Source organism: Squalius cephalus, assembly GCF_949319135.1.
Source record: "Squalius cephalus genome assembly, chromosome: 2".
Lineage (NCBI taxonomy): Eukaryota > Metazoa > Chordata > Actinopteri > Cypriniformes > Leuciscidae > Squalius > Squalius cephalus.
In genome coordinates, this window is record NC_137123.1 from 33,017,142 (window position 1) to 33,078,089 (window position 60,948).

Consider the following 60,948-nt stretch of genomic DNA (forward strand, 5'->3'; position numbering starts at 1 on the left):
GCAGTGACTGCGCGCTCTCGCTCGTAAGCTGCGCGCACATCGCGACCGAGTCGATTTCCATACCGAGAAAAGAGATCCTCTGCACTGGGCAGAGTTTGCTCTTCTCCCAGTTGACCCGAAGGCACAGACGAGCTAGGTGCCGGAGCACAAGGTCCCTGTGTTCGCAAACCTGGTCTCGAGAGTGAGCTAGAATCAGCCAGTCGTCGAGATAGTTCAGGATGCGAACCCCGTGTTCTCGTAGGGGAACAAGGGCTGCCTCGACGACCTTCGTGAAGACGCGAGGAGACAGGGCTAGCCCGAAAGGGAGAACCGCGTACTGGTATGCCTGCCCCTCGAAAGCAAACCGAAGAAACGGTCTGTGTCGAGGAAGAATGGAGACATGGAAGTAGGCGTCCTTCAGGTCGATCGCTGCAAACCAATCCTGTGGCCGTACGCATTCGAAAAGGCGTTTGGCCGTGAGCATCTTGAACGGCAGCCTGTGAAGGGAGCGGTTCAAGACGCGCAGGTCCAGGATAGGTCGTAACCCACCGGATTTCTTCGGTACAATGAAGTAAGGGCTGTAGAAGCCGGACCTCATTTCGGCTGGAGGGACAGTCTCGATCGCACCCTTCGCCAGTAGGGTGGCGACCTCCGCTCTCATGACAGGGGCATTGCCACCGACCATTGTGAAGCGGACTCCCCTGAAGCGGGGAGGAGACCGCGTGAACTGAATCGCGTAGCCGAGCCTGATGGTCCTCGCGACCCAGCGGGACAGACCGGGAAGCTCTAACCAGGCTCCCAGAAACTGAACCAGCGGGGTCATATGGACCACAGACGTACCGTCGGTGGTGCAGCGAGGCGGAATGATCGGCCCAGGCGTGGGTGGCATAGCGGCCCGGTGCGGGGGCACGGTCATTAGCCGCGTCCTGCCAGAGGAGGCCAGGGGAGGACCAGCGTCCCAAGGGGGCGTGCTCTGGCAGGGGTCTGGCGACAGAGGGGGATGAGAGTGGCGGGGCTCGTGAGCGGCGCGCACTGTCATCCGAGAACTCTGTGTGCTCAGAGATGGGAGAGTGAGTTCTTTCTTTAACCATTTTAGGGTGCTGCCCGTCGTGGGACGAGCAGCGGGAATGGGATAACCAAGGATTCTCCCCCGGCCCTCCACCGTCTCCTGAAAAGAACTCAGTGCCATCTCTGAGCAGCCCGTCTCAGGAGCGCCACTTGGCCTGGCGTTTAGCGGGTCGCGGGGCGGGAGAGGGCTGTGGCGCCTTCCTGCGGCTTCCTCCACGACGCGGGCCGGAGGCAGATGACTGCTGAGGCCGGTCGGGAGGGGCGGGAGCCACAGGAGGGCACCCTCGGCGGCGAGCAGGCTGAGGCACCTGTGCCGACGACTGCGCTGCCGAAGCAGCGGGCCGCCGGGGCAGGACATGTTTTAAAGCCTCAGTCTGCTTCTGGGCAGTCGAGAACTGCTGGGCAAAGTCCTCGACTGCACCGCCGAAGAGGCCAGCCTGGGATATGGGGGTGTCGAGGAACCGGGTCCGCTCGGCCTCCCGCATATCAGCCAGGTTGAGCCACAAGTGTCGTTCCTGGACCACACATGTGGACATCACCTGACCCAGCGAGCGTGCGGTCACCTTCGTCGCCCGGAGAGCGAGGTCGGTGGCGGCACGCAACTCATCGAAGAGTGCTGGGTCAGTCCTCCCCTCGTGCATGTCACGTAACAACTGGGCCTGGTAGACCTGCAGTGTCGCCATGGCATGCAGTGAGGAGGCTGCCTGCCCCGCAGCTCTGTAGGCCTTCGCCACGAGGGTGGAGGAGAACCTACAGGCCTTGGAGGGGTGCTTTGGGTCGCCACGGGAAGAAGCACTCTGAGGACACAGTTGCATCGCAACAGAGCGTTCAACCGAGGGAACCCCAGTGTACCCTTTAGCAGCCCCCTGATCGAGAGGAGGAAAGGCGGAGGAGGTCGCCGAGCGATCACGGGAAGACAATGGTTCCTTCCAGGACCTCGTGACCTCCTCATGCACATCCGGGAAGAAAGGTATTGGGGTTGGGCGGCGACGAGGGTCAGCGGCCGCTCCCAAAAACCAATCATCCAGCTGCGAGCGCACCGGCCCAGGTGGCGGGGACCACTCAAGACCAATGGCCACGGCTGCCCGGGAAAGCATGGCCGTCAGCTCGGGATCAGACTCGGGCAATGCTGGGACACCCGAGGGTGGCAGCACAGCCGAATCGTCACTTCCCAAGGACTCCTGCCCACCTTGAGATGCAGCGATCGACATACGGTCCTCCTCTGGAGCGCCAAATGAGACATGCGGCAAGTCCGTGGACTGTACTGCAGGCTCATTTGGAACACTCGCGGGTTGCACAGTGCTAGAGGGCGGTGTGGAGCGTGGAATAGTCGGCGCTTTGTTCCACACCGTAACCCTCAGGTCACCCTGGCCGCCAGCCGAAGTACTAGCTCTCGCGGAGCCAGTAGATCGGGGTGCGGGTGAGGGGACTCTACCACGAAGGTCATTGAGTCTCGACCGCAACCGTGCGATGGGCATGTTCCCGCAATGGGAACATGACTCATCCACAAACGCTGCCTTAGCGTGCCCGACACCCAGACACACAAGGCAGCGATTGTGCCCATCAGAGTCAGACACATATAGACCGCAACCAGAAATACACGGGCGAGGCATCTTTAAAAAGACGTGCCGCGTGCAATGCTCTTTTGTGAAAGGAGATTTTCTCCACAAATGTTGAAGCGACCAGGGAGAGAACACACACACTCTGGCAAATCACTGCACAGATAAGCAGGGAATGTGCACTCGCTGGAACTCGCTGTCACACCAACACTTGGAGAGAGGCTCGTCTCGAAGAGAATGAAGAGATGAACTCAGAATTGGCTGTGGAGTGAAGAATCAACTTGGCTCCGAAGCGAAAACATATCTGCATGTTGCTCGCGCACTTCCTTATATACCCCCTGCGTGGGGCGGAGATACGCTATGCAAATTCCGCAGACTTATGGCATTTCATTGCCATTGGCTCGTTTTATATACTCGAAGATGATAGGCTTTCTAAGCGAAACCCCATTCGTCGTCATCCGACGTAACTCAGAGTGACAACGAAAGGGAACAGATGTGTCTGTGGCCCAATGGAAAGAATCCTTGATTATATATTGATTTTCTTTTTTTAGCAGGCATCAAGCTCTTTTTAATGAGACTCATCTTGATTGCACTGTCGTGGTTTATGTTTGCCAATGTCCCTTCAAAGCCTATGGCAATCTGTTTAGCGGCCTTTGACAAAATGATTCAAAATCTGGGTCATATTAAATTTTATTTGTATGATTTAAACACAACTTTATTCTTGGAGTTCAGAAATGTGATCACGCCTGTTCATAAGGAGTGCAGATGTCTGTTTATGAAACCAGTGTGCTCATCATTTGCATTATTATGTAAAATGTTATGTGGGGTGTTGAAGATCTTGAACTATCATTTCAAAGCTCTGAGTATTGTACTTGGCATATTTTAAGCTTCTGTATTTGTATAAAATATCTTGCCAACAAGGTATAAAATTTCACTTTTATGGCCTGCCGATTTACAGTACATTATTTTGAGAGAATTATTAATTCCATCAGTTAAGTGGTAAGTGCACTCCACACACAAGTGCACAATACACTCCGGTGCCGTAAGGGGCCCTTCGCTGTGCTTTTAGTGCTGTGAGTTGCACTGTAAAACTGCACTCTGCGTTTCACTGTAAATTTATGACTTCCATCTCCGGAGTGTGATTCCACTGCCTCTGCTTTTGATTAAGCGCCGATGTGTGCCTCATCAGCACTATCAGAACAGCCATCTCTCCGGCTGTCAGCAACACCCACACACGCAAACAAGCATGTTCACTTTACACTCACACATACACAGATATGCCCACAGAGGAAATATATCTCCCTCTTGGCCGTGAGCGAGGTCGGCAATCATTCGGGAGAGTCTGGATAAAGAGTCGAGGTCATACCAAAAGAGTTGATTGCTGTCGACATGGCTGTCTGGCACAGAACAGAGTCTCATCTTGGAACACTGCTCGGTTTCGGTTTGAACGACTTAATAATCCAAACAACGCTGAGGTTGTTGTTCCGTGGTTACTGTCATACTCTTATTAGCTCAACAAAAATATAACAAATCATGTTAGTTGCATCAGCTGTGTTTAGCAATAGGCTCATTGGAAAAACTTGCCTCTAACATAAAATACAAAACTCACAAAACGTAATTTTATATAATTCACTGCAGTTTTCAGCTGAAATAAAAACTAGTGGCAGTAAAACACCAACAACTTTTATTTCTTTGCAACACAAATTATAAATATGGGTCAAATTTGGTCCTTGCACAATTCCCCTTTAAATGCATGAATGTTTCGCCAATCATTCTTAAATATTCGGGTCTTCAGCGACCCGGATCTATATCCAACACGGATGGCTCTCTACGGCCCCGATCAGACAGAGCATGTTTTTTGCAGTGAGAGAGACTTTTTTTAAAATTGTTTTCTATTGGCAGGGAGCGTTTTGCGTGCTGTTTTGTAGGAGTGCTTGAGTGCCTGAAGTTGGAAAAAAAAATCAACTCTTTTCAGTCAAGTGATGTCCATTTTCACTAGTAGACTGTCCAGTCGAATGAATGGAGAGGCGGGCCTTCCATTGTGGTGACGTAAGTTTACAGTTGCTTGAAACATCCGGAAACTGCAATGATGGAGGAGAAACTTGTGGTGGCTGTCACCGAGCTGTATGACTTCACAAGCCCTCTACTTGTATTTATTTATTTTTTTACGTTTCTGCTAATATGACAGTTTACTTAACAGCAAACCAACAATTCTAGAGTGCTTGCGCTATCCACCTTATTTTTCAATGCAGAAGTAAGCTATTTTCTGTGAATGTGCGTGTGCGAGACTTTCGATTATAGGGAAATAACAAGAAAATAACAGTGCTATAAAATGTAAAACTATTTAAGATACAAACTAGTGTGTTTACGGTTATGACAATACATTAAAATAATAGGGTAAGAAATACCATGCAATATCAAACAGCATAACAAGCTTTTTTGCACAGCTAGAAATAACTGGAAGCGAATGACACCGGAAGCCAGCACATTCAATTTACAAGTGGCCGCGCCCACTCATTCAAGGTGGATAATCGATTAGAATGACAGGACAGCTGATTCAGGGTTGCCTAGCAACATAACAAACCGCAACGCACTGCTATTTTCAAAATTTTAAAAAGTAAAACAAAAAAAAGGCAGTGTGCCTTGCGTTTTCAAACCTGAAAAACACGTTCCCTTTCGAGAATCGACACATTGGGGAGCGTCTTCAGCGTGACGCGTCTGAAGCTTGTATGGAACTAATCTAATGTCGATTGGTGTTGCGTCATTATGTCACTCGTAATGTCGCATGTGACTAGGGAGACCAGAGTGACCAGACGTCACGAAAAATTTGGGACAGTCCCAAAATCTAAGCTGTTGTCCCGAATCCCGAATCCGGCCCTAATTGTCCCGAAAATTATACTAAAGCAAAATCTTGAGTAGTTATTATCTGATAAAACATTAAAAACTGTCCATGGAGGTTGAGTCGTCCTCATTGGATGCAGCATCTTTTTTTCTTTTTTGAAGTTCTACAAAGATACCGTAGGCGCAAATTTATATGCATTGATAAGCGAGCACAAGGTGCCACAGCCACGAGGACAGTGAATGTGCAGGCAGCCAGTCATAAAGGAGTGACTGATTGGTCGCGGCACTGTGAAAAAAAAAAAGTGGCAGACTAAAGACTAATGACAGACTGTTGATCTTTGAATAAAAATATGTTGGTTCAGGTTTGAAATTCATTATCTTTTGTTATAGGCTATGTAGTCTAATATCATAGTAGGCCTGAAGTCTCTCACACTCATTAAAAAAAAAAAAAAAAAAAAATATATATATATATATATATAAAAGTATGGCGAGTAAAGAGAAACAATATAGGCAGTGTGCGTCCCCTTGAATGAAAAAGTAAACTCGATGAACGCTTCCTGCAAGCCCGGTCACAGCCTTCGCTCTGGAGCCTTCCTTTCTTCACCAATCTCCACACTGAGGTGTCAAGATCGTGGAGTAAGCTGTTTATCGAGCCCCAATGTCCGCGTATATTCTTCCATTGTGGGCTCAAAAGAGAAAGGCTATGGGGTGATGCCGCGGGTAGAAGAGACACTAGCATCTTATCTCTCGCCCGACGCTGCATCATCTCTGTGAGCTCCGGCGCTCCCCTCCAACCCCTGCCCTACTACATCAGCCTTGGTGGGGAAAGCATATATGGCAGCGGGTCGGGTTGGTGCATGCCTGCATACAATGGGGATATTGCAGGCATACCAGGCCGACCTCCTCAAAGAGGTGGACAACAGCGGAGAGGTCGCCCTCGACAATATTAAAGAACTTTGTCTCTCCGTGCTACTAAGGAGATGGCACGTGCCATCGGCCGCTCCATGGCAGCATTAGTAGCTATGGAGAGACATCTGTGGCGGAACCTGTCGGGCATTGGGGAGAAGGACAGGGTCTTCCTCCTCGATGCTCCGCTTTCGCCTTCTGGCCTCTTTGACAATGCAGTCAACACTGTCGTCGAGAGGTTTCAGGAGGAGAAGCGACAGTCAGCTGCATTTAAACAGATTATCCCCCGCCGTCATTCCAGATCTCGTGGATCTGCTGCCAGGGGGCAGTCCCATGAGGCAGCCACCAGCTCCTCGCACCTGCAACAGCAGAGGGAGAGTGCTGCCTCTCGTGCCCCCCCACAAAAGGCCTGGGGCCAGAGACAACACTCTCAGTCAAAGTCCTCCAAAACCAAAGACAGATCTGAGGACTGTCATTCAGACGAGGAAGCCTTCGGCAAAGAGGTCCTGACCTGATGCGCAGGCCTCTGAGGGCGCCCCTGGTAATGGATGCTGCTCTAGCTCCACTGAGACTTCAGGGCATTCATATTCTCAATTACATAGACGACTGGCTTATTCTGGCACAGTCACAGGAGATGGCGGTTCAAAATTGAGATGTTGTTCTACATCATCTGAGGTGCTTGGGGTTGAGACTCATTCCTGGGGATAGTGTGGGACTCAGTAACGATGCGGGCACAGTTGTCAGCCGCTCGTATAAACACCATCTTGACTACAGTCACCAATATCAAGCTAGGCCAGACCATCACTGTCAAACATTTTCAAAGGGTTCTGGGTCTTCTGGCAGCAGCGTCCAATGTAATACCTTTTGGCCTGCTGTACATGAGGGCCCTGAAGTGGTGGCTCAGGACCAGGGGGTTTTCCCAGAGGGGGAACCCATTTAGCACAATCAAAGTAACGCGCAGATGCCTTTGGTCATTTGGAAGAAACCATGGTTCCTGTCCCAAGGCCTTGTGCTGGGAGAACCATGTCAAAGAAAAATAGTGACCACGGATGCGTCCCTCACAGGCTGGGGAGCGGTAATGGAGGGCCACTACAACAGGGGTCCATGGAAGGACCACCATCTCTTGTGGCACATCAATTGCCTGGAGATGTTGGCAGTATTTCTGACTCTCAGATATTTCCTTCTGGACCTCAGAGGCCATCATGTTCTAGTGCGAAAAGACAATATGTCGGTGGTTGCAATTTTTCTTCCTGATCAGTTTCATCTTGTCAGCATCCCAGATAGCCTAGAACTCGATGTTGCAAAAGAAATGATTGACTCTCTATTTTCCAGCACTTTAGACACAGTTGCTCCATTGCGCTTAAAGAAGATTAAAAGAAATAGTCCAACACCGTGGTACAACTAGCACACTCGGGCCCTTAAGAGAGCAGCCAGAAAAATGGAGCGTAGCTGGAAGAAAACAAAATTAGAAGTTTTTCGCATTTCGTGGAGAGAGAGAGCAAAATTGCGTACAGAAAGGCCTTAAAAACTGCTAGATTTGCTTATTTTTCAACACTTTTAGAAGAAAACAAACACAACCCTAGGTATTTATTCGAAACAGTGGCTAAATTAACAAAAAATAAAGCTTCAACACCGGACGTTTCCAAACAGCACAGCAGTAGTGACTTTATGAACTTCTTTACTTACAAGATTGATAATATTAGAGAGAAAATTATAACTATGCAACCGTCTACTACAGTATCGCATCAGACAATGCATTGTGGTCTCCCTGAGGAAAAAAAAATCATTTATTCATTGCTATAGGAGAGGAAGAATTGTCTAAACTTGCTAAATCATCTAAATCAACAACATGTATGTTAGACCCTATACCGACTAAGCTATTGAAAGAGATGCTTCCAGAGGTCATAGATCATCTTCTTAATATCATTAATTCATCTTTGTCACTAGGATATGTACCAAAAACTTTTAAGATGGCTTTTATTAAACCTCTTATTAAAAAAACGCAACTTGATCCTACAGAATTAGTCAATTACAGGCCAATCTCAAATTTACCTTTTCTGTCAAAGATACTAGAAAAGGCAGTATCCTCACAAGTTACAACTATGTTCCTTTTTAGAAAGAAATGGTATCTGTGAAGATTTTCAATCAGGATTTAGACCGTACCATAGTTCGGGACAGCTCTCATTAGAGTCACAAATGATTTGCTCTTATCATCCGATCGTGGTTGTATCTCTCTATTAGTGTTACTGGATTTTAGTGCTGCATTTGATACCATCGACCACAACATTCTTTTAAATAGACTCGAAAATTATGTTGGCATTAGTGGAATTGCACTAGCATGGTTTAAATCATACTTATCTGACCGTTATCAGTTTATAGCAGTAAATGAAGAGATGTCATATCAATCAAAAGTTCAATATGGAGTACCACAAGGCTCAGAACTAGGACTGTTGCTGTTCACTCTGTACATGCTACCCTTGGGAGATATCATTAGGAAGCATGGAATTAGTTTTCACTGTTATGCTGATGATACTCAGCTCTATATTTCTTCTTGCCCGACGAAACGCACCAATTCACAAAATTAACGGAATGCATAGCTGATATAAAAATATAGTTGACTAGTAATTTCCTACTACTTAATTCTGAAAAACAGAGTGTCTAATTATTGGGCAAAAAACCTCTGCACGTATTAACCCAGAATACTGTCTAACAATTGGTGGCTGCTCTGTCAAGTCTTCGTCGTCGGTTAGGAACCTGGGTGTGCTCTTTGATACCAATCATTCATTTAAAAAGCCACGTTTCTAGCATCTGTAAAACCACATTCTTCCATCTTAAAAATATATCTAAATTACAACATATGCTTTCAATGAAAAATACGGAACATTTAGTTTATGCGTTCATGACCTCAAGGCTAGATTATTGTAATGCTCTACTGGGTGGTTGCCCTGCACGCATAATAAACAAAGTCCAGTTGGTCCAAAACGCAGCAGCTAGAATTCTTACTAGAACCAGGAAGTATGACCATATTAGCCCCGTTTTGTCAACACTGCATTGGCTCCATATTATGCATCATATAAATTGTAAAATATTGCTGACTACTTACAAAGCACTAAATGGTTTAGCTCCCCAGTACTTGAGCGATCTCTTAACGCATTATAGTCCTTCATGTCTACTGCGATCTCAAAATTCTGGCCAGTTGATAATACCTAGAATATCAAAATCGACTGCTGGTGGTAGATCCTTCCCCTGTTTATCATATAAACTTTGGAACAGTCTGCCAAACATTGTCAGGGAAGCAGACACACTCTGTCAGTTTATATCTAGACTAAAAACGCATCTCTTTTACCTGTCATTCATATAGAACATTACATTTATATTATTCAAATCAGTTAATTGATTATTAGGCTGCATAGGTCAGCCGGAACCGGGGACACTTCCCATTACACCTGATGTACTCGTTACATCATAAGAAGAATGGCATCTACGCTAATGTTAGTCTTTCTGTCTATTCCGAGATTTACTGAAGTCAGCCGGATCCGGGTCGTATCCAGATCAGATGGTGGACCTGCGCCTGGACCCATCCATGACGCATCCCTGAAGTGCCAGCCTCATCAGCCCTGTGAAGGACTCATCGACAAGACAGCCATCGGTACTGATCCTCAACAAAGTCCTCTATATACCAGTGTGATGACTCCGTCTTCCTACCAAATGGAACTGGATAAATATTCTGAATGTTCTGATCCAATCTGACTTCTGACCTGTAATGCTGCCTGAATCATAATCATAAGCAGCTTTCCGACCAAGTAGTTACAGGAACTTAGTTATAGGAACTGTCCACTTCTAAACAGTTCTAGGAACTACTCTCCCCCCAACTCGGGTTTGCTGTTTGCGTTCGCACTGGCCAAGTGGCCATAGGAACTGGTAGGAGGGGTAAGGGAGTGACGCAAGCATGGCGACTTTTATTTTGACGGAGTGACGGACCTTTATTTTGGTGGCGCTGAGAACGCCAGAGCAAACAATGCTCGCATTCTCTGTGTTCATTAGTTAGCGATCTGTCTAACAGTACTGTTTAATATCTTATTAGATAGAACTGTTATAGAAAGTAGACATTATATGAAAAAAAGGTTATTAGCCTATGCCGTGTGGTTGATGTCCTGTGTTGCTAGCTGAGCAGAAATACATAATCATGTTTGACTTGGTCCCCTCAGAGTTGCGTTGGATTTTCTCTTCAGCATAAAGGTTTAGATGTCCATCTATCACTGTTTTCCATGTTTGTATAGTTAGTTTCTGGAGTAAATATATAGGCTATAATCTGTGTGTTTACATTATAGCTGTTTTAAAAATGGCGGGTGCTGGTGTTTTGCGTGCACTAAACGTCACAGGTAGTTCCTATAGTACTGATTTAGACCCTACTCTGAAGTAGGACCTAAATTAGTTCCTACAAATGGAGTTCCTAGAACTAAAATTGTTCCTAGTCGGCGTGTTCGCACCGCAGGAACATCCGGGTACTTTAGCCAATAGTTCTAGGAACTGTGAAAAGGTTCTTCCGGTCGGAAAGCAGCTATACACTGCTCGCTCGTTGGCCAGAGGAGAACTGGCCCCCCGACTGAGCCTGGGTTCTCCCAAGGTTTTTTTCTCCATTCTGTCACCTTGATGGAGTTTTGGTTCCTTGCCACTGTTGCCTTGGCTTTTGGCTTGCTTAGTTGGGGGCATTTAATATTCAACAATATTATTGATCTGCCTTACTTAAGGTGGACGATGAAGCAGTTTTCTTCTAGAAACAAACTTTGTTGTATTATTTTCATGTTATCACTGTGAAGCTGCTTTGATACAATCTGTATTGTAAAAAGCGCTATATATAAATAAATATATATAAATATAAATAAAGGTGACTTGACTTCCTGCGCTCCTGAGAATGACTTGCTCTGATCAGAAGCTGACACTGTAGTGGTCCGGCGTCGTTTTATAGCTTCCACATCACCGCCACATGCGACGTCACGAGTGATGTAATGACGCAACACCAATCTAGATTGGACTAGTTCCATACAGGCTTCAGACGCGTAATGCTGAAGGCGTTCCCCAATGTGTCGATTCTCGACGCAGCATTACCCGAGACGTTCTGCCTGATCGGGGGCCGTAGTGTTGCGATAATATAAAACTGATGTTAGAGTAACAATTACAAAAGCATAAAATAAATAAAAAAAATTTTTACCTTTTGGAGCTTGGAAGGGTTCAGTTTCGCAGATGTTTTAAACCATCATCACTGTCCTCATCAGAGCTTACCAGTGCATTCAGCATCTGGCCCATATTCGCGATCTCAGACATATTCCTAAAAACTATAATTTTCAACATATTCAAAATCAATATTTTGATCACTGACAGCTTCTTCACCAGAGCCACCATCAAGTGATAGTGACACTAATATTAGATTGCGCTCAGTATTTGCTCTTTCAAGAGCCATTTCAAGTTTTGCTGGTGATCTGTTTTCTGTACTTGGTAACTATGATGGAAACGTCACTTATCATATCAGACATTGCCACCTTGTGGAATAAAGGTAAATTGCACTTATTCAGTCATAAAATATTAAATTATTGTTGTGCAGAAAAAAAAAAATACTTACACTGCTACATACCTCGGGTCATTAGCGACCCTATAATTTTTACAAAAAATGAATGGGAAAACAGGCACTCTTTTATAATTGTATTTTATTTTTTTTTCTTGTTATATTGTTTATAATGAATTGATTGAGTAATACTATGAAGGTTGATGTCTAACTTAAAAAAAAAATTTAAAAAAAAATGAGAAGGATAGTGAATGACGTTCCCGGTCACTACCCGATACTGTGCTTTTGTAACTGGTCTGTTGTGTGCGTTGTGTTTTGGTTGGTATGAGAAGAACAAGACAGCATTCGCAGTTTCACCGATCTTTTATTCCTGATATACAAACAAAATGTAATCAGCCTCTTTGTGAAAATCGCCCTCGTTAACTCTCTCAGTGCGTTACCAATGCAAAGAGGAATAAATCTCAGAACAATAAACATACCTGATATACAAACAAAATGTAATCAGCCTCTTTGTGAAAATCTCCCTCGTTAACTCTATAAAATAAATGTGATGTACACTTGTCACATGTGCTCTCATTTCACTTTGGCAGTCATATCAGGTACATGTAAACGAACAATTTTGTGAGAATTCTAATAAACTATACATACATTTAACAGTACACTTTCTGTACCTGTTACACTTTGACCTCAAAACAAATTTATAATAGTGCAAGATTACATAATCAGCTCCATATGTATGGCTTTTCTGATGTAATTAACTTGCTAGGTAGCTCATCTGGTACAGTATTGCACTTAGTGTACACAGTATTGCTCACAATCCGCAAAGCAAGTCCTGTGAAACACAAGTCATGATAAAAGTAGAAGCCGTTTTAAATAGCAATGTTGCTTCAGTAAATGTGTTTTTATCTTACATTTACTTTTGTTAACACTGTCAGTTAAGTTTACGGGCTGTTTACACACCGTTTTCCACTAAAAACGGTAAGGTTTAAACTTTTTGCGTTTTGGCTGTTCATTTACATGACAATGGCTGAAATTGCAAACTTTTGAAAACGGGTTTCAAAGTGCAAGTTTTTGAAAACTGTTTCCGTGTAAACAACAAAAACGAGAATCTCTGAAAACAATGACGTCATGCATGCATATTACATGTTCAATCTATAGTAGGCTATTTCATCGCCATCTAATGGCTTGGCAGCAGAATACAGTGTTTTTTGTCGTAGCGGATCCGTGTGAATGATGATCATTTTGACAATGATGTCGTCTGTACGCGGAAAACTCAAAGGAAAAACTTCTCCGTATTAAGCATATTGTTGATGTGTAAACGTACCCTTGCTTCGAGTATGGTTGTTCAATTTCCTGAAGAGCCTAGTTCCAACCCTAATCAAACACACTTGAACAGCTAATCAAGGTATTCAGGATTACTAGAAAGCTACAGGGAGATGAGCTTGGAGCTAAACTCTGCAGGAAAGTGGATCTCGAAGGTCAGAGTTGCCTAGCCCTGTGATAGAGCATTGACCTTTAAGTGCCACTCATCGTACATTTTATTTCTGAACTGCTGCAATACACAACCAGCAAAATTAATCATTTCCAGATTCATGTTTCTGTTTCATATATAATTTAATTCATTTTTAGCACCACTCACTGGACATTTCTCTTTGAGAGTGTTGTGAAATGTGCATGAAGCAATGTCATATTTTGCAGAAATATCACCACAGGCAAGTTTTTTTTCCAGTGAGCCTGGGTTGGTGATTAATGTATCATTGGTGGAATACAACAAGACGTTGCCATGGGAACTGTCGTGGGAACATAAATAATTCAAAATATGAATGAAAACATTCCAGTTAATTTGATGTGATGAGATAATCCTCGAAGAGATGTAGAAAAACACAATCGCTAATCTGGTACTTTGTCATAGTGGATCTCTTAAATGAGTGTGTAAATTCAGTCAGCTGAATTTTTGCTTTAAGCTATCATAAGAGTAGAACTGTATTGCAAAAAAAAAAAAAAAAAAATGCAGTGCTCTGTTTTGCTGTCAGCTCTACTAGCACTAGTCCAGTCAGCCACCTTTTTAGTATCACAAATCATCTACTTAACTGACATAGACTTCATGCGGTGCCTATAAAGCAGGAGACAAAAATATCCTGTTTTGCTGCTATTTTGTTATGGAATTCATCCCCAGTAATCCCAGTGCAGACGACATGCATAATCCATATTAAACAGGATTTGGACGCGGAAAAAAGCCTCAAAGGAACCTGACAAACAAAAGCAGCCGCGATGCAGCGCTGTGCTCCACAAAAACAAAGTTTCAAAACACTAATCCACATGGAAAAGAAGAAATCAAGGCCTCCAGATGTCCATATGGGGCTATAATCTCTTTATCTCATGAGGTTTCCCTTAAACATCGCCTGTAACATAAATTTTTGTAGGATCTAATTTAATGGAGTGAACATTTCTTCATAATCAAATCCACAGTGACTGATATGGGATAGTATCAAATATACAGCGCTAAAGTAATGGCTCCCCATACTAGGTGCTGATGGGAGAAACCAGCATCAGCCATGTGCCATATAATTTTGAGTAATAACTGAACATCTGCTCACTATTCTCAGGACACAAAACACATGCACTTTTGCGCACACTCATGTAATCTAAATAGATGCTTACCATAGCAAACATATGCATACAATGTAGTAAATCCATGTAGGACACACATTATCTAAGATGTTTTCTCAGTTGTCTATGTCCTACTTTCTCATTGGTCCCCATTACTGGACAAAAACAACATTGCAGTAATGGCCAAAAGGTATCTCCCTAGAGTACAGCAAGACCCACTTTACAATACAGAGCGCATCCTATTAGATTAGACTGGAGAATCGCATTACTTTTGAATTCATTATTGTTCAAGCAATTTTTATTAAATCTTATTTAAAGGTCCTATTCAAAGTTCATGTCATTACAAAAGCGTACTGAATGCAGAAGACTCATTTTCATTTCAAATGCAGAGAATACAATAAGTATTATCCTTTGAACCCCATATATTAATAATGGTTTATTCTGACAGCACTCACCTGTGGGCCTATAATCTACTGAAACGAAGGGACTATATTGTGAAGTTTGGAATAACACATTGAACCTTTAAAAATGTGCACTTTAAATGTTGCTAAAATGAATCAAATAATAAAAAAAGCATCAAGCGTTTAAACCGTAATGCAATTGTTTCATCTGTGGTGATGTGCACATTTATCACACATTCAGGGTTTAAAAGCTTATGAACGTCAAATGTCCAATGCCCTTGAGGGAAGTCACTGAAATCCATGAGCTAGATATGCCTTCTTTTCAGTGCAATGTGCAAAATACCTCTTGCTCTGAGAAATGACTGTCATTCAACAATTCAATTCGACTGATTTTCAGCTCAAATTGTCATACATATTGAGTAATCAAAGCAGCTCTTTGCAAACAAACAAGCTGTAAAATGTCTCCCTCCTCTGCATTCTGAAATTGTAGATTTATTTGAGCATAAACTGATTGACATGACATAAACACATCGGAGGGAATTCGAAATCAATATAAAGAGGTTGGATTAAATAAAACACCTAATAAATCTATCATTCCTGAATAAAAAAGTATCTGAGAGTTCAGGGAGACCCAAAAAGGTCAGTGGTATAGAATTTGTGAGAAATTGCTAAATAAAATAAATGAAATGTGACTTTCATCCTCAAGTCAGTTCCATATCAGTCGGTCACTCTCAACGTACATCGTGACCGACAAATAGGAATCTCGCTAGAGAGGCCAATCTACTTTGAAACTAAACGAGCCAATGCACATTGGCGTGCAATCATTTGCATCAGCTGTTCAGCCATGCAACGCAGGTATAAAATGAGCAGCAGGTGCGATTGCACTTCAGTCTTTTGCTTTGGAGCCAAGGACTTCGATGCTCTCTACAAACTCTACAAGAGATTGTGAAACCACAAGCGGGCCTTTTTCGGACCTCTCCACCCTGGTGCGGGCGACACAGCACGGCAGTGCGAGCGGTCTTTCTCTCTCTCTTCTTTCTGTTTACCGTTTTTTGTTTCCTTGAGCAAACAAAAGCTGTTCTCACAGCTGGTGTGCAGTGAGAGTGCTCAAAAGCCATTTTGACGGCTGGTAAGACCACACCAGCAAGAGAGAGACAGCGCACAGACAGGTGCATATTCCTGTCTATGTTCGCGGTGACCGTTCCCCTTCGTGCTTCAGCATTAAGGAGAGCAGTCCCTAAAAGAGCTTACACAGATAGAACGTGTCTTTTTAAAGATGGCATTCTATCTGTGTGTTTCTGGATGCGGTCGCTACCTGGGATCGCGGGATGGTCACAATCACTGTCTCGTGTGTCTGGGCCTTGAACACGCTGAGGTAGCCTTCGTGGATGAGTCATGCACCCATTGTGGGAAGATGACCATCGCAGAGCTGCGGTCGAGACTCTCGTTCCTGCAAAGGAGACACAGGAGACCTGAGGATTATAGTGAGCACGCTTCCTTCGGGGAACCAACCCCCTAGGAACCCTCATCCCTCTCACGTTCCGCAGCAAGTAGAGCCACCAACGGAACGTGCTGGACCATCCTTGAGGTGTGTACCATTTGTTTCCTTGGGTGCTTCCCACGAGGAACAGATGTCAATCGCTGCATCGCAGGCTGGGTCAGATCTCTCCGCGGATGATGACTCGCTGCCTCCTTCGGGTGTGCCAGTGGTGCCCGGACCCGGAGATGATGGCTATGCTTTCCCGGGCCGCCAACAGGATCGGGCTCGTGTGGAACCCTCCACTGTGTCCCCAGCCCTCAAGGCTGTACTCGTCGGACTTAACCGGCAAGGCTCACAAGGCCTGTGGGGAAGCCGCCTCTGCCATGCACGCCATGGCGTTGCTGCAGGTCCATCAGGCCAAGGCACTGAACAAACTGCACAAGGGTGGTCACGATCCACAAGTTCTCCAGGAACTTCGTGCCGCAATGGACCTCGTGGTTCGTGCAACGAAGATCATCCGCACAGTCAGTGGGTCGTGCGATGTCCACTTTGGTGGTCCAGGAACGCCATCTTTTGCTGTGTCTGGCCGACATGAGGAAGACCAACAAGCTCAGGTTCCTTAACTCCCCCGTGTCCCAGACCGGTCTCTTCGGTTTTCGGACGCGGTCGAGAACTTCGCCCAGCAGTTCACGGCTGTACAAAAGCAGACTGAGGCCATCAAACACATTTTGCAGCGGTGGTCAGGGGGTGTCTCCACCCCACTGCCTGTGGCCCCACAGTCTGCTCGTCGCCTGGGGGCGGCCTTCTGCGTCTGTCTTCGCTCCCGCGCCGCAGCAGCAGCCTCCACCTAAACAGCATCGTGGAGCCAGTCACAAGCAGGCCGCCCAGCCCGTTCAGGCCCCCGGCAAAAAGGGTGGGAAAGCCAAGGGTAAGCGGCCCTAGGAGGAGCGACCCAGAGATGGATGGGACTGCTCTTCGGGAGATGGTGACCATACCGCTCCCTCCCCCGAAAGAGGCCCGGGTGGAAAATCCTTTGTTCCCTTTTTGTTTGTGTTCCGCCCGTGTTCCGTTTAGGAACCCAAATTTTAAATAAAAAAGAGCAGTTTCTTTCATCTCTGGGTCCGAAGAGGGCCCGGAGAGCAGTGAGTGGAGAGAATCCTCACCACTCTCATCCTCTTCTATCACCAGCGGGCAGCAGTGTGCGTTTCAAGAACGCAACCAAGCCGCCTCCTGCACCGTGGAACCAGGTAAGTGTTGCTCAGCACACTCAGACTCCGCTACACGCCGCCTTCTGTGTTCCACCTCGCTGCCCCACTACAGGTACGCCAACGGTCCCTTTGGTCCCGCTTGTACAGTCTTTGCGAGCCTGGTTAGCACTCCCCAGTCCGTCTCGCTGGCTCATTCATAACATATCGGTACAAGGTCCTGCCCTTCGGGCTGTCCCTGTCTCCCTGTGTCTTCACGAAAGTCACAGAGGGGGCCCTTGTTCTCATGAGAGAACAGGGCGTGCGCATCCTCAACTATCTCGACGACTGGCTTATACTAGCACACTCTCCAGATCAGTTATAAGAACACAGGAACCTTATGCTCAGGCACCTCAGCCAGTTGGGTCTTCAGGTCAACTGGGAAAAGAGCAAACTTGCCCCCATGCCCCCATGCAGAGTTGGATTCGGTCGCACAGACAGCGCGCCTCACAGAGGAACACCCTCAGTCAGTGCTGAACTGAAAGGCAGGACGGCGGTCCCACTGAAATTCTTTCAGAGGCTCCTGGAGCATATGGCAGCAGCATTAACTCCACTCGGGCTGCTCCATATGAGATCGCTTTAGCACTGGCTTCATGGCCGAGTCCCGAGATGGGTGTGGCATCACGGCACTCACTGGGTGATAATCTCATCGGCATGCTGTGGTGTTCACAGATGCCTCTGCCACTGGCTGGGGTGCCACGTACAACGGGCATGCAGTGTCAGGGGTGTGGATGGGCCCCCAACTGCACTGGCACATCAATTGCCTTGAGTTGCTAGCAGTACGTCTCGCTCTGAGCCGCTTAAAAAGGCCGCTACAGGGCAGGGACGTGCTGGTCCGTACAGACAACACTGCGACCGTTGCGTACATCAACCGACAAGGTGATCTACGCTCCCATCGCATGTTGCAACTCGCCCGCCATCTCCTCCTCTCTGAGGTCGCTTTGCGCCATGTATGTCCCCAGTGTGCTCAACCATGTGGCCGACGAGCTGTCACGAGCTGTGCTCCCGGGAGAATGGCGACTCAACCCCCAGGCGGTTCAGCTGATCTGGAGAGAGTTTGGGGAGGCTCAGGTAGACCTGTTTGCCTCATCAGAGACCTCCCACTGCCAGCTGTTTTACTCCCTGACTGAGGGAACACTCGGCATAACTCCTTGGAAGAATGTGGCTTCCGGAGCATTCCCCTTTCCCATAGAAAGGGCACGCTTTCCCTGTGTTATCCAAAAATCTCACTGTGTGGGTTATCACAGAACAACAGTGACAGGTATACTCTGTGTAAGCCCTCTCCTATCGTCCTTCCAGGCAAGAAGGGGTAGAGGCTTGCACAGGATTCTGGTCTCTCAACTGAGGTTGTTGAGACCATCCTTCACTCCAAATCTCTCTCCATGAGGAAATTGAATGCCTTGAAGTGTAGAGTGTTCACTTCTTGGTGCATTGGTCATCAGCTAGACCCAGTTAACTGCCCTGTTGACACAGTGCTGGAGTTCCTACAGGAGCGATTCACTGCAGGATTATCCCCATCCACCTTAAAGGTTTATGTGGTGGCCATAGCTGCTTACCACATTTATTTGGGTGGAATGTCCTTAAGGAGAGACCCATTGGTAACATGTTTCCTCTGTGGCACATTGAGGCTGAGCCCTGTGATACGCACTAGGGTGCCCACTTGGCACTTGGCAGTGCTGCTCCAAGGCCTGTCCCTGGCTCCCTTTAAGTCTATTGAAGAGGTTCCAGTCAAGTTTCTGACTTCTTTCTCTTAAAAGGATAGAATATTTGCTAGCTCTGTCGGTTGCCCCATCGTTCTTGGAATTTGCGCCTGGCATGGTAAAAGGTTGCATCCTTCACCCTAGGCCAAGTCCCCACTAATGTGGCTAGATCTATTGTGCTGCAGGCCTTCTATCCTCCTCTGTTCCAGGATTCAGACTAGGAAAGGAATAATCTGCTGTGTCCAGGTTGGGCATTAAATGCTTACATCCATAGAGCTGCCATGTGGCATAAATCAGACTAACTATTCGTCTGCTTTGGGTCACCCAGCAAGGGGTCCTCAACACTGAAGCAGATTATGAGCAAGGGGATAGTAACCGAGGCATTGTTGTTGTTTCAGTGTTGAACAAACTGGAAGCAGAATTTTGCACAAAAGTTGAAACAAACACTGGAACAAAGTTTAAACAATGTTTAATACTAAATGATTGTTAAAGATGAACTAAATAGACCTGTGAGAATAGTAAAAAATTTAATAATGGTGCATGCTGATTCAATTTGCAAAAGTGATTCAACCTTGATCCATGACATTGATTCATCAATTAATTTGAAATGTCAGCTCAGATTTAGTTAAAAATACATTAATATGCAATTCATACATGCAGTGAAGAATGAAGAAAAAGATTACATTCTTGAAAAGAAAAACTGCTTTTTTACTTTTAAAAAAAACAAGATAATGGAAAGTGGACACTCACTGAACCAAGTTTCATTCTTTATCAGATTCAAAGCTAGAAGCTACTTGTCAGATACCATTATGCAGGAATTGAAGCTGTAATGGTGTAAGTGAGAACACAGGCCAGAGAGCAATCTTTTTTGAAAATGTTTCTTATGGGATTGGCCAGTTGTGAGGCAACTCGTCTGGGAGGCTCATGGGAAAGTGGGAGGAGGAAATATCATATCTCCCTCTGGCTTAAAAAGTGTGAAGTATTTTGATACATATTTCATCTGCTCACACTTTCAGTCCCTGAAGTCATCTATTCTCTCCTTCTCTCATTGTCCCTCTTTTGCCTCTTCTCCCCTTTGGTTCCTCTGCTTCTCTCCCCTCTAGGTTTCCTTCTTCCTGATGCTGCTTCTCTTTTAGTCTCCCTTTCTCTCACACTTTTTCTCTGTACCATTCTGCGACCATTCTCTGGAGCATCATAAATGTGTTGCAAGCGGATCGAGTCTTCCCCTGGACTCTCCTGCCCCCACCATTCCTTCTCTCTGTTCCTTCTAAATCCCTGTCTCTGGGTCACCAGAGTCCAGGAGCACTCATAAATCCTGAGGCACAGTTCAACACTTCAGCAAGGAAGCAAGAAGACACTTCCAACCAGGCCATTTAATTCTCTTATGTTCTCACTGCGCTCCATCTATTTATTCAGACAGCCTTTATATCAGTAATACCAACATTAGGCCTGGATTCAAACAGCTAGCAATATTTTCTACTTAACTAAATCCATTGAGGCACAAGAGAATGATTACTTTAAACAATAAGGTTGATACTGATGTGCCTCATTATTAGACAATGTGACAAAACAACAACTTTTCAGACACTCCTTCAGGGAGTTAAGACAGATAAGATACACATTTAAATTTTTTGAACTATTTAGAGTCTAACCATAAAAATGTCAGATTCTCATCTTAAAGCTACACTGTGTAATTTTTTTAGTTGATTCTTAGCAAAAAAACACTTAGTTCTTTCAAAAATATATGTGCTCATTAATGTATATTTACTTCTTTCAAGTAATAAAGTATTCTCGTAAGTTTATAATCTGCCATTGAAAGTGCATACGGGTGAGGGGCAATAACAGACCCTCTTGTTCAATACTGCTTAAAAATCTTCTGGTGGTGCATTATATTGTGTGACCTGCAATAATAGAATGGACAAAATTTAATCTCACTGAGGATCAACAAAAACAAATATTGTTGTCTCCTGTCCTGTGGTACTCCTGTCTTTTTGGTCAGACATTCTCTGAAGGGGTAATGGCAACAGGCACATCAATATTCCATATAGCAAACAGGCGTACACACACACACACACACACACACACACACACACACACACACACACACACACTTCTGTTGTGACACGAGGGCCAGATGTGGAGTTGAATTCTAATGAAAGTGACTACAGAGCTACAAGGGTAGAGTTGCCTGCTTGCATGTGTATGTTTGAGTAACCACACACTTATCCATTGGGCTTAATGCTTTGTTTTCACACACACACACACACACACACACACACACACACTGAACCATAACAGAAATAGAAGCAGAACACAATGTAGCTGCATCAACAGGACATCTCATTATAAGTAGTGTGTACATTTGCATCGAAATGAAAAATAAACACAACTATACTGTTGTTAGTGTCAAGGGGTGGAAAAGTTCCTTGCCTTGACTGTTTTGTAGTGTGTTTTAGTAGTAAAATTAGATTACATTTATGTGCATGTTTATATTGATTTGTATTGATTGTGGTATTTACATGATTTTAGAGAATATTGCTTGTGTGGCATGATAGATTTAATTTCCTATTCACCCTGGTAGCACTGTTACAAAACACACAACCAGTATGGTAAAGGGAAAACAAGGTTTAACATCTTTATTCATATAAAATATGTACATTAATATTCATTATCCGTGGGAATTTACAAATATATTTATACAAAATCTCCTTTCAAGGGTTTGTCAGTTTGTGAATGATGCTGGGGGAACCCGCACAAACACACACACACACACACACACACACACACATGCACACACATTCATGCACTCACACACAGACAGTTACAAATCCACATAACACATTTGTATTGCATACATAAATAAATAAAAAAAAAACATACAGTATGTACAGGAATTACATGACTGCAAACAAATATCTCTACAGCAAATTGAGAACGCACCACACAAAACCCTCATAAAATGAAATGGCATTTTCCTTTTAAAGAGCAGGAATATTTTTCATTGATTCCTCATTTGTTGCTATTGACACAATGGGGATACAAACAGTAAAATTCCATGCTTAACGAACACATGCAAAACCACAAACAGTTGTATTGAGTCAAGGCTTATTTACAAGTTAAACCAAATTAGTCATCACATGCAATATTGGATTAAAGAGGGTCCATTTCAGCGCCTAGGGTGAGTGTAACCAGAAATACTTTTTTTCTTTCTTTTTTTTTTTTTAGGGAAGGTGCAATTCAAAACATGCCTTTTAGGCATTTAACCACAAAGGTTTTTTTTTTTTTTTTTTTTTTTTTTTGTATTTGCACTTTGTTTTTATCCTATGCCTTTTGCTTTTGATGCCCAAGTCTTTGTTGCAAATTCAATACTAATTAGTTTGTGGAAGCCGATCCCCCCTACAGGAAATTAATGGGTCTTTAAATATCATAACGTCAATCACAATTTGATCTTCAGATTACAGCAGGTCCCCATTTTGAGTTACTATATGAGGCAACTGACTGGCTCAGGCTGAAACACGATTTGCAATTAACTTTTCTTTGGTTCTTCTGACACTCTGTGTTCCTGAGGAGTCAGTTCTGGTCCAGGATGATTCATTGCAGTGTAGACTTCAGTGCCGTTCTATCACCGACCTTAGATGGTGTTTCTTAATCCTTGGTTCTGCAAAGTTAAATATACACTAGAGTCAGGAGAGGAAAAGCAATTAATCTCAATTACATGATTTATTGGTTGACCTCGACATCAAGAGCTGGGGCTACTTGCACAAGACTTTTGACCTCATATACCCTCTGACCTTTTCCTTCCGATGAACAAGAATGTATTGTCAGCTCACCCTTATTAAGATTTAAGGGTTGGGCTGCATTTTTTTTGCGCAGGAGAGGTCAGTGCCATAGAGATACCGCAAAAGATTACGAAAAAAATTGCGAGAGATTACGCTATTTTAAATAGTATGTGATTTGGTACACAAATGTTGGGGTCTCATAAGTTTAAAGAGCTTACTGTAGTGCAGAACTGGCCTGCTGTGAGCTGGTGTCTGGAAGGTTCTGGATGTTGCTGGGCCTTGTCCTCCCATAGTGATCACCTGCACCTCAAGCCTGTAGAGAGATGCCAACTGAAGACCAGAAACTACCAGGATATTTCGCTCCTATTTGTGAGGAAAGAGAAGGTTTTTTTTTTTAGTTAATCAAGATCATTTGAGTCTGAGAAATAAATAAAATACAAATACACTGTTGTTAAAAATTCTAAATAAAAAAAAAAGAGTCCCTTATGCTCAAAGCTGAATTTAGTTAATCAAAAATACAGTAAAACAGTAATATTGTGAAATATTATTACATTTTTTTCTGTTTTATAATTTAATATATTTTAAAATATAATTTATTTCTGGGATGGCAAAGCAGATTTTTTTTTCAGCAGCCATTACCCCAGTCTTCAATGTCACATGATCCTTCAGAAATAATTATAATATACTGATTTGGTGCTCAACAAACATTTCTTATTGTTGAAAACAGTTGCATATTATTTGTGTGGAAACTGTAATGCATGTTTTTGCTTTACAAAAAGCGACGAGAATACTTTTTGCGAGTAAGCGGCGAGAATACTTTTTGGTCGCAAAAAACAAACACATCAGAACGCCGGCTCATTATTGGCCTACACTTTTCGCGTGAGCACCACGACACATGTTCTGACATAGAACCCAGAAGCGCTCCACTGTTTACTACATGAACAGCTTAGAAGACTGACACAGAAGAGAAGAAATTGTTGAATAAAGTCCTTGTTTTTGCTTCATAACATTAAGGATGAAATGTTTTAACAATGTTTTTACTACCTTTCTGGGTTTTTAACTTTCTGAAAGTTGCAATGACGTTGCTTCATATGGCTGGCTCAGAAACCTCTCGGATTTCATAAAAAATATTTTTTTTGGTTTTCCGAAGATGGGTTTCTTATGAGTTTGGAATGACACGAGGGTGAGTAATTAATGACAGGAATTAAATTTTTGGGTGAACAAAGGTAAGTAAGTGGTTTACCTCAACTTTCAGTTCCAAAAACGGAGGTAATTTTCAGGGTAAGTAGCCATATCAGCTTAATCTCTGAACATAACCCGCTCCGGAGCAGGTTCTGTTCTATGGTTAGTTTACTTCAGAGGTGTTCAGTGCATGTGTGCTCTATTGATAAGGCTCCAGTGGAATCATTGATCTGCATTCAGAAGAGTTTTTTTTTTTTTTTTTTGCAACAGGACGTTTTCTATGCTATAATGTATTTCTATAATTGCACAGACTGATATTTACGTAGTTTAATCAGTCTTTCTTTTTATTATATAATTAGCATCAAACAAACAATAGTTCTTATTCACAGTGATTAAAGATTATTAAACAAAAATACTGAAACATGATTGCACAACCACCAAATAGATGGCGATATGCACTAAGAATGTAAATAACCATTAAATAAAAGAAGAAGTAGAATGGCATGCTTTTTCTTAGCGTTCATTTCCATGGTCATTTCCATTTCGTCGCTCTGTTGAAAATGTTGTGTGTGTTAACAGTGAACATTCTCAGAGTTTGCTTAACTCCCGAACGAGTTTTTGGAACCAGCATACCTTGAGTAAGCAAGGTTTGGGTAAGTCAACCAAGAGTTAAGGGTATGTTTGACGGTAAGATCAATTTGCTTTCTGGAATATTTCCTTTGTTCTGTTTTCCCGCTCTTTATTAGTTACTATGGATTTTGATTAGCCCTTTGCACCTGTTCTGTTTTATCTTAAAGGGGTCATATAATGCCATTTTTGTACAAGTTAATATGATTCTTTAGGGTCTAAATGAAAAGTTTGTAATATACTTTAATTAAAAATTCTCATTAGTATTGTAAGAAAACATTTTACCTGGTCAAAAACAGCTCTTTTTTCAGCACGCCATTTAAGTGCATGTGTCTTTAAATGATAATGAGCTTTGCTCACCCCGCCCCTCTGTTCTGTGGGGCGTTTTGACACAATACACGTGGAGTGTTGCGTTGACAACAGTTGAAGGTATATTTTGGAGAAAGAATGGCAGCGGGAGTCTCTGAGGACACATCTGTGCAACCGAATCAATTTGAACCGAAAATGGACCCGGAACAAGATGACGCCCCGAAGAAGTTAGACAATTAAGGCTCAAACATACGTTTCTGAATGGTTGGTTAAAGTAATGTCACTTTGATCTATCTTTGTATGTACTGGCAGGGTAGAGTAGTGAGATACGAACGCTATGTGTTTACTGATGTATACGTAAGTTCATTGACATTGATGTTACAGCTAATGGTCATGAAAAACTTTTTTTCGGTAAATGTAGGCTTGTCCGTGATGCGTAACGTTATCTATGCAGTGTTAGGTACTGTTAGGGCTGAAGCACTAAAATTTTACCGATCTGTTAAAAAAATAACCAGTCTGTGAGACAGTCAGGAGCTAAATTTGATTCATTCGTTGCTATAGGAAAGGAAGAATTTACTAAACTCGTTAAATCATCTAAATCTACAACATGTATGTTAGACCCTATACCAACTAAGCTACTGAAAGAGATGCTTCCAGAGGTCATAGATCCTCTTCTTAATATCATTCATTCATCTTTGTCACTAGGATATGTACCAAAAAACTTTAAGTTGGCTATGATTAAACCGCTTGTTAAAAAAACGCAACTTGATCCTACAGAATTAGTCAATTACAGGCCGATCTCGAATCTACCTTTTCTGTCAAAGATACTAGAAAAGGCAGTATCTTCACAACTGTGTTCCTTTCTTGAAAGAAATGATATCTGCGAGGATTTCCAGTCCGGATTTAGACCGTACCATAGTACTGAGACTGCTCTCGTTAGAGTCACAAATGATTTGCTCTTATCATCCGATTGTGGTTGTATCTCTCTATTAGTGTTACTCGATCTTAGTGCTGCATTTGATACTATTGACCACAACATTCTTTTAAATAGACTAGAAAACTATGTTGGCATTAGTGGAATTGCACTAGCATGGTTTAAATCATACTTATCTGACCGTTATCAGTTTGTAGCAGTAAATGAAGAGATGTCTTATCGATCATAAGTTCAGTATGGCGTACCACAAGGCTCAGTACTAGGACCGCTGCTGTTCACTCTGTACATGCTACCATTAGGAGATATCATTAGGAAACATGGAATTAGCTTCCACTGTTATGCCGACGATACTCAGCTCTATATTTCTTCAAAACCTAACGAAACTTACCAATTCACTAAATTAAAGGGATAGTTCACTTTGAAATTAAATTTTGGTATGTTTTAGCTTACCTCAAGGGCATCCAAGATGTAGATGTCTTTGTTTCCGCAGTAGTTTCAATTTTGATATTTTTAGGTCAAACTGTTCTTATCTGTCAGTCATATAATGCAGGTCTATGGTCACCACCTCAAAGAGCATGCACAAACGATAAAAACGATGTAAATACTGTTCGTTTTCTCACACAAACCGCTCGTTTCGTGTCTTGGGCCATCAATGTGTACTTACGATGGGGAATTGTTTAATTTGGACTTCTCTGTGCATGCTCTTTGAGGTGGTGACCATAGACCTGCATTATATGACTGACTTATATCCCTTTAACAGAATGCATAGCTGATATAAAAAATTGGATGACTCGTAATTTCCTACTTCTAAATTCTGAAAAAACAGAGATTCTAATTATTGGACAAAAAACTTCCTCACGTAATAACCTAGAATACTGTCTAACACTTGATGGCTGCTCTGTCAAGTCTTCGTCGCCGGTTAGGAACCTGGGTGTGCTTTTGATACCAATCTTTCATTTGAAAGTCACATGTCTAGTATCTGTAAAACCACATTTTTCCATCTTAAAAATATATCTAAATTACCCCATATGCTCTCATTGACAAATGCGGAACAATTAGTTCATGCGTTCATGACCTCAAGGCTAGATTATTGTAATGCTCTACTGGGTGGTTGCCCTGCACGCTTAATAAACAAACTACAGCTAGTTCAAAATGCAGCAGCTCGAGTTCTTACCAGAACCAGGAATTATGACCATATTAGCCCAGTTCTGTCAAAACTGCATTGGCTCCCTATTAAACATCGCATCAATTTTAAAATATTGCTGATTACTTACAAAGCACTAAATGGTTTAGCTCCGCAGTACTTGAGCAAGCTCTTAACGCATTATAGTCCTGCACGTCTATTGCGATCTCAAAATTCCTAGTTGACCAGTTGATAATACCTAGAATATCAAAATCGACTGCTGGCGGTAGATCCTTTTCCTATTTAGTACCAAAACTTCCTTTTTTATTTACTAAATTTGTAATTTAGCAGAACAATCTTCCTAACATTGTCCGGGAAGCAGACACACTCTGTCAGTTTAAAGATTAAATCTAGACTCATTAAAGACACATCTCTTTGACCTAGCATTCATATAACACATTATAGACTTCTATAATCCAATGTTAGGCTGCATAGATTAGGTCAGCTGGAACCGGGAACACTTCCCATAAATCCTGATGTACTCGTTACATCATGAGAAGAATGGCATCTATGCTGATTTTAGTGTCTTTGTTTATCCCAAGGTTTTCCCGCAGCCTGCCGGATCCAGGCTGTATCCAGATCTGACGAAGGACCTTCGCCTGGACCCGATGTCAACGCAGTGCTGAAGTGCCAACTAGTCTCTCCCTATGGAGGATCCCTTTACCACTCTACAGATAAAGCGTCGTCGGGGAAACTCAATTTGCGTATCTACCCCGAATTGATAAAATAAAATAAAATTCTGTATCAAAACTATAAGGAAACACCAGTACTTTGTTTAGGCTTGGTTTGTAGGGAATTACAAACTTGTGCACATATATTCAAACGCACATAACTATAGAACCAATTCTTAATGCGCATGTGAACGCCATCAGCGTTTCTCACAGGTTCGCGTTTAAAGTTTGTGTAGAGAGAATGGTGTCGTCTTAGCGGCCCCTAATTTAATAACAAATGATCGTTGCGACGGAAGCGAATCAATCAAAACTAACTTTAACTGGAAAATAACTTTATTAAAGAACCGCTATAAAGCCAAAACAATCTTACCTTAAATTATATGTTTATCTCTGTAAAGCTGCTTTGAAACAATCTACATTGTTAAAAGCGCTATATAAATGAAGTTGACTTGACTTGACATGACAGTCATTAGGCACATAAACAACACATACTCAGACAGGAGCTAATCCCTTTTTCAATGTTCTCATTTATAAAGCAGTCTGGTGAAATGATTCGTGCAAACATGAAAGCATTGACGTTGATCGTGGGGAATATTCCCTTCGAAAAAAAAAAACTCAGCCACTGCGTCTTCAGCGGTTCGGATTTAGGAACATCAAAATGACTGCTGTGTTCGTTATTACACCCAAGAACAGAATACCACAATCGCTTAGACGCCATTCTGTATCAACAATGGCGGACTATGATGACAGCTCGCTCAGGGCCGCTGTGTTGAAACGCTGCTGTCAATTAACAATCGTGGGAGGGGTGTCCGACCGCGTGACGTCACACGGTCAGACGGCTCGATTTGAGACAGGGGAAAACATATAAGGAGATAAAAAAAAAAACACTGGATGGATTTTTATCATTATATGATGGTTGTGTACAGGCACTGCCAACACACATTTCAGTACAATCAACTTGTAAAAGTGCATGTACCATTATACCCTTTAATTACTGCCTGTTTATAAGCCCTTAGTTTCCTCTGTTCAGTGTTCGGTCTCGTTTTCTATGTGGTTTTTCCATGTTATATTTATCCTTTTGATCTCCTGAGTGTTCCGTTTTAGGATTTATTTATTTTATTGAAGACTATTTATTTGTTTGTGAAGTTCTTAAACTTAATTTTCGGCAGAGCCGGACAGTAACTGAGTACATTTACTTGAGTACAGTACTTAAGTACAGTTTTGAGGGATCTGTACTTTACTCGAGTATCATTTTTGGGGAGTACTCATGACTTTACTCAAGTACATTTGAGAGGCAAATATTGTACTCTTTACTCCACTACATTTCTATCCATAACTGTGAGTACCCGTTACTACTTCTAAAAAAAAAAAAAAAAAAAGGAAAAAAGAAACATCTCGGAAACCCTCTCAAATGTGATTGGATTGTGCAGGCGCCACTGATTGGGACAGCCTATCAGTAATCACCTTCAGCTTTCCGCCTTCAGGGATGACTTCCCTAATGAACATTCATGAGTCTTCCCCTACCATCCTGGGAAAAAAAATATCACATCCCGGGAATGTGCCAAGCCGTGGCCCCACCTCGCCAGACTATTTCAATTTTCTGAACAAGTTGATGATAGTTTTCGCTTCAAGTGTTTGCTGTGTTTACCAATGTAAGCACTGTGGCAGTAGTAATGCAATATTTAGAAAATGTACTCTTGTACTCTTGATACTCAAGTACTTTTAAAAACAAGTACTTTAGTACTTTTACTTAAGTAGACATCTGACTGTAGTACTTTTACTTGTACTTGAGTAAAATTTAGCAAGGGGTATCTGTACTTTTACTCAAGTAATGTAGCTGTGTACTCTGTCCGCCTCTGATTTTCGGGAGGAGTGAACCCTTTTAATCTTTCAATTAACTGCATCAACTGTTTTGGCATCCCTCCACCTCCACAACTCCACCAAAATAATTTAGGCATTTTGCTACTAGACTCATCTTACAAACATTAGAAGTCACACTGGGTGGTATATCTAAGCTTGAGTTGAAGCTGCTTCCTAGAGCCCCTCCACTGCGGACAGCAAGCCAAATAAGTTTAACCTTAATAGCTATATAGGCAAAATCGTGAAACCTCCATTGTTGTGCGTTTACTACAACAACCACACGTTATAAGAACAGTAAGAACTAAGTGTAGAACAGAATTAAGCTAAGAAACCAATTCAGTATGAAGTTCATGCTGGTTTGGTGATCCAGCTGCTGGACCTGCATGCTAGTGCCTAAAACGAAACATATCCTGGTTGACCAGGATCCCTTGCCAGGGAACATAGTGTATGCTTGTGACCAATTGTTCTGAACGTGACTTACTGGAGGTAGGATCTGAGACTGGGATATGAGGCTGTTGGGCAGATTATTTATGCGGCTCTCTGTGATGACCTCTGCCCATGTGACCTGATACCCTGTGACCTGTTGTGGAGGTTGAGGCATGGCCACCACCCATGAGAACAGGCCTGTCACATTCCCCATGTAGACCGAGAACGCTGCCGTCAGGTTCTCTGCCCTGACCAGGACCTTTGGAAGAGCCACTGCTGATTTGAGAAAACAAAGAATCATATAAGAAACATAAAACCATATACAAATAAAAAGTGATGCAATTGTTTTCCCTGTATTGATAACATTTTGGGATTGTTTTGGGTGCATAAAGTGAAATATGTCACAGTGATATAATATAAGTAGTTCATGATATAATCTATTATTGTTTCTTAGAAAACAAAATATTTTAAACAAAACTGCCTCATTGCTTCTTAATTTATAAAAAAAATTCATATGGCAGTATATCAGCCTGTACGTCATAGGCACGAGGCCGAAGGCCAAGGCCACAACGAACTGTTGTTTATATACTGTATGTATATATATATATATATATATATATATATACAGTATACTGTATATAAGTGAGCAGAGCATGGCCGAGAGCCGTGGGAGCGGAGCGAGATAGGGTGGATGAGTGACATGAGTCTGGAGTCCCACAGAGGAGCTAATAAACATTTCCTAGTACTTTAATTATAATATATATATATATATATATAAATATATATATATATATTTCCCTTTCGAAAGGGAACTTGCGCTGCATCCCCTAGCATGAAGCGTGAGTCTAAACATGACAATGAACTTGACATTGGCAGGCGGCAGGCTATGACGTCACCGCTGGTGCGACTGTGAGTATAAAAGGTCACTTGTGAAATTTGTCAACCTCTTTCTTGTCTTCAGGAGACTGTTTGTTTGGACATAAGGGAGGAGCATTCGTGTTTAGCTCCTGATGGAGTTGAATGCGTGCATTACGTGGGTCTCATCTCGCTATAGAGAGGATTTCTCAATGAAAAGCTATGTTCGCGCTGTACCTATTTTAGAGGGATGTGGGATGCGCATTTGGGTGCAATGCTGTCTTCTCTTCGAAGAAGCTGGATGCGCTAAGTATGATGCATTCACAAGACTGACTACAAGAGACAGGTAAGAATTTTTTTTTCCCTTTCTGCTCTCTCCTGAGGGATAGTAGTTAGTGTTTGCACGAGCGCATTCGGCTGCTCTCAAGGGAGTTTAAGGCACTCATAGCGATGTATTCGTGTCTGTTCTCGTATGATTCTTTTCAGAGTGATAGAATCTGATGCGTGAACTAGCACGTTTGACTATCCAGGGGGTCAAATGCACGCTTTTTGCTATGCGTCGCAGTAATTGTTCCACCCGGGCTTGACTCACTCCTGAGGGAGGAGAGTTGAGCGTCTGCACTCCGCTGTTCGGGTTCCGTGGCCACCATTACGGTGAGGCGGGATTTAGCATGGGGGTAGTAGACAGAGCAGGGACTAGTTAAACAGAATGTTTCCTTTTTTGGCACCTCAAATTGGCTCATGAGACAGACTTTATTGACAGAGTCGTCATGCTGTCCTTAGAGATCAGCTAGGCAGTACGCTAGGTTGTTAGGCTCTCTGTGAGCCTCCTTGATTACTGCCTTTACAGTAGCGGAGTGTTGTTAGGCCTCCTCTCTTTATACAGAGAGTCACTCTTTCAGGCCCCTGCTCCCAAGAGCTCCGCTGAATAGCGGGTATGAGTTCCTCCTTGGTAAGTTGTTCTGAGCGTAGCACGCCTCTGTACCCAGAGCTCGGCAGGCAGTAGTGCTGTGTTTGGGCTCTTTGCGAGCCTTCTTGGCCACTGCTTTCAAAAGGAAGTTGGTTGTGAATGCGTTGTCTCACGCCAGATAGATTATTAAGAAGTAGGCTCTCAGTGAGCCTCCTTAGTTTCTATGGAGCATGGTGTTTTTGCTTAGGACACTGCTAGGCCTCCTCTTCCATGTTTTAGAGAGTTGTCATGTTAAGGCCTTCGTCCGCAGAGCTCCTACACACAGTGGTGCTGAGTTGTCAGGCTTTTGAGCCTCCATGGCCACTGCCTTTAGGAAGCGCCATAGGGCGGCAGCGCCGTCTCAAGACCTTGGACCGAGCGAAGTGAGACCTGAGTGTAGGAAACCAGTGCGTAAAATGCGGTTTTCCATCCTGGGGTTTAGCCTCCACTCTTTTGAGCTTCACCTACATACGGTATGAATTGATTAGGCTCCTCATTATGAGAAGGCCCCTGCTTTTTAGTAGGCGGTGTTGTCAAGTCATTAGGCTCCCTTTAATCCTCCTTGGATACTGCTTTTATAAAAGATATTCCGAGTTGTTGGCTCGTTTTAAGCCTCCTTGGAGCTGCCCTGGGTATAGAATGTAGTTAGGCCTCATCTCTTTTTTGAGAGTCAGCATATTGAGGCCTCTGTTCTTGTTTTTTAACCAGATTTGGGCAGTAGCGCTGAGATGTAGGCTCCCCTGAGCTCCATTTGTTATTTTAGTGTCAAGTTGCTATGCATTTTTTAGGCCTCCCTGACATGCACTGGATGTAACTAGGCTTCCTAGCTCATTATCTTAAGGCCTCCATCATCATCCGAGCTCAGCCTGGGTCTAAGTTGTTAGGTTCTCTGTAAGCCTCCTTGGTCACTGCTCTTGAACCAGAGCGTTGTTAGGTCTTCTCTCACTTAAGAGAGTCATTCTATAAGAGGCCTCCGCTCCTCTGAGCTCCTCCCATTATTGTGGTAGGCTGCTAGCCCTGTTATTTAGCTTCCTTGACAGAGGTAGGACGTACTGTATTCATCCTATGAGCTCAGACATAGGCTAAGTGGTTACTGTGGTCCTTGGCTACTGTGCTGATAGGCATCCTCTTGCTAGAGAGAGTTATTTTTATTGAGGCCTCCGCTCTCTTGAGCTCTGCTACGATAGCGATTGCAAGTGGTAGGCTCTATGTGAGTCTCCTTGCAAGATATACTGAGCGAAGGGCATTGTTAGGTCTCCGCTTGATTTAGATAGTCGTCATACTGAGATCTACTTAGTTCAGCCAATAGGGCACTCATCCCTTCAGTGTGGGTATGCCGTTCCCCATAGCGACCCCTAGGGGACACGGCGTGAGTTTCCTATTGAAAGGGAACGTCTCAGGGAACCATGGTTAAAACAATATGGAACGAGACACTGCGCCCCTTTGCCATGATTCCAGTATTCCTGCACACGTCTCCTTCAGACAAGAAGTGGATGACGTATTTCTCAGGTGCCCTTTTATACTCACGCACCAGTGGTGATGTCATAGGCTGCCGCCTATTTTCATTGTCGTGTTTGGACCAGTTATGCCGGAGGCATTCCCCATATGCCGGAGGCATTCCCAGAGGCATTCCCTTAGGGGACGCAACGTCTCGTTCCCTATTCTCAGGGAACCATGGTTACATGCGTAACATGAGACAATATATATATATATATATATATATATATATATATATATATATATATATATATATATATATATATTATGGACACTCTTATACATCGACCTACAAGTTTGATCCAACATATCTCATAAATGGTTTTGCAGATTACGCTAATGATTTGTAGCAATACAGTCCTCATATTTTTTGAAAGCTCAGATTCACCTGAGACTGTAGAGCAGGGGATGGGTTTGGGACTCTTGCTCTGGATGGTAGCACAGGAAGGGGTGTAGAAGTTTGTGCTTTCCGCCTGGGCTCGACCCTTTGTTCCGACAGGCTGAATAATCACCTTATACTTGCAAGAGAACTGAAGACCAGGAAGGCTAGCAAAATTCTCCTGTTCAGTGATATGAAAAAAAATATATATTCTTTGGTCCAACTCCACTGAAAAGAATTCAAGGAGAAATATGATGACTGATCACCTATCAACACATCCAGCATAGCTGTGGGCCTCAATGGGAAAATCTATAGTTCATGTTTTCTATATGTCAAGAAAGATTAATTTTCATGCTGAAAAAATACATTTTCTCCTTTGAGTGTGTCATAGATTTTAACAAAGTTTCTTACTTTGAAAAAGACACAATCACATTGATGAAAATCTAATTATTAAAGATGTTTAAAAGAATACTTTGTCTCATATTTCTCTGCAATTTAGTAAATAAATCTTTCTGGAATTTGGATGTGCCTCAAAATGGTGAGTTATCTGCCATTTATGATCAATGAACACCACACGAACCCTCTCCCCGGAAATTCATCTTATGTATGAGCTGTCAGAATGTGACCTCGCACCTGTAGGGAGGATGGAAGACACATTCCTGACTGGTTACCTGGGTGATGAGCTTCTCCTGGGATCTGGATCCATTGTGACTGCAGAATTCCGGAGACCACTGCACACGGTAACGATTCACAGTGGGATCTGAAAAGGAGAGACAGATAAATGCCAGATTCCGAAATGTGATTATGGAGCACTTTGAGTGGGGGAAGGGAAGTTTTTGTCAGTTTGCTCCACTCACGTATGCTGTTCCAGACCGGCTTCCAGCCTGTGCTTTGCTTGGTGACACTATTTCTATGGGTTGGCTGAGAAGGATTACAGTATATGAACTAACTGGCCAAATTTTGTCTGAAAAATAAGTTATTTGTTATTAATTTGTTTATGTTATACTATTTATTTGTTACTATTTTATATCTCAGCAATTTCACACATCCAATTGCTCTAGTGTGTACTGAATATCAGCGCTGTTTCTTGTATGATACTGTCGTTCATGCAACAATTAAAAATCATAATTAACATCCCCATGTCTTTCCAAAAATGTATGCATTTCTTTATATGTGACCCTGGACCACAAAACCAGTCTTATGTGTATTTTTTCTAAAATTGAGATTTATACATCATGTGAAAGCTGAATACATACTCTTTCCATTGATGTATGGTTTATTAGGATAGAACAATATTTGGCCGAGATACAACTATTTGAAAATCTGGAATCTGAGGGTGCAAAAAAATCGAAATATTGAGAAAATCGCCTTTAAAGTTGTCCATTTCTATTGGCGATAGTGCTGCATCCATTCACAAAAATAAATGTTTTATATATTTAAGGTGGGAAATTTACAAAATACCTTCATGGAACATGATCTTTACTTAATATCCTAATGATTTTTGACATAAAAGTAAAATCTATAATTTTGACCCATACAATGTTTTGTTGGCTATTGCCACAAATATACCCGTGCAACATAAGACTGGTTTTGTGATCCAGGGTCACATATTGTTGAACACAAAAATATATATTTTATTTTTTGTTCATGTGTGTTGTGTTGTCCATACAAAAAAAAAAAAAATAATACAGTGAAAGTCAGCAGTGTTTTTGGCTTTCATTGTTTTGAATATCTCCAAAATATCTTCTTTTGTGTAAAAAGAAAAAAACGACTTTCTAGTTTGGAACAACATAATGAGTAATGAGTAGTGAGTGATGTCAATTTTCATTTTTGGGTGAATGATCCCTTTCAATACATCTGAAGTTATGTTTATATTAGGTGTCTTTAACTATTTTGTACTTGCATCGAAGAAAAAGTACAATGTATGGATTGTTCTTATGTTTTATTGCAAAACACTTTTGCTGCTATTGAGGAGGGATACGGATAAGGTTTGGGACAGGTTTTGGTGGTATGGGTAAATTTAAGGATGGGTTAAGGTGCAAGGGAAGAGTTAACAGTGTAATTATAGATGTAATTCCAGAAATTACTTACAGATGCAAATACATTCAGGTAATAATAACAATATAAGTGCAAAGTAAAAACATGTATGTACATAATAGGTGCATTGTATCAAATTATTAATTTCAATGTTATAATAGTAGTTAAAGACACCTAATATAAAGTGGGACCAAAAGGGTCAAAATATTTAAAAGCATGGATAAGCCTTCCCATTGTAACTAAAACATTTTTTTGTTGTTGTTGTTGTTGTCTGTATCAGTTAATGAACGGTTAATGATTCACTGGTAATCATCAGTAATGATCTATTTAGACCTTACAAGTAATCAGTGCTCAGTAATACGGCCAGTAGAAATTCATGCTTGCTATGCATCCAGAAAATATGCAAAACCAAGCAAAATATGCAAAGCAAAGCAATCTTGATAATGTGCCTGACAGATTAGTATGAGGTAAATCTGTGGGACATCCATTAGAGAGATTAAGGGATTTGACATGTGGCCAGTGTGAGTCTTAAGTTATTGAAATAAATAAAATAAAAACATCCTTGGTCAAGGAGAAGATTTCAAGCAACATTTTGCATGGCTTGGTATGAATTAAATGTTTTCGTTTCTATGACAGTTTTCATTTTTGAGTTTAATGTAGGATTAACTCATCACTCACTGACAGAATGAAACAGTTTAAATGTAATTTGCAGCATGCGAAGTTAGGCCGAGACATGCCTCGTCAGCTCATGTTAGCACACAAACAGGTCCTCACTTACTTCAGTAGTTCTTATCTCTTCCCAAACAAAGAGTTATTGTTCTTCATTTAATTACACATATTCTGATTCTTAACTCTTTAATAAGCACAATGTTTACATAATTACAAAACATAGCTGTGAGAAAAAAACAGATAAAAGACATGGCATATTGCATCTGTCATACCTTTCTTTTTCCAGTAAACCCGGACCTGAAGCTGTCCGTCTTGATAGAATGGAGTGCCCACGTCTAATATATCTGACTGGGGTTTTATAAAGACCGTGCTGACTGTGGGTTCCAAATCTGAATGACATCAAATATGGAGGAAAAGTATAACATTACAAATTCAAAACATTTACAGCTGTTTTCACTGTATTTCACAACACCCAAATGAGTGCTGTTATGTATCAAGTACAAATGTACAGCAATTAAATAGTTTTGTACCAGATTGTCTTTGGCTTGTAGTAAACTGAAGAATGGCCTTGGAGCTCTTGATGGGGACCTGACCCCAGTATGAAACTGCCTGCAACTCCACAGTGTAACTCCTGTTCTCTCCCAAGTCATCCAGCTCAGCATAGGTAGAGTCCTACACACACACACAAGACCCACAGGGATGCATTTGAAAAGTCACACAAAAAGAAAAGAAAAAGAAAAAAGGAATGAACAATGTACCTATATGAAAATAGAAGGTAAGCCCATGTGCAATTTTTAACTACCCAGTAATCCAGAGGTGTCAAACTCATATTACGTCGAGGCTCAAGGGTCATACAAAACGTCACCTTACGCACGCAAGCCAAAAATATTTTGTTTGTTAAACCTTGAAGAAGCCTAATCACAAAAAGAGCATATGTGCTTTTGGACATAACCCAAAATCAAATTTAGCTCCTTTATTAACCAATATTGGGAGCAATTTACTGATTTCAGTCACCAGAGACCTTGAGTTTACTTTGCACATGAAATAATTAGGGAATATTAATCAAATTAAAAAAAGAGAAACCCACTCATTGGTCTGACCTGGATAACTTGAGTAGATTTAATAAGCCTCTGGAAGCATAACTGAACATGAACATGAAAATGAAGTTAGGCCATCACTTCTAAAAAGAACCATTATTTATCTTAGTGTGAAGAACATTTTAATGATCTGATGGACTTTTTTCCTACTATAAAGAACCTTTTTTGCAATGGATAGGTACTGTGGATGTTAAAGGTTAGATGTCAATAAAGAGTGTTGGGGTCATTTCAATTTACGGCATCAGCATCAAATCAGTATTAGTGCATTATATGTATCTAATCATTTTTTGCCACTAAAAATCTTTCATTATATATGGTCCATTATTGCTGTGAGCATCTATGACAAACGTCAAAGTGGGAAAATTAATTGGGTTGCCCTGGGAAAGAGTCACTCATAGATTTAGTTTCAACAAGATTCTGAAGTGCTGAATGCCATTCATAATTAAATATGAAAACTACAAACTACCATTCAAAGGTTTGTGGATAGAAGTTTTTTTTAAATAAATTAATACTTTTAGTGAGCAAATCTGCAATAAATTGATCAAAAGTGACAGTAAAGACTGGTACACTGATACAAAACATGTCACAATATTATACTGTATTTTTGATCAAATAAATGCAGCTTTGGTGAACATCCTCTCCTGTGTGAAGAATCCTCTTTCAAAATATTTTTTTAACAATTGTACCAACCCCGTAGTGTGTAATATACAACTGCTGTAGATAATAAAATATTATAGAAATATCATACCAATAAAATAAATGAATACAAATGTTTTCAGCATATTTCAGTTGCAAGTTTTCTCCAAAATATCCCACAGGCCATATTAGATTCCCCTGCTTTAATCCAATAACATGTGATCTGATATTGTAGCGGAGTCACATGTTAATAATAAAACTACTATTAATCACATAAATCATAGTAATAGAGAACGCCAAATTCAATGTTATCAGAATTTTTATGCAGATTGTGTTCTTATAATCTTATAATCATTGTGCATAAGAGTAATCTGTTTAAAATCAATCTGAAGCAGTAATCTGTTTAAAATCACTTTCCCCAGTTTTCTGTGGAAAGTGTCCCTCAGCTGACAAAGCCTTCAAAAATATAAAGGCACAACTGCCATCTCTTGGATTCCTAAAGCAGGAAAAAATAAACTCTTCAACATGATCTCATTCAAAGAAAAACAATTCAGCTGTTATTGAGAGATTTCCTTTTCTCAAGACAACTAGAATTGATATGCTGTTTTTGGCTGTATATCAAATGGCACCCAGAAATGTTTGCATTTGCCAAGAGCGGTGATGCAATGCTGTACCACCCTAGTTTGGTGTCTGAAGCCTTCAAATTTAGGGCTTGGTGCGATCAAAGGCCCAATCCTGAATTGTTTATCTTGCACTTATTTGCACTAAGATATCTAATTTGTTGTGGCTTGCTGAAATAAGGGGCTGGGAAGCTTAACCCTTGAGGGGTTTGGGAACAATCCAGTGTATGAGAAAATTAAATAGTGAAAGACTGAGAGAAAAAGAGAATGTGCAGAGGCATGGGCAAGTCAGAATTACCCCATTTGCAGTCTGTCTCCTTTTGAGTTTGGGTGGCATTGTGTGGTCAGACCAGCTCCAGGAGAGTTTGTAATGGTTAACAGGAATGTCTAAATCTGCAGACATACTCCAGCTGAGGCGGACAGACACAGAGCGTTCTGCACCAAAGGTCATGTCGCTGACATGAAGTTCAGATGGAGCCGGGGGAGGGGCAGGATCTGAGATGGGGTGAAATAAAGAAATAAAACTTACAGTACAAAAACAGTAAAGTATAGACATTTCGGATAATAATGTCTAATCTAAATAATATGAGAAAGAATAATAAATGCTATTACTATTATTATTATTATTCTCCTAAAATCCCCATTAGAATCCCCATTAGATTACAGTCTCTTGATCCAACCTTTAGAGGATCTGAAGTGTCTGCTGGGGGTGGTGTATCCTCTTGTTCCATGAACATTGACTGCCGCCACTCTGAACTGGTACCAGCGACCGGGTCGAATGTCCATCAACCACACACGCTCTTCTGATGTCTACAGTACAGAACCACAGATGAATGAGCGTAGGAGTGAGCATATAAATCACTGAAGGGAGTCAAGGAAGAATTACTGACTGAACATATCATAATTCAAGGATCCCAAGTGAAGTTAATCATTTCATTTTATGTCTGGCCTACATCATATTAATGTATTTACAAACTTTGTTATGATGTTTATGGTTGCAAATATTATTATATTACAGTAGTCAACATTTGAAGTGGATTAAACCTTTCATTAAAGTTATACATGAATTTTAGTTATACTTGTCTTAAGACAACTTTGATTAACTTTTTTGATCCACTTCAAATGTTGAGTACATTATATTATATTATATTATATTATATTATATTATATTATATTATATTATATTATATTATATTATATTATATTATATTATATTATTATTATATTATTTCACACTTACCCGTGCCACCACTTGCCACTCAGTGGCTCCATCCTCACTGGGGTGGATGCCATAGTTCCACCTCCTCTGCAGAACGTTCAGCACCGGCTCCGCTGACACATTAAACTTGGAGGACCAGCGCACTTCCAGCACACCAGACTCCAGCTCCTCAAAGACCAGCTCCTTCCTGGGCTTTAGAGGAGCACCTGAAGTTCAAGAGAACAGAATAGAACAGAAATCTAAAATTAAGAGAACAATCTGGATATGTCTTTGTTCTATAGTTCTATAGTAGTCTATCAAGTATAATGTATTATTCATACTTGCTTTAGTTTTCAGAACAAATATGTTGTACTCTATGATTGTTGTATTCTATTGTATTTTATAAATTAAAAGTATTAAAAATTAAAAAGCAGCAGTTAAGATGTCCCCTATATTAGTTCTTAACCTTTTTTACTCCAATGCCCCCCTTTGTCCAAAACAATATTCGAAGGCTCTCCTATCTAAACTGATAATGGTACTTCTGGTACTTCTGTTGTAATAATAAAAAAAAAAAAATATATATATATATATATATATATAATGTCAGGTTAACCTCTGTATTTGTAATGTTTTTTTTTTTTATTATTATTTTTTTTATTAAGATTAATATAATATAACTACATTTAAATCATATTAAGACTTACTGGGGCCCCCCAGGAAGTTTGGTGAGGCCCCTTAGTGGGCCCCGGACCCCTGGTTGAGAACCACTGCCCTATATGAATGATGAAGTCAAAATAGATTTTGAACTATTTGAGTGGTTTTTAATTAATAAGCTAGGCGTTCCAGGTGAAAGGGTTCAAATGAAAAAAGGTACAGTTATCAGTTGGTCTCGACCACAGCTGAGGTTAAAAATGAATTGGTAACTGGGTTAAACCAGCTGTTTACCATCAGGCTCAGTAGCAGGTCTTACCCCTGTAGAGGTTCTTAGGTGACTGGCATGTGTGTCCACAGCCGTTTGGGCAGCATTTCTTCTGGGCTGAACACTCTCCATCTTCCTCACATCCTTCCACACAGGCAGCTGCAAACCCGCTGGCTCTTTCTGGTGGTGGACAGTCACCCTGTTTCACCACCATCACTGATCGCAGGAACTCACAGCTCGTCACACACTCCCCATGACGCTTGGGAAACGCATGCTGATGAGATGTCATAGTGTACAGGACCAAAGTTTAACACCTGTAACTCATAACTTATAGATTCTAACAATTCATTTATGTGGCATTAATTTGTCAATGGATTTTTAAAACACACTTCTGGTCTCATTCTCTAACCATTTGAAACGTTGATTTTTGAAACGTTGCACTTTATATGCAAAAATGTTTATATAATAGTTAAATATATCATGGAAAAATTATAAATTCATGAAAAAATGTTCATCCATCCATCCAAACCCCTTGTCCTTTGTAGGGCAGGGATTATGGAGCCTATCCCAGATTATATTAGAAATGTAATTATTGACAATTATATTACTGAAAATGTAATAATTATGTGACCATACTATAAGTTTTATTTATTTCAGGGAAATAATATGATCTAGGATAAGTTCTGCATAAAACTGTATGGGCCCTATTTTACGATCTGAAACGCAAGTATCAAGCGCGAAACGCAAGTAACTTTGTGGGCGGGTCTTGGGCGCTGTTGCTATTATACCAGCGGGATAAATGACTCTTGCGCCTGACAAATTTAAAATGGGTTGGTCTGAAGTAGCTTCATTATTCATAGGTGTGGTTTGGGCGTAACGTGAAATAAACCAATCAGAGCGTCATCTCACATTCCCTTTAAGAGCAGGCGCGTTTGTTTCATGGCGGATTGCTATTATAACGGCGGATTTGCCAGGTGCACGCCAGGAGCGATTCACAGCCGAGGAGACTGATGTTCTCGTCAGGGCCGTGAATGACAGAGAAGTGACACTATATGGGGATGGGAGAAACCCACCCAAATTAGCTTCGGTTAAACAGGCATATAATAATTTTGGTAAATGTGTAAGCTAGATTTATGCCTATTTTTTCACATCTTCATGGACACCACATTGATTTCCCTCATGTGGAATATTTTTCCTTGCATGTGCCCTTAAAATAGCATCTGAATAATGCGCCACTGACTTTAGACTAGGTTTTTCCAGGTCTTTGGCGGAATTGTTTTCTGGAACTGCAAAATAGCACCAGGGAACGTTTGCGCCGGAAAACACCTCCTCTTATTGCTGAACCGCCCCCGGGAGGGCAAGTTCATTCCCTAATTTACCGACGTGCGTCTGTGGAGGGAAAAGTCCGCTGTGCGTCGGGTGCAAAATAGGAATGATACATGCGTCGGTGTACAAAGTAAATTGTGCTGGGTGAAAGATAGGGCCCTATATGTTCATGTGTAGTTTAAGCCTATATGAAAGGTGTATATTGTCTTTCAGCTGGCTTCAGAGAATGGCTTCTATGTTCAAAACAAGATGATTATAACATTTCACATTTACGTGAGTTGTGAATGATTTAATGTTTCTTACTCTTATATAAGTCTAAAATGATTGATGAAGGTCCTGATCAGTGCTGGCAAATGAAAGAACGATATTCATTGTTTTAAATCCCCATTGCCCTCAACATTGCATTTATAGCCAAAGAAACAGGAAAAGCTAGATGTTACTAGGCCAAGAGTTTTAAAATGTAGAGAATCCACAGAAACAGGATTCAAGACCAAATGGAAATGTTCAAAGAGATTCTAAGACTGTTTAAAAAGAAGATCAGAGCAGAACATTATCATTTTGAACAATAGTAGACCACATATATGGTAGCCAAGTCTGTCAAGAAAAACAATGGAGGATTAATATTTGGAAAACCAGAACATCAAGGTCAGCCATTTTGTATTAGATTTTCTTTCTTGTAAAGAACACATCCCAGAAACTACTAGATCTGTTAAGAATGCTGCGGTCTGTACCTCACATAAATCTCGACAAGGTCCATCTTTCAACTCCCAGGAGTCTTTGCATGGCTCCAGGCACTGTGAACAGACAGCAGAAGTTTTAGTATCAGCAAGCAGTCTCAAATGACTCTGGTATCTTTCTTCTTTTTTTTTTTTAAAACAATCACAGCCAAATATGTTAAAGTCAAAAGCATTTGCTTTGAGTTGGGATGTTACAATATACAGATATTAATGATTCATATAAAAAAAAAATACTGATATCATGTTATAACTATACTATGTTAGTAACTTTATTAGTTCAAAATTAACAAGTGAATACATCACAAAACCTTACAAACCGTGCTTTTGCCTTACCCTAAATTACAATGATAAGCCAATAATAATTATTTATATTTTAGAGTTGTCGGGACAGATTTCCGGAGAAACTGTGCGTGTTTACAGCATATCCCTTAATAAAGGAAAGAAGACCTCGCTACTTCTATATGAAGTTGAAGTAGATTGAAGCTACAACAACTGTACCTCAAATTGGAAGAGTTTGCAAGCAAAAACACTGTCACAACATTTCCTGTGCACTGACTAGGTTCACAAAACAATTATTATGTTAATAACAATGCCAATCTCTAACCAGTTACTACTCTAACTGGTAAACTCTAACTGCTAACTGGCCTAAAAATAGATTTGCCAAGATATAGTTTTCACCATTATCTGATATGAAAAGCAATCATTATGCCTAGTGTCAGCATTGACAATCTTTTTTAACATTGTTTTAAAACAATTGATTTCAATGAGTCAAAAGCTACTTAAGTGCTCATAAGAGAATTTTCAGCTATCCACCATTCATTTTTGGGAGAGTAGACAGTGATGCAGTTAGTGACATTCACACTTATAAGGCACACATCTGTAACCATGGGCACAGCTGTGCACCTCAAACCATGAGATTCATCTACGCAGAATAAAGGAGCTAAAGCACAACTCACAAAATTACCAAAACAATGTAGTTTTTTGCTTCAACCATTAGAAGGCCAAAAGTTACCTAATGTATCTTTAATACTACACATACAATATTATTATAAATAATCTAGCCCAGGTAACTATCTGGTTTACATTCCAACATAGAAGGTTCATCTTAACGCTGGTTGCCACCTGTCATAAAAAAAAAATAAAAAAATAAAAACACACTAAATGATTAGCCAATATGTTAGACACCCCATTCTGCAGTAAGTGCAGATAAGATCTTTTTATATACGTTTTACGGTAACAGTACATACAGTATGTAAAAGATTCTCTCTTCACCTCCCTAAAATCATTTTAAAAAATGTGATTCATTGGCCAAAAAAATTAAAAGTGACACTAAACAAAGTTAAAAATGTATTTGACTGATAGCATTTTTTAAAAAATGTCTATAGATATAGTATCGGGTTACATTTGTAACCCCTGTTCTCTGAGAAGGGATTGAAACGCTGCATCCGTGATGACATTTTGGGGAATGCCCTCAGCGCGAAAGCGCCTGAAGCACGTGTGAAACTAGTCCAATCTTGTTGATTGGACTGTGAGGACATGGCATGTGATGGCATACACGGAAGCTACAAAGGGCACACAACAGAGTTAGCTTCTGATAGGTTGAAGCAAGTCACTCCAAGGCATGCGAAGGTGTGGCAAAGGGATGCAAACCCTTTCAAGGGAACTTGCACTGCGTTGGTGATGACACTTTGGGGAACGAGTACCCACTTTGCCACACCAACACATGCCTGTCCTAGTGTGAAACTGTCCAGGCACAATTTAGGACGAGAGAACTCGTGTCCAGCGTGGAAGGAAGGTGCAGACTATAGAACCTCATTAAAAAGTATGTGGGGAGCCCAGCCTGCAGCATCACATATCTCTTGAAGCAAGGCCCCGAAAGAAGGGCTTTAGAAGATGCCACGCTTCTTAAGACCTTAAGGCCAGAGGGGAAGGCAAACCATGCACCTGGTAGGCCAGAGAGACAGCCTGAATGATCCAATTGCTGATCGTTTTCTTAGAGGCCGGGGATCCCTTCCTGGCCGACCCAATACATACTAACAATTGGTCTGACTTCCTCCACTGAGAAGACTTCTGAACATAAAACTCTAGAGCTCTGACAGGGCAGTGTAAATTAAGTCTCTCCTCTTCCGCCGACACATATGGTGGAGGATGGAAAGCCTGAAGAACCGTAGAGTGTGCCATATTAGATGTGGATGGGGTAAGACTAGCAGAGAAGAGACCTTGGAGGAACTCCAGCACTGAAGCCACCTAGCAGTTAACTGGGTCAAACCCACGCTTTCTACACCAAACAGTGAAAACATTACATTTTAGGCCATACAGTCTCCTCGTGGATGGAGCTCTGGAGTTGAGTATAGTCTCGAGCCCCCGACCTGAGAAAGTAGGTCTCTCCTGAGGGGAATCTCCCACGGAGGGCCTGCCAGTGATATGATGTCGGAGAACCACACTTGGGCCAGCCAGAACAGGGCTACTAAGAGTAGACTGACCCCATTCCAACGGACCCTCTCCAGTACTCCCGGGAGCAGAGCGGTCGGGGGATATGCGTACAGTCGCAGCCTTGGCCACACCTGCACCATAGCAGATGACCTGGATGAGAGAGGGAGAACCACAAACAAATCCACTTCCACTGGGCCGAATCTCTCGCAAATCGACTCCACCGTCTCACGGGCTCCTGCGTCGCGATCGGGAGCATTGTAGCTGCCCGATGAGGACTGAGAGACTACCAAAGTGTCGAGTGCCTCTGCTAGCTCCATCTGCGATCCCCACGACCTGAGATGCCGCGCCACCTCAGTGGATGTGGATGCAGGCCTGGCCAGAAGTTAACTCTGTAGCCCTTTGTAGCTTCCGTGTATGCTTTCACATGCCACGTCATGACGCAGAACCATTAAGATTGGACTAGTTTCACACATGCTTCAGACGCTTTCATACAGCACAAGTTCCCTCGAAAGGGAGCTCGATATTACCATTATTGTGAATTCTTTATGCCACAATACTTGTTTAGTGAAAATCTGATATAATGACAGCCCTAGTTTTGAATAGTTTGTTTCTGCTGATCTGTCAGCAGAGTCTGTCATTACCTTCTCTGCAACTTGGAAAAGTCAGCGGAGAGATCCCTGAATGTATTCTGATCACTGACATTTGCATTCAGCACTTAAATCACATGCCAAAATTCTTTCATTTTATTGTCTACACCTGACTCTCTCCCTGGCTCTTTCTCTTCATTCACTCGCTCTCTCATCTTATATTCTCCTTTCCTTAAAATTGACACTTCAATTCCTTGCATGAGTGAGCGTGGCTGCCTCTGGGGAATTCGCATTTCCAATTTCATGCCATGATGAGACACAGCGGTCACTATGGTGCTGGGGCTAAACATTGCTCTGCATGAGTATGCTGGGAAGAGATGTGAACATTACACATTATGCTGATCTAGGAGCTGTCTTTACTCCAACGGTCCCATTTTCAGAACAGCATGAATGGACCTTTACCACCAGCTTGGGAAAAACGTACACTTCCTTCAGAAGGAAAGATTCTGCAGACGTCAGTTAGAAAGTTTCGCATTAAAATGCTTGTTAATCCAGGGATTTAGTATCAGGAGGAAACGATAAGGTTGAGGCGCATTTCCGTTAGTGTGTGTATGCGCACGTGTGTGTGTGTGTGTGTGTGTGTGTGTGTGTGTGTGTGTGTGTGTGTGCATGTTTGTGTAAATTGTTAATATATGTGTGTTTGTGTTGGGGAAACTGAGGTTATCCTGGGGCTATGTTTCTGAGTAAGAATGAGAGTGGGAAACACATTTATCTGGGAGGGCAGTAAAAATGCACACCTTTTAAAGACGGCGCGGGCTTGGGGTGGTGCAGTCGTCGGAAACTATGAATAATGGAAGAGGCACAGGGGCAGTTAGAGGCGGCAGAGGAGGCAGTTTTATGGAGCTCAGAATGGCCAGAGCCCTGCTGAGATCGCCTGAAGCTTGTGTGCTCTAACACACGAAATGCTGTCTCAGAGTCGCATGTGCAGCTGAGAGAATTATGCTTTGCCTGCTTCTATTTCCCATGCATTAAAATATCAACTCATCATGTACACTGCATTATGCCACATTTAATAAAACAAGCATTGTATAATTGAAGATTAATTAACTTACAATACAGTGTGTACAGTACTAAAGTTTACTGTTCATCATTTGCAATAGGTGTAGTACATGAAGAAATTTGTATTAAATGACTGGTGAATAAACTGCATTATTGTGTCCAGATCTATTAATAAATGTATTGTTTCCTTACTGAAGAATATTGCAACATTGACACTGTTTCCCCGGTTCACTGTAAAGCTTCTTTGAAACAATCTATATTATATAAAGCGCATGTGTAAATACATGTGACTATTTATTTATTAACTTACTTACATACTTACATTTATTTATTTATTTATTTATTTATCCTTCCTTCATGTCTTCCTTCTTAATTTCATAATTAAGCATAATGCCTTCATTGAAAAGAAAACTTAAATAGTATAACATATTGTTTTATTATTACATCTTAGAAACATTTTTAATAAAACTGCTTCACTGCTTAATATTAAAAGACTTTTGTCAGCCAAATCAAGGTCATGTTGAGCGACCGACAAAGTCACGTTGTACAACCAGGAAAACCATTTGCAGGAAAAATAAATAAAACAGAAAATGATATTTGTTCCAAGGCCAGTAATTCCCTTAGAATATCAAAAAACATAATGATATTTATTTATTAATACTTATCTACAAATGTATACCTATTTGTAAAAAAATATACTTTTTCATTTTTTATTTTATTTAAAAAAAAAAAAAAATAAATAAAAATAATTTTTAGGATGTGTACATTCACTTTATTACCTTTTTACATTTTACTTGAAGGTTACACAACGTTAAATCTTGCGTCATTAAATTAAAACTTTTGATGCAAATGGTATAAAAGTTTTTCAGACTGCTTCCTTTTCTTTATTGTAGACTCGTTTTCATGGACACATTATTTGTCCTTGACCCACACATAAATGATTAACATAATTATTAATTTTGGCATTCATTATTTTCTATCAGATTTAGTCTTAAAACAAATAATACCCTTAAAAGATTGGAGAGTCCTACCTTGATTATGCAGCATTATATGTGATAGATGTGATATATGATGCAGTCTATTGATAAACACCCATGTCTCCTCGCTCAATACTCTGCAGGTAATGCATTTTTGTGTAATGCTGAAGTCGGTGCAGGGAAATGACCTCCTACCCACATATTTTATAATTGATCATGATCAGATATTATTCATATCTTATATGAGAAGTAGATTCATTGGCCTCTTTATACATTTTCATTCAGCCTCACCCTTAAACCTCAACCATTGTAAACAATAGCTTGTTTTGAGGAACGCCACATTCCCAACCTTAGTCTCATTTATCAGTCTCTCAAATACAGAACTCAATGGCCCTTTGTGTAACGGCCCTTTATGATGTATTGCATGTTGGTAGAAAAAGCACAGCATAGATCTAAGCTATAAATCACTTAAAGTATTTCAATCCAATCGCTTTCACCTTTCTAAAGCAACCTTTTGGCTTGTTCCAAACCCACTACGCTTTTGTCCGTGAGGCACCTGTAATCTCCATGAAAGCGCTCTCTCCCAGTGTCTTTATTATACCCCAGCGCCAGTTAGTTTTCCGCCCCATTTCAGTCTCAAATCAAGCATTCCCTTCCACCGTACAAAATAAAGGTTATTTAAGAGCTGCGGACATGGAGATTGAGCTGAGAAGAAGCCTTGGGTGAGTTCCAGTTCAGCTAAGATGCACTGCCCTTGAACAAATAACACAAACCGGGAAACAGTTATTCAAATATTTTACTTTTTAGCATTACGTAAAAAAAATAAGACCTGTTTCTTTTGAATAAAATATGAGACCGCTCCCTCCATACACTCTTAAAAATAAAGGTTATTTAGTAGCATTGATGGTTTCATAGAGAACCTTTAACATCCTTAGAACCTTTCTATTGCACAGAAAGTTCTTTATAGTGGAAAAAGGTTCTTCGGATTATTAAAATGTTCTTTACTCAAAGAAAAAAAAAAAGGTCACTGATCACTAAAAGGTTCTTTGGGGAAACCAAAAATGGATATTTGATGGCATCGCTGCGAAAAAAGAAGAAGAAAAAAATCCCTTTTGGAATCTTTATTTTTAAGAGTGTAAGTGAGTCTGGATAATGCATGCTTTGGGTGTTAAATGCTGGGCAGAATGCAAGAATCCCACCCATGTCTGGACCCAACATTTGGACAAATTGTAGTTGCTTTAAGGAGTTTCCAAGCGTTGTTTAATCTACCACTGAGACACTCACTTTGCCAGCCTCAGCAAATTATGTAGAGCAACTGTAATTGAAATCTTGCCCATGTCATGAAAATTGCTGGCACTCTCGGTTTTGCAATTGCATTGGTGCCACAGCACTAATACTTGAACCAGCAATTAAACTGGAGGCTAAGAGAACTGTCAAGGCACACTAATTATTTCGCTGGCATTTGAATATCAAATGCCTAAAGGCCATGTGCTGCAGAAGCATAATAATATTCAAGAGCAGATCTTTGATTTGAGGGCCGTCTGTGTACTTTAACATTTTTGTAGACGTCGTTCGAAAACTGAGGAATTGGTGTAGTTTTATCATGCTAATCGCTTTGAAGAGTACTTCAGTGAAGAGCTTTCCAAGTGCTGTCTGAGTATAGTTATTATGAATCAAAAAGTGCCGATGAGCGGAGGCCACTGGGTTAACAGTCAATTTGAGGCAAACAGCCTAAACAAGAAGCATCAAGTTAAAAGCCTTTGGAAGCTAACTAGCTTCAGAGCAGGAACATCTAAAGCCTAGGACAAACCAAGCCGACTTCAAAGAACTAGTGAAGACGAAAAACCAACGGTGTTGTCGCCTTGTGTCGGCTGCGTCTGGACCAAAAAGCTGTGCTTGAACACACAGCACAGACTACAGCTGACTGCAAACTAGCATGTACGCTCTGCGCCTGCATGTAAGGAATTAACTGGTATCAATAGTCTATTTTCATGTATTCAAAAGGAGAAACCGAAACAAGTACATACAAGATATACGCAGATATACAAAACTTAAACAACGCAGCGCTTGCTTATCATTTTGAATATCAGTTATGGTGATAACTTTCTTCATTTTAAGCGGCTCATGTTGTTATGAAAATGTTTGCGTTTTGGAATGCTCGGGTAGGATAACATAACATTAGATCAGCATTCTGCCTGTGGCGTCTTACTTACGTCACACTTACTTGCTCTCTTTCATCACTTTCGCTTTAATTCTCGTGCACTGACTCCTTCATTAAACTGAACATTCAAGTTCCCAATCTCACAAACGGCCCTGATGCCGATTCAACATGCTGAATCGGGTAAGCTGTCGTCTACATGTGGAACACACCGCAAAAACTAGCCCGACGGACGCTTACAGTTATTGTGTTCCGGCCTTAAGATATTTTTAGTTCCAAGATGGCATTTTCAATCACGTCTAGCTGGTAAACACTCTATTAGGAGTATCAATGGATGTTTGTGTGCACAAGCTGAATGCAAATGCTAGTTCTGGAATGTATGGTAAACAAGATCAGTAAAACAAAAGCTGCAGTCTGCTTTGTGTACGTACTGTATGCAGTTATATGATATGATACAGCTCTTTAATTAGATGTGCACAATTTGTAGTGAGATTGAAGATTTGGTTACCTGAACGTGGCATGAAAGCCAACAGGAGTGAATGCAGTCTAAAATTCCAGTGCAAACCCCCGATGTTATGCAGGGAAGTCCATCTTATCCTCAGAGATCACAGACAGTGACTGATAAACAAGTTTAGCTATATCAAAGCTATGATTCCCATGGGCCATATTTCAACGAGAGATTACGATTATTTATTTAATCAAGGAAACAATTAATTGAGGGACTTACTTTGCTTTAGACTGATGTAGATGTGTCTGCATTGTAAGGATAGGTCAGGATTAATATTTTAACCTGCAATACTTTCAAGGGGATGGATTAAATGAAGTTTGTTTTGTTTAGTTTTCTTGGGTTTTTTGGAAATGATTTTTGACAGTGTGTTGTGCTTGTAATTGAACCTATACTGGACATCCCTAATTTTTAGCTTATATATTTGTTCAAAATTTGTGAGTTATCCTACTGAAAAGCTGCACACTCAGAAAACCCACAGACTAACTGATAATGACAATATGTAATTTTGCACATTCCTGCAACATGATGACAAGACTGCATGCATTATTTAGTTAGAGTATTACTAAATACATCATTACTGACAGAGAGTTTTAAAAGCACATTGTCCTGAAGCTTTTGGACTTCTAACTGAATGTGCATGGATCCTGTATAATGAAAAGAAAGAGTTTAAAAGGTATTGTCTTTGTTTGAAGCCAATGAAGAAATTCTCTGGAGAATGCAGTAAAAATCCATGAACCAGTTGGCCAAATGTTTTCATGGATCGTAGAAGAGAGGTCAAAACCCTGGCTGTTCCAGTGAACTCACCCCGAGGGTGATATGAAAACGCATGCTGCACCATTTCCAACCATATGCACACATACATCAATGCATTAAAGATCTCAAAGCCTTAAAGCTGCCCCTCAAGCCATGAAAAGTCTGCTTAGGCACTTAACTATAACATGCACAATCATGAACTGTTTTGAAATATTTCAAAATGTCCAGATGTGCATTCAAGAACATTTTCTGCAGACTGTCATTGCGCGGACTGCAATAGCTGGTTGATATGTAAAGGAATGCAAGCACAGAGCATTGAAAGGAAAGCAGCCCTCTTGAACAATACATCAAAGGGAGCTTTACATAATACCACAGTGAAATGTGTGGAAAATCTGCATTGGCAACATGTCAGCTCAATTCCCCCTGTGCTACTGGCATATTATTGTTATTTAATGACTAGGCTGCTAGAGCATGTTAATGTCCTCATTAAGAAAAGTGGGTTGAGTTCTTTACTGAAATTAGCATTTTGCCTTGAAGTGAAAAAAGAAAAATAACACCGGCTGTATAATTTAATGTGAATCAAAACACATAGCCTTTCTACTCCATTTGTATCAGTCTCATTACAGATGTGACCTCTAGCTTTGCTAGTGAATCATAATCTCATTTCTGTATGACAACAAGCTAGCATGGATATAATAGTCCAAGGCGATAGCTGACAAATACAGTAGCTTTTACGATGATGTATGATGTCATTACGGGAGGTGCACAGGCATACCAATGCTTTACAGTGATAGATCTGTGTTGGCTTTTATGTCAAGCTGCTGTGAAATGCTGTGTAATTTTGACAGAAATTACCTTTGCACACTGTTTATGGCTCTGACACCATCCAAGGGATCCATTACTCTGCGGACAGAAGAGACAGATGGAATTGCGTGTCAGAATGCTGTAATCACCAGTCACATCAGACAGGCTCATTTGAATCGTGTTATTTTAATGTGCCCCTGCTGAGCAGAGAGGCTTTAAAAAGGAAATTTCCTATTATGAACACATTATTCTTTTTTAAAAACACTGCCCTGACTACGGTAATGTGAAATTGCTCATAAACCAGAACAGTCAGTCTACATCCCCTCCCTTATTAAAAAGACTAGCCAGGGCACCTGAGCACAGAAACATCAGAAATCACTCATCAGCACCTGGAATCACACAACTTGTTTGCATAGCAGATCTTGGAATGTTCCGTAGCGTGTCAGGAATCGTCACAGCGCTTTGCTTATCTGAATAACAACTAGTTGTTTTAAGCTTATGCTGGATATTTGATTGGCAGACCACAGGATAACGCCCCTGGCCAGTCTTCCGAATAATGGTTATTGAATAGCACAAAAACAAAGAAAGGGCAAAACCTTTTTGGTGCACTGTATATTTTATTGAACGTGGTGGGGACTCTAAAGTAACCACAATATTATCGCTGCCAGATCTTGCAACTACGCCACTATGGGGAATAGAGCTACAAATCTATTTTGGCCTGTGGTGGGATCAATGGATCAAGCCGGCAGCATTAGCATGGTTAGTTCACATGCACGTTATGGATGTGCTCACATCAGAGCTACACAAACCTATTCTCATTACTAAAGGTATATGTATAACTGTTAATGGGTAAACAACGTATAAGAGCGTACTTGTATTACTTTGTATTCATATTGGTCTTGTATGTTTTTTTAATAAACATTTTCAAGAAATTTTACCTTTAATGATTTTAAAATGTCATGTAATGTAACCAAAATGTTATATATATTTTCCTTACACGTTGAATACATGTGCGTGGAAACACATGTATTACCCTCTTTTGTGTTTTTTTTTTTTTTTTACAAAAGAGGGTTAAAAAAAAGTATTTTTAAACAATTATTATGAATCACTTCATGAATATAATTACATTTCTGGGGAAGTTGCACCACATGACATTTTACAACCTTGTCTTGTCATATATAAAAAAAATCTAATTCTGAATTCTCTATGATATAATTTCCTAAGTTTCTTTTTCCTGTGTGTTTCTTCATATTGATTGGATCACAAGACTTTGTTGGTCGCTCCACATGACTTTCATTTGGCAGACACATTTTATATGATGTCCTTCTTTTAATTGATCTTTCACTTTTTATGATATCAGGACAGTTGTATAACCCTGAAATGTTTGTCCCTCTAAAAAATATTTTTTATGTCCCCCTAAAAATAATAATGATAATAATAATAATAATAATAATAATAAAAAGTGTCACATCATTAACCAATTCCTAAATGTATTAAATCATTTTATACTATCCTTTTTTATATAATGAAGTAATACAACTATACTACTAAATAACTATTGGTTCCTGGGAAAAACTTAAGACATTGTGAGGCAAAGACTGATGATCAAAGAAAACAATGGCAGTCAAACAGGATATTGAGACAGCTGAAAGATTTGTGTATTTCCCCGTAACTGTCTGCATAACGCTGACAGATCAGACGTTCTCTGAACCACATCAAATGCTCTCTAATTTCCCATAATCATTAATCATCAGTGATAGCTCCTCATAGCTCGATGTTATGCCTCGCCACAACATAACTTGACATTCAGCTCAGCCCGTCTAAATTAACCCATGACCCCGGTCTCCATTTGATACTAGAGGAAGGGGGATAATTGCCAAAATGGCTTCCCCCCTCGGGAGACAGCGTAAGTGGGCTTTAGGGATGTGGACACGAAGACAATGATCAGCAGATATGAAAAGCATTCATTCTGGTTTATTCCCTGCTCGGACATCAGAATGACAGCAGCTGTTCAGGAACACTAGCTGCTGTTTGAGTCGGAGAGCTCTGGAACGCTTTGAACCCATTGTGGAATCGGTGCTGAGACAATGAAGAGCTTCTAGACCAGTGTCTAATTTGATAGCATCTCCAGATGGACAGCTTGCTGTAGAATAAAGCATTTGATAAAAGAGACTGATGTGCATAGCTTCCCTCTGCACTGATGTCTGGATTAGATAACAACAAGGCCGTCACTGTGATGAGCAGACAGGGCATTTGAAGATAGGAGATGATTTAATTTGAATGGGTAAATAGATCTGGATGATTTGTATTGGGGACTTTTGAATGGGCATTGGGCTTTTAATTATATGCATTGGTTCAGTACATGTTTTCTCATGTTGATGCATTATATAGCCTATGTCAAAAACATCTTTAAGTTGTTATTATTGTGGAATAGTATAGCTTATTCATGAAACAACAAGAAAAGGAAACCCCTTTTGATGCCGAATAATGTTTGACACTCACTAAATCATCTTTTTTTTATATTATACATTGAACAAAATTCCTGCAGTGTTACATCATTTCTCTATCATTCCTACTAAAGGTTCGCAAAAAATTGTAAATGAATTTGGCTATCTAGCTGTCTGTTTCTGGGTCGGATGTCGGTGCAAACTCATGATAAAGATCAGGAAGGACATGAGGATGAATATAATCACGGTAACAAGGGAGTTTGTTGACAGCAGACAAAAAGTGCAGACACACGCACAAAGATCCCCCTCCACATGCCTCTGCGCAGATACAAACACACATAAACATATAAGGCACGCACACACACATACACAGAGGAAGTCTCTAAAACACACTCCTCTTCTACACCCCCACCCCAAACCCTCCCATGGTCTGTCATAACCAACATAAACAGAGAAGCAAGTAACTTAAAACGTCTAATGAAAACCCCAACCGCAGTGTTGAGACTGAGGCTGGCAGAGATTTGTACAGTTGTGTCTCCAGTTTTCCAATTCTATGCATTTGTTTGTTTATAGATAGAACTCCTCTGGGTGAATGGTTAGGAAATGGATGAGCTGATGAGTGAGTTTGCTTGTGTTCACTGGGTAATATATAGCACTAAAAAAATAATAGTCATTTAACTAACAAAAGTGTCTTTAGTTCATCTGATAAGGTGTAGAGTGATGGTACATTTACACAAACGTTTCTTTATCAAATAGAGCCACTGAATGATCTATTTGGAGTTTTCTGATCTATTTGGAGTTTTAAATATTACAATTAATAAATAATGTATTATTAGTAGTAGTAGTAGTATTATTAGATCAACCTATAATTGGTTGAAAGGAAAAGTAACATAGGCTATTTAATATATTATTTGTATAATTTCTGTACTTTTACAGTCATTTATTCTCTACTCTTCCTGGCCATTTTGATGAATTTGAGACTATTTAGATCCCGAATCTACTTTGCATACATATAATGGCAATAATAATAATAATAAATATGCTTATTATGTTTTCATTCAATTTAATCCTGCTGGTTATTGATTCGAAAGCAGAAGAAAAAACAATAGGCTAATATTACTAATACAAATAACATATGAATAACAAGCAATACAATAAAGCTAAACAATCTGTATCCGTTGTGAAAAAAACAACAAGATGTTGCTTTATAAGTTTAGTTAAATGAAGTTCAATATAAGTTTAGTAATAATGAAGCATACTGTTTTATAAATAAGGCAGGGTAAAAGGCACTGACTCATTTACAAGGGACTGTCTGATTCAGTGCATTTGAGTACAACACACAATAAATATTTACTTGTCAACTCTTTTCTTACTTACCTGGAAATGTCTTGGAGTGAGAGCGATGCGCGTACTGTGAAGGCTCAGGCACCTGGCGGCGCACCTCGTACGGAAAATACTGCCAAGAGCTGAAGACGAGTCCTGCCTCCTCATTACTACAAACCCGCTGTTTAATAACAGTATAATCCCAATGCACAAACCCATGAGCGCGTCGCGCATCTTGACGGACAGAAAGTGCCCTGTTGAACCGAAGAGCTTGAAAGAAAAAGTGGATGTGCGGGTGCTTGATGCAAATAATGAAAGTTCAATGAGCGCGTGTGGGCGGGGCTTCCACAAAGACGCGTGCTGCTATTGGACAGAGTTTGCGCCCGTGAGACGCGCGGGATCAGGTGCACCGAGCGCACGCAGCAGCTGTTCAGTGAAGATACACAGCTTAATGCTCTCTGTGGATTGCTCACTTCATGGCTGAACACAACACACAACTGTTTGGCTGTGACATTGTTTCAGGGTAGCAATAGTGAAATTAGTATTATTCATTTTAACAAATAAAACATTACATCAACTAGTTTGTTGGTTATGTTAATTTGTCCATCTCAAACTAATAAGCATTAGTAAGTTAGAGACATTTGGCATTGCTGCCATCTTTTGGTGACACATTACAAGTAGACCACAAAATAGCACATGGAACTAATTTATTTGATACAGAAATATAATGGTCCACATTCTCTATCTATTTAATTGGTCCCACTTTATATTAAGTGTCTTACTATGTACTAACATTTAAATTAATAATTTGATACAATGCACTTTACATTGTATTTATTGTATTTTTTTTTATAAAAAAATACCTTCATGTGATTACATCTGTAATTAATTTCTGTAATTACATCTATAATTACACTGTTGACTCTTCCCTTACCTACCCATACCACTTAAACTGTCCCTACCCGTATCCCACATCAATAGCAGCAAATGTGTTTTGCAATACAGCATGAACACAATTAATACAACAATTATTAGTAGTAGTATTTTATTTTATTTTTTTGTATGTATAAACATAGTATTTACAGACATCTAAAAAAAAGTCTTACCATTTTGTCATCATGGATGAAAGATTTTTCGCCCTTGACTTTCTCACCCAAAGTACTAGATTCATTTTTACCAGGCCTTTTAAAATCTCAGCCAACATGCCATCCAATGCACACATTTTCCACTCAGTCTGTGTTGTTGAAATGCAGCTGTGCACGTGTGTGTCCGATAGAAACCCCACAACATCATGGACCAAACCCTGAGCCCATCTGGAGGGGAGCAGGAAGCATCCAGGGAACCCCACAACTATTAAAAGGTTTCACTGGTAGCTGAGAACAACAACAGTTTTATGTGCGGAGCGTTTAAAACGACCACTAACATATACCACAAGGTATCTCTAAACATACTGGCACTGGTCCCTCGCCCAAGGAATGGAGAAAATATGACGTGTTGGAAATATTGAACTAAATGATGTGCTTTTTTCACTCTGTCATGCGAGCTGCTGTAATGGATTGTGCTTCACAAGGGAGATCCCAGGGTGTTAACGAGACGCCCGTCCTCCTCCCTACTGGGTTTTATGAAGTAGAGAAGCTTCCTGGTGTTTTGGCAGCTGTGCTGTCAGCAATTTGGAGGTCTTTTTTTTTTAACAGGTGAATCACAATGGCTTCCTTTAACAGGCTGAGCTGACATCAAGTTAGTAGTAATTATCAACATCTGATTACTAATCTCATGCTGTGTAAGATTGTGGGTGCGTCGAAATCAGCCCACTTGCTCCCTAGGTCATGAATCGGGACACTGTGTACATGGGTTCGGACCCTGACTCACTGCACATTGGGTCTTTCCCAACACCCACTCTTGCGTTCTTTGAAATTGACAACTTGTCTACTTACATGACTAATTTCCTGTATTTTGCCCAAGTGTTCAAGTGGACATGAAGTGTTGTAAAAATTCAAGTAAAGTTTTGTTGAGCTTTATTTACACATTTTGATTTTCAGTGCTTTACAATAAACTTAAAAATGTTTGTTCAGTAGTCCCTACAAATAACAGTTTAATTGTGGTGCTTCTAAAAAACAGTAATTTTTTTCCTCTAAATCTTGCAATTTTGGGGTGAATTTCTGAGCGAGATGAATAATGTGATTTTTTTTTTTTTAGCTTTGCCATTTTTCAGACCTGGGACAGTCTTGCACACTCCCTCTCACGTGCACACACTCTCAAGACTGCAAGTGTCGGTATTGGGACATCTTGCGTTGCAAAATGTCACCACCACTGATATTTATCAAGAACAGACAGGACCGATATCTTTCTGACATTTTTATTTTAATTTTTTTATCACTGTTTAATGTACGTTATGAAAAATTCATGGATTGTTCTGTTACATATTCCTGCAACATTTTAGCTGAATTTTAATTTAAAAAAATATATTAACTAGATTGTGTTCATAACATGCAATGTTATACTGACATATAATAAATTAACAGTTTATTTTTTCAAATCTTCAATCACGTCACATTGTTTATTGGATCGTGCGATTTATGTTTTGTGCTTCAGAATTCCTGTTAAAGGAACATAATGAGCATTGATACTTTGGTTTTTGTGGTGCATTGTGCGATTTTCTATGGGTTGTCTCAATCTCAAGAATTTTGTGATTGAGACAACCCATAAAATGCCAGACTTCCTGGTCAGTGCCCTGACTGTTGAACTCGGGAGCACCCTGAGGGGTACATTTTTTTAAATATATACTTACTTCGCAACCATTTAAAAATGTGTTCTATATTGTGTGAATAATTTGAATGTAATCCAGACATGCTATATTCGTCACGTTGCTATTTTCATTTGACCTACCAGTGTCAGTTGCGTCTCTTCACTCTTTCCTGTGGCCTTATGGCCTTATCTTTTTGCCTACTGTATAGTAGGGAAGTATGCATATTTGGATACAGCCTGTGACTGCATACTTACATGCGAGTATTCTCTGAATAAAAGAAACATTTCACTTGGCCAGATTGGTGCTCCTGGTGGTCGAACCACACACCATAACATTTAGGAGGTGAGGTGTCAGTCATTCCTCCTAAAAAGCCTTTAAGCATCAGTCTATGTTACTTACACATAAAATTAGCCGTCTGTGACGTGTTTGTGGTTTCCTCACAGCTGTGAATTTCTATGTAAGCGTCTATACAAGTGTGTGTACTCCAGCAGGATAGTGTGTAGTATTGGTGGTTGGTGTGTGTGTACACATGGAAAACATGTTGGTGTGGGGTCCTCTTTTCTCCTGCAGCCTTACTGAATGGTATTTCCCATAACCCCCTTGTGCTTCCAGGGAAATGCTTCGGCCGTTGGGGAGCCCAGCTCGTAAATACGGAGTACAGGGAGATCCTTGCAGTTTATTTGGGCTTAGTAGGGGAGCATGAGGTAGGTTGATTTTGTCATTTCCCTCTTTTTCCTCAGCGTTAGGAAACAACCTGCTAATATGCCTGAATAACTTTTTATTGTGTTATTTTGGGAAAACCGAATGAGCATGTTGATGTCAGCTTACAAATGAGTCACATTTACCCAAGAGCAAAAAATCTGTCTAAAGTTAACCGGCATTATAATGAAAATGAACTGCTTTTCAAATATGAAGAATGTACAGTTCTTAAACTGATCAGAATGATGAAACTACTCACCATCTGGCAAGTGAAAACTATGATAAAATCAAAATGGAATAAACGAGGGGAGGTAGGGAGAGATTTCATCATAGCCACTTTGATTTATTTATATTCTGATCAAGTATAAATGGAATCTTGGCAGTGGCACAAGGAAACTCATTTTTGTGTTAAAGCGAGACATTTTGAGGTCTGTCAGCTCAGAATTGGTTATTAGGCCTGACAGGAGATCCTGGTCCTCTTTGTTTAAGAACTCTGCTGACATCTGGTGGGCATTAATGCCATTACAGAAGTACATTTGATGTTTTCCAGAGGACCAGTTATGCTGTCAGTGAAACAAAATCAGTTAAATGAAAGCAAAACCCTCAATGCACTCTGATAAAGTCACTAATGGATGCGGTATTGACCATAAACTCTAAGGTTTCCATTATCCAAGTCATCATAGATGTCTGTAGATCACTGAGACAATGAAGTCTGGACTTCATTTAGCACTAGACTTTATTTGAAAACATTGCTGTCGAAAACACACAACAAAGAATCTAAAATCATTTGAAAAAATTGGAGATCTTAATTTCAAATTGCCTACATGGATCTCCTTTGTCTTTGATCTAAAATTTTCCCAAAAAGAAGCATTGTTTGTGATGGTATGCTTTATATTTTTTTTTATTCACCTTTTTTCTTATCAGTATTAATACTGTGTATATGAAAGAGAAGTTTCATTCTAGTTTGAACACACAGTAAAATTGCATCTGACTTCAGGGCCACAACCACCATAGACAATGATCTGTGGTCAGTATTCACATTCTTGGTTTTTCAGTTGTTGTGACGGTTTACATACATGTGTGAGAAAGCAACCTATACAGTATATCTGCTGGGATCTTCATGATTCAGTTCCATGTCCTTCATCTATCCAAAGAGCAATATCTTGATCACAGTCAGGGAGGAGCACTTAATAACTTAACTTTATCACATGCC

General features: G+C 40.8%; 1 protein-coding gene across 2 annotated transcripts; it reads right to left on the minus strand.

Annotated features, from left to right (window-relative positions):
• Positions 1–21,962: 21,962 nt before the first annotated feature.
• Positions 21,963–56,594, minus strand: anos1a (anosmin 1a). 2 transcript variants are annotated; one of them, XM_079864121.1, is made up of 14 exons: positions 56,345–56,594; positions 52,572–52,619; positions 43,236–43,298; positions 41,230–41,452; positions 40,302–40,486; positions 39,742–39,871; positions 39,360–39,556; positions 37,239–37,380; positions 36,981–37,097; positions 34,674–34,762; positions 34,012–34,183; positions 30,378–30,595; positions 23,349–23,493; positions 21,963–23,009 (listed from the first exon to the last, which is right to left on the minus strand). In XM_079864121.1, the coding sequence occupies exons 1-14, from the start codon at positions 56,522–56,524 to the stop codon at positions 22,960–22,962; spliced, it is 1,959 nt and encodes a 652-aa protein (XP_079720247.1). In that variant the 5' UTR covers positions 56,525–56,594; the 3' UTR covers positions 21,963–22,959. The 2 variants fall into 2 exon arrangements, with proteins under 2 accessions (XP_079720247.1, XP_079720246.1); XM_079864120.1 differs by having other exon boundaries at positions 30,378–30,598.
• Positions 56,595–60,948: the final 4,354 nt, after the last annotated feature.

Excerpts from the sequence above, each read along its gene's own strand:
- anos1a (XM_079864120.1), bottom strand. The coding sequence starts at position 56,524 with ATGCGCGACGCGCTCATGGGTTTGTGCATTGGGATTATACTGTTATTA. Across the intron at positions 43,299-52,571 it reads GCCATAAACAGTGTGCAAAG|TGCCTGGAGCCATGCAAAGA; the intron begins GTAATTTCTGTC and ends GTCTGTTCACAG. Across the intron at positions 23,010-23,348 it reads CAGGCCAGTTCTGCACTACA|AACCAAGGATTAAGAAACAC; the intron begins GTAAGCTCTTTA and ends TTAACTTTGCAG.